The following is a 72,089-nucleotide window of genomic DNA, read 5'->3' as shown; positions in this document are numbered from 1 at the left end:
GGCAGCTGCCATGGAGATTTGTCTTGAAAGGTCAATTTTTTTGTTTGGTTGAATTAGGAACCCAATTGATCGTCAATAATAGCCCTTTACAATATTATTGAGATTGGAATAGGTTCAAAAAAATTAGAGCTTGTTAGAGAGAATTATGAGTGAATTACGAGATCGCTTCGGAGCCCTAGGCCGCTGCCTAAAAGATTTGGCCTGAAAGGTCAATTTTTTTGTTTGGTTGAATTAGGACCCTAATTCATGGTCAATAATCGCCCTATATAATATTATTGAGATGGGAAAAGGTTCAAAAAAATTAGAGCTTGTTAGAGAGAAATATGAGTGAATTACGAGATCGCTTCGGAGCCCTAGGCAGCTGCCTAGGAGATTTGGCCTGAAAGGTCAATTTTTTTGTTTGGTTGAATTAGGACCCCAATTCAAATTCAATAAATAGGCCTATATAAAATTATTGAGATGGGAAAAGGTTCAAAAAAATTAGAGCTTGTTAGAGAGAAATATGAGTGAATTACGAAATCGCTTCGGAGTCCTAGGCAGCTGCCTATGAGATTTGGCCTGAAAGGGCAATTTTTTTGTTTGGTTGAATTAGGACCCTAATTCATGGTCAATAATAGCCCTATATAATATTATTGAGATGGGAAAAGGTTCAAAAAAATTAGAGCTTGTTAGAGAGAAATATGAGTGAATTAAGAGATCGCTTCGGAGCCCTAGGCAGCTGCCTAGGAGATTTGGCCTGAAAGGTCAATTTTTTTGTTTGGTTGAATTCGGACCCCAATTCATGGTCAATAATAGACCTATATAATATTATTGAGATGGGAAAAGGCTAAAAAAAATTAGAGCTTGTTAGAGAGAAATATGAGTGAATTACGAGATCGCTTCGTAGCCCTAGGCAGCTGCCATGGAGATTTGTCTTGAAAGGTCAATTTTTTTGTTTGGTTGAATTAGGACCCCAATTGATCGTCAATAATAGCCCTTTACAATATTATTGAGATTGGAATAGGTTCAAAAAAATTAGAGCTTGTTAGAGAGAAATATGAGTGAATTACGAGATCGCTTCGGAGCCCTAGGCAGCTGCCTAAAAGATTTGGCCTGAAAGGTCAATTTTTTTGTTTGGTTGAATTAGGACCCTAATTCATGGTCAATAATCGCCCTATATAATATTATTGAGATGGGAAAAGGTTCAAAAAAATTAGAGCTTGTTAGAGAGAAATATGAGTGAATTACGAGATCGCTTCGGAGCCCTAGGCAGCTGCCTAGGAGATTTGGCCTGAAATGTCAATTTTTTTGTTTGGTTGAATTCGGAACCCAATTCATGGTCAACAATAGCCCTATATAATATTATTGAGATGGGAAAAGTCTCAAAAAAATTAGAGCTTGTTAGAGAGAAATATGAGTGAATTACGAGATCGCTTCGGAGCCCTAGGCTGCTGCCTAGGAGATTTGGCCTGAAAGGTCAATTTTTTTGTTTTGTTGAATTAGGACCCCAATTCATGGACAATAATAGCCCGATATAATATTATTGATATGGGAAAAGGATCAAAAAAATTAGAACTTGTTAGAGGGAAATATGAGGGAATTACGAGATCGCTTCGGAGCCCTAGGCAACTGCCTAGCAGATTTGGCCTGAAAGGTCAATTTTTTTGTTTGGTTTAATTAGGACCCCTATTCATGGTCAATAATCGCCCTATATAATATTATTGAGATTGGAAATGGTTCAAAAAAATTAGAGCTTGTTAGAGAGAAATACGAGTGAATTACGAGAACGCTTCGGAGCCCTAGGCAGCTGCGTAGGAGATGTAACGCCCTGGCTACCCCAGAACAGTTACGGTGAACGGTGGACCGGAAATTTGACTCGTTACCCGAGTCCTTTGGTCAAAACGTGCTCTAAGTGTAATTAACAGGTTAAGGTATAAAACTAATAAAAAGGAAATGGAGATTTTATTATAAACTGCTCTGCAGAGCTAAACAAAACATTTACAAGTGGTTCTCAGTACAAAATGGTCACTAGTGTTTGAAATTTACAATCCCGCCGACCTTAGCGGAAAAAATAGGGTAAACCCCCTAGTTCCTCTGAGAACGCCTTGGCCGTGGTGGTCAAGCGGCCGCATATGTACACAATACCACATCAGCTCTCCACTCAAGGTTAGGTGAGCTTTTCTTTCCCTTTACCTGCACCACATAGCACCCATGCGCCATGACCCAGCAAGAAAACATAACATTTCTCATAAACATTATCAAATGATTATCATTATAATCATACTGAACATAATGCTTTCAAACAAGCAAATGAACATCACATGATTTTAGCGGGAGAGTGGCTGTTGAGTAAGTCACTAGCCTCCAAGCTCTCTTTTCTAGCGGGAGAGTGGCTGCTAGGTAAGCCACCAGCCTCCAAGCTCTGTTTTGTAGCGAAAGAGTGGCTGATGGGTAAGCCACTAGCCTTCAAACTCTGTTTTCTAGCAAGAGAGTGGCTGATAGGTAAGCCACTAGCCTTCAAGCTCTATTTTGTACCGGGAGAGTGGCTGATGGGTAAGCCACTAGCCTCCAGGCTCTGTTTGTTCATCGACCCTCAGGGTCGGTCAGGCATTAATGCTCCTTGAGTCTTTCAATGCTAAAGGTCGATTAGATCTAATCTCTGTTGGCTTGCGTGATTCACGCTAAGGCCGTTCTGACAAGTAAGTCAGCGCTTCCTGACCTGTGTCCAGTAACACTGCCGAGCCTGACAAGTAAGTCACAGCCTCACAGCTGATACTAACACTTTTTTCGATTCTGTATTCAATCCATGTCCATATTTATACAATCAACATGCCTCACAAATATCCATGCATGTCACATTTTGGGTGCAGTTTTCTTACCTTTGATTCGAGCTAGAATGAGCAAAAGAACAACCTCTGAGAACAGTTTAGCTTTTAGTCCTTTAGCGGTTACCTAATCACAACACATTTGGGATACCATTAATAATCAAGATAATCAAGGGTCTCAAACCATTATTTAACCTCCAAGAGATCAACCCAAGCTAATCCAAGTAGCAAGGACACTCCCGAGGCCTAAAACTAGGTTTCCGGGGTCAAAACGAGCAAACGGGGCGAAAACAGGGCAAGGGCTGCGGCCCTAGCACCTTGGGCCGCGGCCCCCAGGGTTCCCAGAGGCTAGGGCCGCGGCACCCTTCATCAAGGGCCACGGCGCCCAGCAAGCACAAGCTCCCCACCTGCTTCTTCAAAGAAGGGCCGCGGCGCCTCAAGAACAGGGCCGCGCACTCCACCCTGGGCCATTCCCAACCGTGTTTCTAACACTCCAAAGCCTCCAAAATCATCCCTAAACATTCCCCAATCATCAAGACAAAGTTCCCAAGCTTCCCCATGCATCAAAACCCTCAAAACCCAAGGCTCGAACGAACCGAAAACTCGACAATTCACAAAATCAATTCAAAGCTTAGAAACTCGGAAAAACTCAAAACTTAAACTTCGATTACCTTAAATTGGGTTGTTTTCCATCGAATCCTTCGGTTAAGAAGCTTCTAATCTTCCCTAGGATCACTATGCCTCGATCCTCGCTCGATTCCGACTCCTAGAACTCAAGATTTCGTCAAAAAGGCTCAAACGGTAAAACAAACTTTGAAAAGGGAGAACGGAAGGTTTTCTATCATATGTTCTATCTGATAAGCTACTTCAACCTTAAGTAACCTCAAATAAAACCTAATGCTCGGGGTCCCGAAAACACCCCCGGGGACATTATAGTCAAAACCTCCAAAATTTCACCCTGATCTCAAATATTCCCAATTTATCATCAAATGAACATTTCTATTACCCCAAAATTGACCCCATTATGGTAAAACCGCTAATCCACTAAAAATAACCGTCTCATGTTGCTTAGCTCGAATATATGTCCATAATAATAGAATCTCATTCACAAATCAAGTAATGCACCCAAATACACAAATTACCCTCAACGGGCCAAATTATCATCATACCCCTGTAATTGTAAATATGGACTCATATGCATGCATTTCACATCATATCATAATATAATCAACATATTCACGCATTTAATCGATTAATAACATAATTAAACAAGTATGGCCCTCCCGGCCTACTATTCATGCCGCTAAACTCCTCGGAGAATTCGGGGCATTACAGGAGATTTGGCCTGAAAGGTCAATTTTTTTGTTTGGTTGAATTAGGACCCCAATTCATGGACAATAATAGCCCTATATAATATTATTGATATGGGAAAAGTTTCAAAAAAATTAGAGCTTGTTAGAGAGAAATATGAGTGAATTACGAGATCGCTTCGGAGCCCTAGGCAACTGCCTAGGAGATTTGGCCTGAAAGGTCAATTTTTTTGTTTGGTAGAATTAGGACCCCTATTCATGGTCAATAATCGCCCTATATAATATTATTGAGATGGGAAAAGGTTCAAAAAAATTAGATCTTGTTAGAGAGAAATTTGAGTGAATTACGAAATCGCTACGGAGCCCTAGGCAGCTGCCTAGAAGATTTGGCCTGAAAGGTCAATTTTTTTGTTTGGTTGAATTAGGACCCCAATTCATGGATAATAATAGCCCTATATAATATTATTGATATGGGAAAAGGTTCAAAAAAATTAGAGCTTGTTAGAGGGAAATATGAGGGAATTACGAAATCGCTTCGGAGCCCTAGGCAGCTGCCTAGGAGATTTGGCCTGAAAGGTCAATTTTTTTGTTTGGGTGAATTAGGACCCCAATTCATGGTCAATAATAGCCCTATATAATATTATTGAGTTGGGAAAAGGATCAAATAAATTAGAGCTTGTTAGAGAGAAATATGAGTGAATTACGAGATCGCTTCGGAGCCCTAGGCAGCAGCCTAGGAGATTTGGCCTGAAAGGTCAATTTTCTTGTTTGGCTGAATTCGGACCCCAATTCATGGTCAATAATAGCCCTATATAATATTATTGAGATGGGAAAAGTCTCAAAAAAATTAGAGCTTGTTAGAGAGAAATATGAGTGAATTACGAGATCGCTTCGTAGCCCTAGGCAGCTGCCTAGGAGATTTGGCCTGAAAGATCAATTTTTTTGTTTGGTTGAATTAGGACCCCAATTCATGGACAATAATAGCCATATATAATATTATTGATATGGGAAAAGGTTCAAAATAATTAAAGCTTGTTAGAGGGAAATATGAGTGAATTACGAGATCGCTTCGGAGCCCTAGGCATATGCCTAGGAGATTTGGCCTGAAAGGTCAATTTTTTTGTTTGGTTGAATTCGGACCCCAATTCATGGTCAATAATAGCCCTATATAATATTATTGAGATGGGAAAAGGTTCAAAAAAATTAGAGCTTGTTAGAGAGAAATATGAGTGAATTACGAAATCGCTACGGAGACCTAGGCAGCTGCCTAGGAGATTTGGCCTGAAAGGTCAATTTTTTTGTTTGGTTGAATTAGGACCCCAATTCATGGACAATAATAGCCATATATAATATTATTGATATGGGAAAAGGTTCAAAATAATTAAAGCTTGTTAGAGGGAAATATGAGTGAATTACGAGATCGCTTTGGAGCCCTAGGCACCTGCCTAGGAGATTTGGCCTGAAAGGTCAATTTTTTTGTTTGGTTGAATTCGGACCCCAATTCATGGTCAATAATAGCCCTATATAATATTATTGATATGGGAAAAGGTTCAAAAAAATTAGAGCTTGTTAGAGGGAAATATGAGGGAATTACGAAATCGCTTCGGAGCCCTAGGCAGCTGCCTAGGAGATTTGGCCGGAAAGGTCAATTTTTTTGTTTGGTTGAATTAGGACCCTAATTCATTGTCAATAATAGCCCTATATAATATTATTGAGATTGGAAAAGGTTCAAAAAAATTAGAGCTTGTTAGAGAGAAATATGAGTGAATTACGAAATCGATTCGGAGCCCTAGGCAGCTGCCTAGGAGATTTGGCCTGAAAGGTCAATTTTTTTGTTTTGTTGAATTCGGACCCCAATTCATGGAAAATAATTTCCCTATATAATATTTTTGATATGGGAAAAGGTTCAAAAAAATTAGAACTTGTTAGAGGGAAATATGAGTGAATTACGAGATCGCTTCGTAGCCCTAGGCAGCTGCCTAGGAGATTTGGCTTGAAAGGTCAATTTTTTTATTTGGTTGAATTAGGTCCCCAATTCATGGTCAATAATAGCCCTATATAATATTATTGAGATTGGAAATGGTTCAAAAAAAATTAGAGCTAGTTAGAGACAAATACGAGTGAATTACGAGATCGCTTCGGAGACCTAGGCAGCTGCCTAGGAGATTTGGCCTGAAAGGTCAATTTTTTTGTTTGGTTGAATTAGGACCCCAATTCATGGTCAATAATCGCCCTATATAATATTATTGAGATGGGAAAAGGTTCAAAAAAATTAGAGCTTGTTTGAGAGAAATATGAGTGAATTACGAGATCGCTTCGGAGCACTAGGCATCTGCTTAGGAGATTTGGCCTGAAAGGTCAATTTTTTTGATTGGTTGAATTCGGACCCCCATTCATGGTCAATAATAGCCCTATATAATATTATTGAGATGGGAAAAGCTTCAAAAAAATTAGAGCTTGTTAGAGAGAAATATGAGTGAATTACGAGATCGCTACGTAGCCCTAGGCAGCTGCCTAGGAGAATTGGCCTGAAAGGTCAATTATTTTGTTTGGTTGAATTAGTACCCCAATTCATGGTCAACAATAGCCCTATATAATATTATTGATATGGGAAAAGGTTCAAAAAAATTAGAGATTGTTAGAGAGAAATATGAGGGAATTACGAAATCGCTTCGGAGGTGGCCTAGGAGATTTGGCCTGAAAGGTCAATTTTTTTGTTTGGTTGAATTAGGACCCCAATTCATGGACAATAATAGCCCTATATAATATTATTGATATGGGAAAAGGTTCAAAAAAATTAGAGCTTGTTAGAGAGAAATATAAGTGAATTACGAAATCGCTACGGAGACCTAGGCAGCAGCCTAGGAGATTTGGCCTGAAAGGTCAATTTTTTTGTTTGGTTGAATTAGGACCCCAATTCATGGGCAATAATAGCCCTATATTATATTATTGATATGGGAAAAGGTTCAAAAAAATTAGAGCATGTTAGAGGAAAATATGAGGGAATTACGAAATCGCTTCGGAACCCTAGGCAGATGCCTAGGAGATTTGGCCTGAAAGGTCAATTTTTTTGTTTGGTTGAATTAGGACCCTAATTCATGGTCAATAATAGCCCTATATAATATTATTGAGATTGGAAAAGGTTCAAAAAAATTAGAGCTTGTTAGAGAGAAATATGAGTGAATTACGAAATCGATTCAGAGCCCTAGGCCGCTGCCTAAGAGATTTGGCCTGAAAGGTCAATTTTTTTGTTTGGTTGAATTCGGACCCCAATTCATGGACAATAATAGCCCTATATAATATTATTGATATGGGAAAAGGTTCAAAAATATTAGTGCTTGTTAGAGGGAAAGATGAGTGAATTACGAGATCGCTTCGTAGCCCTAGGCAGCTGCCTAGGAGATTTGGCCTGAAAGGACAATTTTTTTGTTTGGTTGAATTTGGACCCCAATTCATGGTCAATAATAGCCCTATATAATATTATAGAGATTGGAAATGGTTCAAAAAAATTACAGCTAGTTAGAGAGAAATACGAGTGAATTACGAGATCGCTTCGGAGCCCTTGGCAGTTGCCTAGGAGATTTGGCCTGACAGGTCAATTTTTTTGTTTGGTTGAATTAGGACCCCAATTCATGGAAAATAATAGCCCTATATAATATTATAGATATGGGAAAAGGTTCAAAAAAATTAGAGCTTGTTAGAGGGAAATATGAGGGAATTACGAAATCGCTTCGGAGAACTAGGCATCTGCCTAGGAGATTTGGCCTGAGAGGTCAATTTTTTTGTTTGGTTGAATTCGGACCCCTATTCATGGTCAATAATGGCCCTATATAATATTATTGAGATGGGAAAAGGTTCAAAAAAATTAGAGCTTGTTAGAGAGAAATATGAGTGAATTACGAGATCGGTACGTAGCCCTAGGCAGCTGCCTAGAAGATTTGGCCTGAAAGGTCAATTTTTTTGTTTGGTTGAATTAGGACCCCAATTCATGGTCAATAATCGCCCTATAAAATATTATTGATATGGGAAAAGGTTCAAAAAAATTAGAGCTAGTTAGAGAGAAATACGAGTGAATTACGAAAACGCTTCGGAGCCCTAGGCAACTGCCTAGGAGATTTGGCCTGAAAGGTCAATTTTTTTGTTTTGTTGAATTCGGACCCCAATTCATGGTCAACAATAGCCCTATATAATATTATTGAGATGGGAAAAGGTTCATAAAAATTAGAGCTTGTTAGAGAGAAATATAAGTGAATTACGAAATCGCTACAGAGACCTAGGCAGCAGCCTAGGAGGTTTGGCCAGAAAGGTCAATTTTTTTGTTTGGTTGAATTAGGACCCCAATTCATGGACAATAATAGCCCTATATAATATTATTGATATGGGAAAAGGTTCAAAAAAATTAGAGCTTGTTAGAGGGAAATATGAGGGAATTACGAAATCGCTTCGGAGCCCTAGGCAGCTGCCTAGGAGATTTGGCCTGAAAGGTCAATTTTTTTGTTTGGTTGAATTAGGACACTAATTCTTGGTCAATAATATCCCTATATAATATTATAGAGATTGGAAAAGGTTCAAAAAAATTAGAGCTTGTTAGAGAGAAATATGAGTGAACTACGAAATCGATTCAGAGCCCTAGGCAGCTGCCTAGGAGATTTGGCCTGAAAGTTCAATTTTTTTGTTTGGTTGAATTCGGAACCCAATTCATGGAAAATAATAGCCCTATATAATATTATTGATATGGGAAAAGTTTCAAAAAAATTAGTGCTTGTTTGAGGGAAAGATGAGTGAATTACGAGATCGCTTCGTAGCCCTAGGCAGCTGCCTAGGAGATTTGGCCTGAAAGGACAATTTTTTTGTTTGGTTGAATTTGGAACCCAATTCATGGTCAATAATAGCCCTATATAATATTATAGAGATTGGAAATGGTTCAAAAAAATTAGAGCTAGTTAGAGAGAAATACGTGTGAATTACGAGATCGCTTCGGAGCCCTTGGCAGTTGCCTAGGAGATTTGGCCTGACAGGTCAATTTTTTTGTTTGGTTGAATTAGGACCCCAATTCATGGAAAATAATAGCCCTATATAATATTATAGATATGGGAAAAGGTTTAAAAAAATTAGAGCTTGTTAGAGGGAAATATGAGGGAATTACGAAATCGCTTCGGAGAACTAGGCATCTGCCTAGGAGATTTGGCCTGAGAGGTCAATTTTTTTGTTTGGTTGAATTCGGACACTAATTCTTGGTCAATAATATCCCTATATAATATTATAGAGATTGGAAAAGGTTCAAAAAAATTAGAGCTTGTTAGAGAGAAATATGAGTGAATTACGAAATCGATTCAGAGCCCTAGGCAGCTGCCTAGGAGATTTGGCCTGAAAGGACAATTTTTTTGTTTGGTTGAATTTGGACCCCAATTCATGGTCAATAATAGCCCTATATAATATTATAGAGATTGGAAATGGTTCAAAAAAATTAGAGCTAGTTAGAGAGAAATACGAGTGAATTACGAGATCGCTTCGGAGCCCTTGGCAGTTGCCTAGGAGATTTGGCCTGACAGGTCTATTTTTTTGTTTGGTTGAATTAGGACCCCAATTCATGGAAAATAATAGCCCTATATAATATTATAGATATGGGAAAAGGTTCAAAAATATTAGAGCTTGTTAGAGGGAAATATGAGGGAATTACGAAATCGCTTCGGAGAACTAGGCATCTGCCTAGGAGATTTGGCCTGAGAGGTCAATTTTTTTGTTTGGTTGAATTCGGACCCCAATTCATGGTCAATAATAGCCCTATATAATATTATTGAGATGGGAAAAGGTTCAAAAAAATTAGAGCTTGTTAGAGAGAAATATGAGTGAATTACGAAATCGCTACGGAGACCTAGGCAGCTGCCTAGGAGATTTGGCCTGAAAGGTCAATTTTTTTGTTTGGTTGAATTAGGACCCCAATTCATGGACAATAATAGCCATATATAATATTATTGATATGGGAAAAGGTTCAAAATAATTAAAGCTTGTTAGAGGGAAATATGAGTGAATTACGAGATCGCTTTGGAGCCCTAGGCACCTGCCTAGGAGATTTGGCCTGAAAGGTCAATTTTTTTGTTTGGTTGAATTCGGACCCCAATTCATGGTCAATAATTGCCCTATATAATATTATTGATATGGGAAAAGGTTCAAAAAAATTAGAGCTTGTTAGAGGGAAATATGTGGGAATTACGAAATCGCTTCGGAGCCCTAGGCAGCTGCCTAGGAGATTTGGCCGGAAAGGTCAATTTTTTTGTTTGGTTGAATTAGGACCCTAATTCATTGTCAATAATAGCCCTATATAATATTATTGAGATTGGAAAAGGTTCAAAAAAATTAGAGCTTGTTAGAGAGAAATATGAGTGAATTACGAAATCGATTCGGAGCCCTAGGCAGCTGCCTAGGAGATTTGGCCTGAAAGGTCAATTTTTTTGTTTTGTTGAATTCGGACCCCAATTCATGGAAAATAATTTCCCTATATAATATTTTTGATATGGGAAAAGGTTCAAAAAAATTAGAACTTGTTAGAGGGAAATATGAGTGAATTACGAGATCGCTTCGTAGCCCTAGGCAGCTGCCTAGGAGATTTGGCTTGAAAGGTCAATTTTTTTATTTGGTTGAATTAGGTCCCCAATTCATGGTCAATAATAGCCCTATATAATATTATTGAGATTGGAAATGGTTCAAAAAAAATTAGAGCTAGTTAGAGACAAATACGAGTGAATTACGAGATCGCTTCGGAGACCTAGGCAGCTGCCTAGGAGATTTGGCCTGAAAGGTCAATTTTTTTTGTTTGGTTGAATTAGGACCCCAATTCATGGTCAATAATCGCCCTATATAATATTATTGAGATGGGAAAAGGTTCAAAAAAATTAGAGCTTGTTAGAGAGAAATATGAGTGAATTACGAGATCGCTTCGGAGCACTAGGCATCTGCTTAGGAGATTTGGCCTGAAAGGTCAATTTTTTTGATTGGTTGAATTCGGACCCCCATTCATGGTCAATAATAGCCCTATATAATATTATTGAGATGGGAAAAGCTTCAAAAAAATTAGAGCTTGTTAGAGAGAAATATGAGTGAATTACGAAATCGCTACGTAGCCCTAGGCAGCTGCCTAGGAGAATTGGCCTGAAAGGTCAATTATTTTGTTTGGTTGAATTAGTACCCCAATTCATGGTCAACAATAGCCCTATATAATATTATTGATATGGGAAAAGGTTCAAAAAAATTAGAGATTGTTAGAGAGAAATATGAGGGAATTACGAAATCGCATCGGAGGTGGCCTAGGAGATTTGGCCTGAAAGGTCAATTTTTTTGTTTGGTTGAATTAGGACCCCAATTCATGGTCAATAATAGCCCTATATAATATTATTGAGATTGGAAAAGGTTCAAAAAAATTAGAGCTTGTTAGAGAGAAATATGAGTGAATTATGAAATCGATTCGGAGCCCTAGGCAGCTGCCTAGGAGATTTGGCCTGAAAGGTCAATTTTTTTGTTTTGTTGAATTCGGACCCCAATTCATGGACAATAATTGCCCTATATAATATTATTGATATGGGAAAAGGTTCAAAAAAATTAGAGCTTGTTAGAGGGAAATATGAGTGAATTACGAGATCGCTTCGTAGCCCTAGGCAGCGGCCTAGGAGATTTGGCCTGAAAGGTCAATTTTTTTGTTTGGTTGAATTAGGTCCCCAATTCATGGTCAATAATAGCCCTATATAATATTATTGAGATTGGAAATGGTTCAAAAAAATTAGAGCTAGTTAGACAGAAATACGAGTGAATTACGAGATCGCTTCGGAGCCCTAGGCAGCTGCCTAGGAGATTTGGCCTGAAAGGTCAATTTTTTTGATTGGTTGAATTCGGACCCCAATTCATGGTCAATAATAGCCCTATATAATATTATTGAGATGGGAAAAGGTTCAAAAAAATTAGAGCTTGTTAGAGAGAAATATGAGTGAATTACGAAATCGCTACGGAGACCTAGGCAGCTGCCTAGGAGATTTGGCCTGAAAGGTCAATTTTTTTGTTTGGTTGAATTAGGACCCCATTTCATGGACAATAATAGCCATATATAATATTATTGATATGGGAAAAGGTTCAAAATAATTAAAGCTTGTTAGAGGGAAATATGAGTGAATTACGAGATCGCTTCGGAGCCCTAGGCACCTGCCTAGGAGATTTGGCCTGAAAGGTCAATTTTTTTGTTTGGTTGAATTCGGACCCCAATTCATGGTCAATAATAGCCCTATATAATATTATTGATATGGGAAAAGGTTCAAAAAAATTAGAGCTTGTTAGAGGGAAATATGAGGGAGTTACGAAATCGCTTCGGAGCCCTAGGCAGCTGCCTAGGAGATTTGGCCGGAAAGGTCAATTTTTTTGTTTGGTTGAATTAGGACCCTAATTCATTGTCAATAATAGCCCTATATAATATTATTGAGATTGGAAAAGGTTCAAAAAAATTAGAGCTTGTTAGAGAGAAATATGAGTGAATTACGAAATCGATTCGGAGCCCTAGGCAGCTGCCTAAGAGATTTGGCCTGAAAGGTCAATTTTTTTGTTTTGTTGAATTCGGACCCCAATTCATGGAAAATAATTGCCCTATATAATATTTTTGATATGGGAAAAGGTTCAAAAAAATTAGAACTTGTTAGAGGGAAATATGAATGAATTACGAGATCGCTTCGTAGCCCTAGGCAGCTGCCTAGGAGATTTGGCTTGAAAGGTCAATTTTTTTGTTTGGTTGAATTAGGTCCCCAATTCATGGTCAATAATAGCCCTATATAATATTATTGAGATTGGAAATGGTTCAAAAAAATTAGAGCTCGTTAGAGACAAATACGGTGAATTACGAGATCGCTTCGGAGACCTAGGCAGCTGCCTAGGAGATTTGGCCTGAAAGGTCAATTTTTTTTGTTTGGTTGAATTAGGACCCCAATTCATGGTCAATAATCGCCCTATATAATATTATTGAGATGGGAAAAGGTTCAAAAAAATTAGAGCTTGTTAGAGGGAAATATGAGTGAATTACGAGATCGCTTCGGAGCACTAGGCATCTGCCTAGGAGATTTGGCCTGAAAGGTCAATTTTTTTGTTTGGTTGAATTCGGACCCCCATTCATGGTCAATAATAGCCCTGTATAATATTATTGAGATGGGAAAAGCTTCAAAAAAATTAGAGCTTGTCAGAGAGAAATATGAGTGAATTACGAGATCGCTACGTAGCCCTAGGCAGCTGCCTAGGAGATTTGGCCTGAAAGGTCAATTTTTTTGTTTGGTTGAATTAGGACCCCAATTCATGGTCAAAAATAGCCCTATATAATATTATTGATATGGGAAAAGGTTCAAAAAAATTAGAGATTGTTAGAGAGAAATATGAGGGAATTACGAAATCGCTTCGGAGGTGGCCTAGGAGATTTGGCCTGAAAGGTCAATTTTTTTGTTTGGTTGAATTAGGACCCCAATTCATGGTCAATAATAGCCCTATATAATATTATTGAGATTGGAAAAGGTTCAAAAAAATTAGAGCTTGTTAGAGAGAAATATGAGTGAATTATGAAATCGATTCGGAGCCCTAGGCAGCTGCCTAGGAGATTTGGCCTGAAAGGTCAATTTTTTTGTTTTGTTGAATTCGGACCCCAATTCATGGACAATAATTGCCCTATATAATATTATAGATATGGGAAAAGGTTCAAAAAAATTAGAGCTTGTTAGAGGGAAATATGAGTGAATTACGAGATCGCTTCGTAGCCCTAGGCAGCTGCCTAGGAGATTTGGCCTGAAAGGTCAATTTTTTTGTTTGGTTGAATTAGGTCCCCAATTCATGGTCAATAATAGCCCTATATAATATTATTGAGATTGGAAATGGTTCAAAAAAATTAGAGCTAGTTAGACAGAAATACGAGTGAATTACGAGATCGCTTCGGAGCCCTAGGCAGCTGCCTAGGAGATTTGGCCTGAAAGGTCAATTTTTTTGATTGGTTGAATTCGGACCCCAATTCATGGTCAATAATAGCCCTATATAATATTATTGAGATGGGAAAAGGTTCAAAAAAATTAGAGCTTGTTAGAGAGAAATATAAGTGAATTACGAAATCGCTACGGAGACCTAGGCAGCAGCCTAGGAGATTTGGCCTGAAAGGTCAATTTTTTTGTTTGGTTGAATTAGGACCCCAATTCATGGGCAATAATAGCCCTATATTATATTATTGATATGGGAAAAGGTTCAAAAAAATTAGAGCATGTTAGAGGAAAATATGAGGGAATTACGAAATCGCTTCGGAACCCTAGGCAGATGCCTAGGAGATTTGGCCTGAAAGGTCAATTTTTTTGTTTGGTTGAATTAGGACCCTAATTCATGGTCAATAATAGCCCTATATAATATTATTGAGATTGGAAAAGGTTCAAAAAAATTAGAGCTTGTTAGAGAGAAATATGAGTGAATTACGAAATCGATTCAGAGCCCTAGGCAGCTGCCTAAGAGATTTGGCCTGAAAGGTCAATTTTTTTGTTTGGTTGAATTCGGACCCCAATTCATGGACAATAATAGCCCTATATAATATTATTGATATGGGAAAAGGTTCAAAAATATTAGTGCTTGTTAGAGGGAAAGATGAGTGAATTACGAGATCGCTTCGTAGCCCTAGGCAGCTGCCTAGGAGATTTGGCCTGAAAGGACAATTTTTTTGTTTGGTTGAATTTGGACCCCAATTCATGGTCAATAATAGCCCTATATAATATTATAGAGATTGGAAATGGTTCAAAAAAATTACAGCTAGTTAGAGAGAAATACGAGTGAATTACGAGATCGCTTCGGAGCCCTTGGCAGTTGCCTAGGAGATTTGGCCTGACAGGTCAATTTTTTTGTTTGGTTGAATTAGGACCCCAATTCATGGAAAATAATAGCCCTATATAATATTATAGATATGGGAAAAGGTTCAAAAAAATTAGAGCTTGTTAGAGGGAAATATGAGGGAATTACGAAATCGCTTCGGAGAACTAGGCATCTGCCTAGGAGATTTGGCCTGAGAGGTCAATTTTTTTGTTTGGTTGAATTCGGACCCCTATTCATGGTCAATAATGGCCCTATATAATATTATTGAGATGGGAAAAGGTTCAAAAAAATTAGAGCTTGTTAGAGAGAAATATGAGTGAATTACGAGATCGGTACGTAGCCCTAGGCAGCTGCCTAGAAGATTTGGCCTGAAAGGTCAATTTTTTTGTTTGGTTGAATTAGGACCCCAATTCATGGTCAATAATCGCCCTATAAAATATTATTGATATGGGAAAAGGTTCAAAAAAATTAGAGCTAGTTAGAGAGAAATACGAGTGAATTACGAAATCGCTTCGGAGCCCTAGGCAGCTGCCTAGGAGATTTGGCCGGAAAGGTCAATTTTTTTGTTTGGTTGAATTAGGACACTAATTCTTGGTCAATAATATCCCTATATAATATTATAGAGATTGGAAAAGGTTCAAAAAAATTAGAGCTTGTTAGAGAGAAATATGAGTGAACTACGAAATCGATTCAGAGCCCTAGGCAGCTGCCTAGGAGATTTGGCCTGAAAGTTCAATTTTTTTGTTTGGTTGAATTCGGAACCCAATTCATGGAAAATAATAGCCCTATATAATATTATTGATATGGGAAAAGTTTCAAAAAAATTAGTGCTTGTTTGAGGGAAAGATGAGTGAATTACGAGATCGCTTCGTAGCCCTAGGCAGCTGCCTAGGAGATTTGGCCTGAAAGGACAATTTTTTTGTTTGGTTGAATTTGGACCCCAATTCATGGTCAATAATAGCCCTATATAATATTATAGAGATTGGAAATGGTTCAAAAAAATTAGAGCTAGTTAGAGAGAAATACGAGTGAATTACGAGATCGCTTCGGAGCCCTTGGCAGTTGCCTAGGAGATTTGGCCTGACAGGTCAATTTTTTTGTTTGGTTGAATTAGGACCCCAATTCATGGAAAATAATAGCCCTATATAATATTATAGATATGGGAAAAGGTTCAAAAAAATTAGAGCTTGTTAGAGGGAAATATGAGGGAATTACGAAATCGCTTCGGAGAACTAGGCATCTGCCTAGGAGATTTGGCCTGAGAGGTCAATTTTTTTGTTTGGTTGAATTCGGACACTAATTCTTGGTCAATAATATCCCTATATAATATTATAGAGATTGGAAAAGGTTCAAAAAAATTAGAGCTTGTTAGAGAGAAATATGAGTGAATTACGAAATCGATTCAGAGCCCTAGGCAGCTGCCTAGGAGATTTGGCCTGAAAGTTCAATTTTTTTGTTTGGTTGAATTCAGAACCCAATTCATGGAAAATAATAGCCCTATATAATATTATTGATATGGGAAAAGTTTCAAAAAAATTAGTGCTTGTTTGAGGGAAAGATGAGTGAATTACGAGATCGCTTCGTAGCCCTAGGCAGCTGCCTAGGAGATTTGGCCTGAAAGGACAATTTTTTTGTTTGGTTGAATTTGGACCCCAATTCATGGTCAATAATAGCCCTATATAATATTATAGAGATTGGAAATGGTTCAAAAAAATTAGAGCTAGTTAGAGAGAAATACGAGTGAATTACGAGATCGCTTCGGAGCCCTTGGCAGTTGCCTAGGAGATTTGGCCTGACAGGTCAATTTTTTTGTTTGGTTGAATTAGGACCCCAATTCATGGAAAATAATAGCCCTATATAATATTATTGAGATGGGAAAAGGTTCATAAAAATTAGAGCTTGTTAGAGAGAAATATAAGTGAATTACGAAATCGCTACAGAGACCTAGGCAGCAGCCTAGGAGATTTGGCCTGAAAGGTCAATTTTTTTGTTTGGTTGAATTAGGACCCCAATTCAGGGACAATAATAGCCCTATATAATATTATTGATATGGGAAAAGGTTCAAAAAAATTAGAGCTTGTTAGAGGGAAATATGAGGGAATTACGAAATCGATTCGGAGCCCTAGGCAGCTGCCTAGGAGATTTGGCCTGAAAGGTCAATTTTTTTGTTTGGTTGAATTAGGACACTAATTCATGGTCAATAATATCCCTATATAATATTATTGAGATTGGAAAAGTTTCAAAAAAATTAGAGCTTGTTAGAGAGAAATATGAGTGAATTACGAAATCGATTCAGAGCCCTAGGCAGCTGCCTAGGAGATTTGGCCTGAAAGTTCAATTTTTTTGTTTGGTTGAATTCGGAACCCAATTCATGGACAATAATAGCCCTATATAATATTATTGATATGGGAAAAGTTTCAAAAAAATTAGTGCTTGTTTGAGGGAAAGATGAGTGAATTACGAGATCGCTTCGTAGCCCTAGGCAGCTGCCTAGGAGATTTGGCCTGAAAGGTCAATTTTTTTGTTTGGTTGAATTTGGACCCCAATTCATGGTCAATAATAGCCCTATATAATATTATGGAGATTGGAAATGGTTCAAAAAAATTAGAGCTAGTTAGAGAGAAATACGAGTGAATTACGAGATCGCTTCGGAGCCCTTGGCAGTTGCCTAGGAGATTTGGCCTGACAGGTCAATTTTTTTGTTTGGTTGAATTAGGACCCCAATTCATGGAAAATAATAGCCCTATATAATATTATAGATATGGGAAAAGGTTAAAAAAAATTAGAGCTTGTTAGAGGGAAATATGAGGGAATTACGAAATCGCTTCGGAGAACTAGGCATTTGCCTAGGAGATTTGGCCTGAGAGGTCAATTTTTTTGTTTGGTTGAATTCGGACCCCTATTCATGGTCAATAATAGCCCTATATAATATTATTGAGATGGGAAAAGGTTCAAAAAAATTAGAGCTTGTTAGAGAGAAATATGAGTGAATTACGAGATTGGTACGTAGCCCTAGGCAGCTGCCTAGAAGATTTGGCCTCAAAGGTCAATTTTTTTGTTTGGTTGAATTAGGACCCCAATTCATGGTCATTAATCGCCCTATAAAATATTATTGATATGGGAAAAGGTTCAAAAAAATTAGAGCTAGTTAGAGAGAAATACGAGTGAATTACGAAAACGCTTCGGAGCCCTAGGCAACTGCCTAGGAGATTTGGCCTGAAAGGTCAATTTTTTTGTTTGGTTGAATTCGGACCCCAATTCATGGTCAACAATAGCCCTATATAATATTATTGAGATGGGAAAAGGTTCATAAAAATTAGAGCTTGTTAGAGAGAAATATAAGTGAATTACGAAATCGCTATAGAGACCTAGGCAGCAGCCTAGGAGATTTGGCCTGAAAGGTCAATTTTTTTGTTTGGTTGAATTAGGACCCCAATTCAGGGACAATAATAGCCCTATATAATATTATTGATATGGGAAAAGGTTCAAAAAAATTAGAGCTTGTTAGAGGGAAATATGAGGGAATTACGAAATCGATTCGGAGCCCTAGGCAGCTGCCTTGGAGATTTGGCCTGAAAGGTCAATTTTTTTGTTTGGTTGAATTAGGACACTAATTCATGGTCAATAATATCCCTATATAATATTATTGAGATTGGAAAAGGTTCAAAAAAATTAGAGCTTGTTAGAGAGAAATATGAGTGAATTACGAAATCGATTCAGAGCCCTAGGCAGCTGCCTAGGAGATTTGGCCTGAAAGTTCAATTTTTTTGTTTGGTTGAATTCGGAACCCAATTCATGGACAATAATAGCCCTATATAATATTATTGATATTGGAAAAGTTTCAAAAAAATTAGTGCTTGTTTGAGGGAAAGATGAGTGAATTACGAGATCGCTTCGTAGCCCTAGGCAGCTGCCTAGGAGATTTGGCCTGAAAGGTCAATTTTTTTGTTTGGTTGAATTTGGACCCCAATTCATTGTCAATAATAGCCCTATATAATATTATGGAGATTGGAAATGGTTCAAAAAAATTAGAGCAAGTTAGAGAGAAATACGAGTGAATTACGAGATCGCTTCGGAGTCCTAGGCAGCTGCCTAGGAGATTTGGCCTGAAAGGTCAATTTTTTTGTTTGGTTGAATTAGGACCCCAATTCATGGACAAAAATAGCCCTATATAATATTATAGATATGGGAAAAGGTTCAAAAAAATTAGAGATTGTTAGAGAAAAATATGAGTGAATTACGAAATCGCTTCGGAGCCCTAGGCAGCTGCCTAGGAGATTTGGCCTGAAAGGTCAATTTTTTTGTTTGGTTGAATTAGGACCCCAATTCATGATCAATAATAGCCCTATATAATATTATTGAGATGGGAAAAGGTTCAAAAAAATTAGAGCAAGTTAGAGAGAAATATAAGTGAATTACGAAATCGCTTCGGAGCCCTAGGCAGCTGCCTAGGAGATTTGGCCTGAAAGGTCAATTATTTTGTTTGGTTGAATTACGACCCCAATTCATGGACAATAATAGCCCAATATAATATTATTGATATGGTAAAAGGTTCAAAAAAATTAGAGCTTGTTAGAGGGAAATATGAGGGAATTACGAAATCGCTTCGGAGCCCTAGGCAGCTGCCTACGAGATTTGGCCTGAAAGGTCAATTTTTTTGTTTGGTGTAATTAGGACCCCAATTCATGGTCAATAATAGCCCTATATAATATTATTGATATGGGAAAAGGTTCAAAAAAATTAGACCTTGTTAGAGAGAAATATGAGGGAATTACGAAATCGTTTCGGAGCCCAAGGCAGCTGCCTAGGAGATTTGGCCTGAAAGGTCAATTTTTTTGTTTGGTTGAATTAGGACCCCTATTCATGGTCAAAAATAGCCCTATATAATATTATTGATATTGGAAATGGTTCAAAAAAATTAGAGCTTGTTAGATGGAAATATGAGGGAATTACGAAATCGCTTCGGAGCCCTAGGCTGCTGCCTAAGAGATTTAGCCTGAAAGGTCAATTTTTTTGTTTGGTTGAATTAGGACCCTAATTCATGGTCAATAATAGCCCTATATAATATTATTGAGATTGGAAAAGGTTCAAAAATATTAGAGCTTGTTAGAGAGAAATATGAATGAATTACGAAATCGATTTAGAGCCCTAGGCAGCTGCCTAGGAGATTTGGCCTTAAAGGTCAATTTTTTTGTTTGGTTGAATTCGGACCCCAATTCATGGACAATAATAGCCCTATATAATATTATGGATATGGGAGAAGGTTCAAAAAAATTAGTGCTTGTTAGAGGGAAAGATGAGTGAATTACGAGATCGCTTCGTTGCCCTAGGAAGCTGCCTAGGAGATTTGGCCTGTAAGGTCAATTTTTTTGTTTGGTTGAATTTGGACCCCAATTCATGGTCAATAATAGCCCTATATAATATTATTGAGATTGGAAATGGTTCAAAAAAATTAGAGGTTTTAGAGAGAAATATGAGTGAATTACGAAATCGATTCAGAGCCCTAGGCAACTGCCTAGGAGATTTGGCCTGAAAGGTCAATTTTTTTGTTTGGTTGAATTCGCACCCCAATTCATGGACAATAATAGCCCTATATAATATTATTGATATGGGAAAAGGTTCAAAAAAATTAGTGCTTGTTAGAGGGAAAGATGAGTGAATTACGAGATCGCTTCGTAGCCCTAGGCAGCTGCCTAGGAGATTTGGCCTGAAAGGTCAATTTTTTTGTTTGGTTGAATTTGAACCCCAATTCATGGTCAATAATAGCCCTATATAATATTATTGAGATTGGAAATGGTTCAAAAAAATTAGAGCTAGTTAGAGAGAAATACGAGTGAATTACGTGATCGCTTCGGAGCCCTAGGCAGCTGCCTAGGAGATTTGGCCTGAAAGGTCAATTTTTTTGTTTTGTTGAATTAGGACCCCAATTCATGGACAATAATAGCCCTATATAATATTATAGATATGGGAATAGGTTCAAAAAAATTTGAGCTTGTTCGAGGGAAATATGAGGGAATTACGAAATCGCTTCGGAGCCCTAGGCAGCTGCCTACGAGATTTGGCCTGAAAGGTCAATTTTTTTGTTTGGTGTAATTAGGACCCCAATTCATGGTCAATAATAGCCCTATATAATATTATTGATATGGGAAAAGGTTCAAAAAAATTAGAGCTTGTTAGAGAGAAATATGACTGAATTACGAAATCGCTTCGGAGCCCTAGGCAGCTGCCTAGGAGATTTGCCCTGAAAGGTCAATTTTTTTGTTTGGTTTAATTAGCACCCCAATTCATGGTCAATAACAGCCCTATATAATATTATTGATATGGGAAAAGGTTCAAAAAAATTAGACCTTGTTAGAGAGAAATATGAGGGAATTACGAAATCGTTTCGGAGCCCAAGGCAGCTGCCTAGGAGATTTGGCCTGAAAGGTCAATTTTTTTGTTTGGTTGAATTAGGACCCCTATTCATGGTCAATAATAGCCCTATATAATATTATTGATATTGGAAATGGTTCAAAAAAATTAGAGCTTGTTAGATGGAAATATGAGGGAATTACGAAATCGCTTCGGAGCCCTAGGCTGCTGCCTAAGAGATTTGGCCTGAAAGGTCAATTTTTTTGTTTGGTTGAATTAGGACCCTAATTCATGGTCAATAATAGCCCTATATAATATTATTGAGATTGGAAAAGGTTCAAAAAAATTAGAGCTTGTTAGAGAGAAATATGAGTGAATTACGAAATCGATTTAGAGCCCTAGGCAGCGGCCTAGGAGATTTGGCCTTAAAGGTCAATTTTTTTGTTTGGTTGAATTCGGACCCCAATTCATGGACAATAATAGCCCTATATAATATTATTGATATGGGAAAAGGTTCAAAAAAATTAGTGCTTGTTAGAGGGAAAGATGAGTGAATTACGAGATCGCTTCGTTGCCCTAGGAAGCTGCCTAGGAGATTTGGCCTGTAAGGTCAATTTTTTTGTTTGGTTGAATTTGGACCCCAATTCATGGTAAATAATAGCCCTATATAATATTATTGAGATTGGAAATGGTTCAAAAAAATTAGAGCTTTTAGAGAGAAATATGAGTGAATTACGAAATCGATTCAGAGCCCTAGGCAGCTGCCTAGGAGATTTGGCCTGAAAGGTCAATTTTTTTGTTTGGTTGAATTCGGACCCCAATTCATGGACAATAATAGCCCTATATAATATTATTGATATGGGAAAAGGTTCAAAAAAATTAGTGCTTGTTAGAGGGAAAGATGAGTGAATTACGAGATCGCTTCGTAGCCCTAGGCAGCTGCCTAGGAGATTTGGCCTGAAAGGTCAATTTTTTTGTTTGGTTGAATTTGAACCCCAATTCATGGTCAATAATTGCCCTATATAATATTATTGAGATTGGAAATGGTTCAAAAAAATTAGAGCTAGTTAGAGAGAAATACGAGTGAATTACGTGATCGCTTCGGAGCCCTAGGCAGCTGCCTAGGAGATTTGGCCTGAAAGGTCAATTTTTTTGTTTTGTTGAATTAGGACCCCAATTCATGGACAATAATAGCCCTATATAATATTATAGATATGGGAATAGGTTCAAAAAAATTTGAGCTTGTTCGAGGGAAATATGAGGGAATTACGAAATCGCTTCGGAACCCTAGGCCGCTGCCTACGAGATTTGGCCTGAAAGGTCAATTTTTTTGTTTGGTGTAATTAGGACCCCAATTCATGGTCAATAATAGCCCTATATAATATTATTGATATGGGAAAAGGTTCAAAAAAATTAGAGCTTGTTAGAGAGAAATATGAGTGAATTACGAAATCGCTTCGGAGCCCTAGGCAGCTGCCTAGGAGATTTGCCCTGAAAGGTCAATTTTTTTGTTTGGTTGAATTAGGACCCCAATTCATGGTCAATAACAGCCCTATATAATATTATTGATATGGGAAAAGGTTCAAAAAAATTAGAGCTTGTTAGAGAGAAATATGAGTGAATTACGAAATCGCTTCGGAGCCCTAGGCAGCTGCCTAGGAGATTTGCCCTGAAAGGTCAATTTTTTTGTTTGGTTTAATTAGGACCCCAATTCATGGTCAATAATAGCCCTATATAATATTATTGATATGGGAAAAGGTTCAAAAAAATTAGACCTTGTTAGAGAGAAATATGAGGGAATTACGAAATCGCTTCGGAGCCCTAGGCAGCTGCCTAGGAGATTTGGCCTGAAAGGTCAATTTTTTTGTTTGGTTGAATTAGGACCCCAATTCATGGTCAATAATAGCCCAATATAATATTATTGATATTGGAAATGGTTCAAAAAAATTAGAGCTTGTTAGAGGGAAATATGAGGGAATTACGAAATCGCTTCGGAGCCCTAGGCAGCTGCCTAGGAGATTTGGCCTGAAAGGTCAATTTTTTTGTTTGGTTGAATTTGAACCCCAATTCATGGTCAATAATAGCCCTATATAATATTATTGAGATTGGAAATGGTTCAAAAAAATTAGAGCTAGTAAGAGAGAAATACGAGTGAATTACGTGATCGCTTCGGAGCCCTAGGCAGCTGCCTAGGAGATTTGGCCTGAAAGGTCAATTTTTTTGTTTTGTTGAATTAGGACCCCAATTCATGGACAATAATAGCCCTATATAATATTATAGATATGGGAATAGGTTCAAAAAAATTTGAGCTTGTTCGAGGGAAATATGAGGGAATTACGAAATCGCTTTGGAGCCCTAGGCAGCTGCCTAGGAGATTTGGCCTGAAAGGTCAATTTTTTTTTTGGTGGAATTAGGACCCCAATTCATGGTCAATAATAGCCCTATATAATATTATTGATATGGGAAAAGGTTCAAAAAAATTAGAGCTTGTTAGAGAGAAATATGAGTGAATTACGAAATCGCTTCGGAGCCCTAGGCAGCTGCCTAAGAGATTTAGCCTGAAAGGTCAATTTTTTTGTTTGGTTGAATTAGGACCCTAATTCATGGTCAATAATAGCCCTATATAATATTATTGAGATTGGAAAAGGTTCAAAAATATTAGAGCTTGTTAGAGAGAAATATGAATGAATTACGAAATCGATTTAGAGCCCTAGGCAGCTGCCTAGGAGATTTGGCCTTAAAGGTCAATTTTTTTGTTTGGTTGAATTCGGACCCCAATTCATGGACAATAATAGCCCTATATAATATTATGGATATGGGAGAAGGTTCAAAAAAATTAGTGCTTGTTAGAGGGAAAGATGAGTGAATTACGAGATCGCTTCGTTGCCCTAGGAAGCTGCCTAGGAGATTTGGCCAGTAAGGTCAATTTTTTTGTTTGGTTGAATTTGGACCCCAATTCATGGTCAATAATAGCCCTATATAATATTATTGAGATTGGAAATGGTTCAAAAAAATTAGAGGTTTTAGAGAGAAATATGAGTGAATTACGAAATCGATTCAGAGCCCTAGGCAGCTGCCTAGGAGATTTGGCCTGAAAGGTCAATTTTTTTGTTTGGTTGAATTCGGACCCCAATTCATGGACAATAATAGCCCTATATAATATTATTGATATGGGAAAAGGTTCAAAAAAATTAGTGCTTGTTAGAGGGAAAGATGAGTGAATTACGAGATCGCTTCGTAGCCCTAGGCAGCTGCCTAGGAGATTTGGCCTGAAAGGTCAATTTTTTTGTTTGGTTGAATTTGAACCCCAATTCATGGTCAATAATAGCCCTATATAATATTATTGAGATTGGAAATGGTTCAAAAAAATTAGAGCTAGTTAGAGAGAAATACGAGTGAATTACGTGATCGCTTCGGAGCCCTAGGCAGCTGCCTAGGAGATTTGGCCTGAAAGGTCAATTTTTTTGTTTTGTTGAATTAGGACCCCAATTCATGGACAATAATAGCCCTATATAATATTATAGATATGGGAATAGGTTCAAAAAAATTTGAGCTTGTTCGAGGGAAATATGAGGGAATTACGAAATCGCTTCGGAGCCCTAGGCAGCTGCCTACGAGATTTGGCCTGAAAGGTCAATTTTTTTGTTTGGTGTAATTAGGACCCCAATTCATGGTCAATAATAGCCCTATATAATATTATTGATATGGGAAAAGGTTCAAAAAAATTAGAGCTTGTTAGAGAGAAATATGACTGAATTACGAAATCGCTTCGGAGCCCTAGGCAGCTGCCTAGGAGATTTGCCCTGAAAGGTCAATTTTTTTGTTTGGTTTAATTAGCACCCCAATTCATGGTCAATAACAGCCCTATATAATATTATTGATATGGGAAAAGGTTCAAAAAAATTAGACCTTGTTAGAGAGAAATATGAGGGAATTACGAAATCGTTTCGGAGCCCAAGGCAGCTGCCTAGGAGATTTGGCCTGAAAGGTCAATTTTTTTGTTTGGTTGAATTAGGACCCCTATTCATGGTCAATAATAGCCCTATATAATATTATTGATATTGGAAATGGTTCAAAAAAATTAGAGCTTGTTAGATGGAAATATGAGGGAATTACGAAATCGCTTCGGAGCCCTAGGCTGCTGCCTAAGAGATTTGGCCTGAAAGGTCAATTTTTTTGTTTGGTTGAATTAGGACCCTAATTCATGGTCAATAATAGCCCTATATAATATTATTGAGATTGGAAAAGGTTCAAAAAAATTAGAGCTTGTTAGAGAGAAATATGAGTGAATTACGAAATCGATTTAGAGCCCTAGGCAGCGGCCTAGGAGATTTGGCCTTAAAGGTCAATTTTTTTGTTTGGTTGAATTCGGACCCCAATTCATGGACAATAATAGCCCTATATAATATTATTGATATGGGAAAAGGTTCAAAAAAATTAGTGCTTGTTAGAGGGAAAGATGAGTGAATTACGAGATCGCTTCGTTGCCCTAGGAAGCTGCCTAGGAGATTTGGCCTGTAAGGTCAATTTTTTTGTTTGGTTGAATTTGGACCCCAATTCATGGTAAATAATAGCCCTATATAATATTATTGAGATTGGAAATGGTTCAAAAAAATTAGAGCTTTTAGAGAGAAATATGAGTGAATTACGAAATCGATTCAGAGCCCTAGGCAGCTGCCTAGGAGATTTGGCCTGAAAGGTCAATTTTTTTGTTTGGTTGAATTCGGACCCCAATTCATGGACAATAATAGCCCTATATAATATTATTGATATGGGAAAAGGTTCAAAAAAATTAGTGCTTGTTAGAGGGAAAGATGAGTGAATTACGAGATCGCTTCGTAGCCCTAGGCAGCTGCCTAGGAGATTTGGCCTGAAAGGTCAATTTTTTTGTTTGGTTGAATTTGAACCCCAATTCATGGTCAATAATTGCCCTATATAATATTATTGAGATTGGAAATGGTTCAAAAAAATTAGAGCTAGTTAGAGAGAAATACGAGTGAATTACGTGATCGCTTCGGAGCCCTAGGCAGCTGCCTAGGAGATTTGGCCTGAAAGGTCAATTTTTTTGTTTTGTTGAATTAGGACCCCAATTCATGGACAATAATCGCCCTATATAATATTATAGATATGGGAATAGGTTCAAAAAAATTTGAGCTTGTTCGAGGGAAATATGAGGGAATTACGAAATCGCTTCGGAGCCCTAGGCAGCTGCCTAGGAGATTTGCCCTGAAAGGTCAATTTTTTTGTTTGGTTGAATTAGGACCCCAATTCATGGTCAATAACAGCCCTATATAATATTATTGATATGGGAAAAGGTTCAAAAAAATTAGAGCTTGTTAGAGAGAAATATGAGTGAATTACGAAATCGCTTCGGAGCCCTAGGCAGCTGCCTAGGAGATTTGCCCTGAAAGGTCAATTTTTTTGTTTGGTTTAATTAGGACCCCAATTCATGGTCAATAATAGCCCTATATAATATTATTGATATGGGAAAAGGTTCAAAAAAATTAGACCTTGTTAGAGAGAAATATGAGGGAATTACGAAATCGCTTCGGAGCCCTAGGCAGCTGCCTAGGAGATTTGGCCTGAAAGGTCAATTTTTTTGTTTGGTTGAATTAGGACCCCAATTCATGGTCAATAATAGCCCAATATAATATTATTGATATTGGAAATGGTTCAAAAAAATTAGAGCTTGTTAGAGGGAAATATGAGGGAATTACGAAATCGCTTCGGAGCCCTAGGCAGCTGCCTAGGAGATTTGGCCTGAAAGGTCAATTTTTTTGTTTGGTTGAATTTGAACCCCAATTCATGGTCAATAATAGCCCTATATAATATTATTGAGATTGGAAATGGTTCAAAAAAATTAGAGCTAGTAAGAGAGAAATACGAGTGAATTACGTGATCGCTTCGGAGCCCTAGGCAGCTGCCTAGGAGATTTGGCCTGAAAGGTCAATTTTTTTGTTTTGTTGAATTAGGACCCCAATTCATGGACAATAATAGCCCTATATAATATTATAGATATGGGAATAGGTTCAAAAAAATTTGAGCTTGTTCGAGGGAAATATGAGGGAATTACGAAATCGCTTTGGAGCCCTAGGCAGCTGCCTAGGAGATTTGGCCTGAAAGGTCAATTTTTTTTTTGGTGGAATTAGGACCCCAATTCATGGTCAATAATAGCCCTATATAATATTATTGATATGGGAAAAGGTTCAAAAAAATTAGAGCTTGTTAGAGAGAAATATGAGTGAATTACGAAATCGCTTCGGAGCCCTAGGCAGCTGCCTAGGAGATTTGCCCTGAAAGGTCAATTTTTTTGTTTGGTTTAATTAGGACCCCAATTCATGGTCAATAACAGCCCTATATAATATTATTGATATGGGAAAAGGTTCAAAAAAATTAGAGCTTGTTAGAGAGAAATATGAGTGAATTACGAAATCGCTTCGGAGCCCTAGGCAGCTGCCTAGGAGATTTGCCCTGAAAGGTCAATTTTTTTGTTTGGTTTAATTAGGACCCCAATTCATGGTCAATAATAGCCCTATATAATATTATTGATATGGGAAAAGGTTCAAAAAAATTAGACCTTGTTAGAGAGAAATATGAGGGAATTACGAAATCGCTTCGGAGCCCTAGGGAGCTGCCTAGGAGATTTGGCCTGAAAGGTCAATTTTTTTGTTTGGTTGAATTAGGACCCCAATTCATGGTCAATAATAGCCCAATATAATATTATTGATATTGGAAATGGTTCAAAAAAATTAGAGCTTGTTAGAGGGAAATATGAGGGAATTACGAAATCGCTTCGGAGCCCTAGGCAGCTGCCTAGGAGATTTGGCCTGAAAGGTCAATTTTTTTGTTTGGTAGAATTAGGACCCTAATTCATGGTCAATAATAGCCCTATATAATATTATTGAGAATGGAAAAGGTTCAAAAAAATTAGAGCTTGTTAGAGAGAAATATGAGTGAATTACGAAATCGATTCAGAGCCCTAGGCAGCTGCCTAGGAGATTTGGCCTGAAAGGTCAATTTTTTTGTTTGGTTGAATTAGGACCCCAATTCATGGTCAGTAATAGCCCTATATAATATTATTGATATTGGAAATGGTTCAAAAAAATTAGAGCTAGTTAGAGAGAAATACGAGGGAATTACTAGAACGCTTCGGAGCCCTTGGCAGCTGCCTAGGAGATTTGGCCTGAAAGGTCAATTTTTTTGTTTGGTTGAATTAGGACCCCAATTCATGGTCAATAATAGCCCTATATAATATTATTGATATGGGAAAAGGTTCAAAAAAATTAGAGCTTGTTTGAGAGAAATATGAGGGAATTACGAAATCGCTTCGGAGACCTAGGCAGCTGCCTAGGAGATTTGGCCTGAAAGGTCAATTTTTTTGTTTGGTTGAATTAGGACCCCAATTCATGGTCAATAATAGCCCTATATAATATTATAGATATGGGAAAAGGTTCAAAAAAATTAGAGCTTGTTAGAGGGAAATATGAGGGAATTACGAAATCGCTTCGGAGCCCTAGGCAGCTGCCTAGGAGATTTGGCCTGAAAGGTCAATTTTTTTGTTTGGTTGAATTAGGACCCCAATTCATGGTCAATAATAGCCCTATATAATATTATTGATATTGGAAATGGTTCAAAAAAATTAGAGCTAGTTAGAGAGAAATACGAGGGAATTACTAGAACGCTTCGGAACCCTTCGCAGCTGCCTAGGAGATTTGGCCTGAAAGGTCAATTTTTTTGTTTGGTTGAATTTGAACCCCAATTCATGGTCAATAATAGCCCTATATAATATTATTGAGATTGGAAATGGTTCAAAAAAATTAGAGCTAGTAAGAGAGAAATACGAGTGAATTACGTGATCGCTTCGGAGCCCTAGGCAGCTGCCTAGGAGATTTGGCCTGAAAGGTCAATTTTTTTGTTTTGTTGAATTAGGACCCCAATTCATGGACAATAATAGCCCTATATAATATTATAGATATGGGAATAGGTTCAAAAAAATTTGAGCTTGTTCGAGGGAAATATGAGGGAATTACGAAATCGCTTTGGAGCCCTAGGCAGCTGCCTAGGAGATTTGGCCTGAAAGGTCAATTTTTTTTTTGGTGGAATTAGGACCCCAATTCATGGTCAATAATAGCCCTATATAATATTATTGATATGGGAAAAGGTTCAAAAAAATTAGAGCTTGTTAGAGAGAAATATGAGTGAATTACGAAATCGCTTCGGAGCCCTAGGCAGCTGCCTAGGAGATTTGCCCTGAAAGGTCAATTTTTTTGTTTGGTTTAATTAGGACCCCAATTCATGGTCAATAACAGCCCTATATAATATTATTGATATGGGAAAAGGTTCAAAAAAATTAGAGCTTGTTAGAGAGAAATATGAGTGAATTACGAAATCGCTTCGGAGCCCTAGGCAGCTGCCTAGGAGATTTGCCCTGAAAGGTCAATTTTTTTGTTTGGTTTAATTAGGACCCCAATTCATGGTCAATAATAGCCCTATATAATATTATTGATATGGGAAAAGGTTCAAAAAAATTAGACCTTGTTAGAGAGAAATATGAGGGAATTACGAAATCGCTTCGGAGCCCTAGGGAGCTGCCTAGGAGATTTGGCCTGAAAGGTCAATTTTTTTGTTTGGTTGAATTAGGACCCCAATTCATGGTCAATAATAGCCCAATATAATATTATTGATATTGGAAATGGTTCAAAAAAATTAGAGCTTGTTAGAGGGAAATATGAGGGAATTACGAAATCGCTTCGGAGCCCTAGGCAGCTGCCTAGGAGATTTGGCCTGAAAGGTCAATTTTTTTGTTTGGTAGAATTAGGACCCTAATTCATGGTCAATAATAGCCCTATATAATATTATTGAGAATGGAAAAGGTTCAAAAAAATTAGAGCTTGTTAGAGAGAAATATGAGTGAATTACGAAATCGATTCAGAGCCCTAGGCAGCTGCCTAGGAGATTTGGCCTGAAAGGTCAATTTTTTTGTTTGGTTGAATTAGGACCCCAATTCATGGTCAGTAATAGCCCTATATAATATTATTGATATTGGAAATGGTTCAAAAAAATTAGAGCTAGTTAGAGAGAAATACGAGGGAATTACTAGAACGCTTCGGAGCCCTTGGCAGCTGCCTAGGAGATTTGGCCTGAAAGGTCAATTTTTTTGTTTGGTTGAATTAGGACCCCAATTCATGGTCAATAATAGCCCTATATAATATTATTGATATGGGAAAAGGTTCAAAAAAATTAGAGCTTGTTTGAGAGAAATATGAGGGAATTACGAAATCGCTTCGGAGACCTAGGCAGCTGCCTAGGAGATTTGGCCTGAAAGGTCAATTTTTTTGTTTGGTTGAATTAGGACCCCAATTCATGGTCAATAATAGCCCTATATAATATTATAGATATGGGAAAAGGTTCAAAAAAATTAGAGCTTGTTAGAGGGAAATATGAGGGAATTACGAAATCGCTTCGGAGCCCTAGGCAGCTGCCTAGGAGATTTGGCCTGAAAGGTCAATTTTTTTGTTTGGTTGAATTAGGACCCCAATTCATGGTCAATAATAGCCCTATATAATATTATTGATATTGGAAATGGTTCAAAAAAATTAGAGCTAGTTAGAGAGAAATACGAGGGAATTACTAGAACGCTTCGGAACCCTTCGCAGCTGCCTAGGAGATTTGGCCTGAAAGGTCAATTTTTTTGTTTGGTTGAATTAGGACCCCAATTCATGGTCAATAATAGCCCTATATAATATTATAGATATGGGAAAAGGTTCAAAAAAATTAGAGCTTGTTAGAGGGAAATATGAGGGAATTACGAAATCGCTTCGGAGCCCTAGGCAGCTGCCTAGGAGATTTGGCCTGAAAGGTCAATTTTTTTGTTTGGTTGAATTAGGACCCCAATTCATGGTCAATAATAGCCCTATATAATATTATTGATATTGGAAATGGTTCAAAAAAATTAGAGCTAGTTAGAGAGAAATACGAGGGAATTACTAGAACGCTTCGGAGCCCTTGGCAGCTGCCTAGGAGATTTGGCCTGAAAGGTCAATTTTTTTGTTTGGTTGAATTAGGACCCCAATTCATGGTCAATAATAGCCCTATATAATATTATTGATATGGGAAAAGGTTCAAAAAAATTAGAGCTTGTTTGAGAGAAATATGAGGGAATTACGAAATCGCTTCGGAGACCTAGGCAGCTGCCTAGGAGATTTGGCCTGAAAGGTCAATTTTTTTGTTTGGTTGAATTAGGACCCCAATTCATGGTCAATAATAGCCCTATATAATATTATAGATATGGGAAAAGGTTCAAAAAAATTAGAGCTTGTTAGAGGGAAATATGAGGGAATTACGAAATCGCTTCGGAGCCCTAGGCAGCTGCCTAGGAGATTTGGCCTGAAAGGTCAATTTTTTTGTTTGGTTGAATTAGGACCCCAATTCATGGTCAATAATAGCCCTATATAATATTATTGATATTGGAAATGGTTCAAAAAAATTAGAGCTAGTTAGAGAGAAATACGAGGGAATTACTAGAACGCTTCGGAACCCTTCGCAGCTGCCTAGGAGATTTGGCCTGAAAGGTCAATTTTTTTGTTTGGTTGAATTAGGACCCCAATTCATGGTCAATAATAGCCCTATATAATATTATAGATATGGGAAAAGGTTCAAAAAAATTAGAGCTTGTTAGAGGGAAATATGAGGGAATTACGAAATCGCTTCGGAGCCCTAGGCAGCTGCCTAGGAGATTTGGCCTGAAAGGTCAATTTTTTTGTTTGGTTGAATTAGGACCCCAATTCATGGTCAATAATAGCCCTATATAATATTATTGATATTGGAAATGGTTCAAAAAAATTAGAGCTAGTTAGAGAGAAATACGAGGGAATTACTAGAACGCTTCGGAACCCTTCGCAGCTGCCTAGGAGATTTGGCCTGAAAGGTCAATTTTTTTATTTGGTTGAAATAGGATCCCAATTCATGGTCAATAATACCCCTATATAATATTATTGATATGGGAAAAGGTTCAAAAAAATTAGAGCTTGTTTGAGAGAAATATGAGGGAATTACGAAATCGCTTCGGAGCCCTAGGCAGCTGCCTAGGAGATTTGGCCTGAAAGGTCAATTTTTTTGTTTGGTTGAATTAGGACCCCAATTCATGGTCAATAATAGCCCTATATAATATTATTGAGATTGTAAATGGTTCAAAAAAATTAGAGCTTGTTAGAGAGAAATATGAGTGAATTACGAAATCGATTCAGAGCCCTAGGCAGCTGCCTAGGAGATTTGGCCTGAAAGGTCAATTTTTTTGTTTGGTTGAATTAGGACCCCAATTCATGGTCAATAATAGCCCTATATAATATTATTGAGATTGGAAATGGTTCAAAAAAATTAGAGCTAGTAAGAGAGAAATACGAGTGAATTACGTGATCGCTTCGGAGTCCTAGGCAGCTGCATAGGAGATTTGGCCTGAAAGGTCAATTTTTTTGTTTTGTTGAATTAGGACCCCAATTCATGGACAATAATAGCCCTATATAATATTATAGATATGGGAATAGGTTCAAAAAAATTTGAGCTTGTTCGAGGGAAATATGAGGGAATTACGAAATCGCTTTGGAGCCCTAGGCAGCTGCCTAGGAGATTTGGCCTGAAAGGTCAATTTTTTTTTTGGTGGAATTAGGACCCCAATTCATGGTCAATAATAGCCCTATATAATATTATTGATATGGGAAAAGGTTCAAAAAAATTAGAGCTTGTTAGAGAGAAATATGAGTGAATTACGAAATCGCTTCGGAGCCCTAGGCAGCTGCCTAGGAGATTTGCCCTGAAAGGTCAATTTTTTTGTTTGGTTTAATTAGGACCCCAATTCATGGTCAATAACAGCCCTATATAATATTATTGATATGGGAAAAGGTTCAAAAAAATTAGAGCTTGTTAGAGAGAAATATGAGTGAATTACGAAATCGCTTCGGAGCCCTAGGCAGCTGCCTAGGAGATTTGCCCTGAAAGGTCAATTTTTTTGTTTGGTTTAATTAGGACCCCAATTCATGGTCAATAATAGCCCTATATAATATTATTGATATGGGAAAAGGTTCAAAAAAATTAGACCTTGTTAGAGAGAAATATGAGGGAATTACGAAATCGCTTCGGAGCCCTAGGGAGCTGCCTAGGAGATTTGGCCTGAAAGGTCAATTTTTTTGTTTGGTTGAATTAGGACCCCAATTCATGGTCAATAATAGCCCAATATAATATTATTGATATTGGAAATGGTTCAAAAAAATTAGAGCTTGTTAGAGAGAAATATGAGGGAATTACGAAATCGCTTCGGAGCCCTAGGCAGCTGCCTAGGAGATTTGGCCTGAAAGGTCAATTTTTTTGTTTGGTTGAATTAGGACCCTAATTCATGGTCAATAATAGCCCTATATAATATTATTGAGAATGGAAAAGGTTCAAAAAAATTAGAGCTTGTTAGAGAGAAATATGAGTGAATTACGAAATCGATTCAGAGCCCTAGGCAGCTGCCTAGGAGATTTGGCCTGAAAGGTCAATTTTTTTGTTTGGTTGAATTAGGACCCCAATTCATGGTCAATAATAGCCCTATATAATATTATTGATATTGGAAATGGTTCAAAAAAATTAGAGCTAGTTAGAGAGAAATACGAGGGAATTACTAGAACGCTTCGGAGCCCTTGGCAGCTGCCTAGGAGATTTGGCCTGAAAGGTCAATTTTTTTGTTTGGTTGAATTAGGACCCCAATTCATGGTCAATAATAGCCCTATATAATATTATTGATATGGGAAAAGGTTCAAAAAAATTAGAGCTTGTTTGAGAGAAATATGAGGGAATTACGAAATCGCTTCGGAGACCTAGGCAGCTGCCTAGGAGATTTGGCCTGAAAGGTCAATTTTTTTGTTTGGTTGAATTAGGACCCCAATTCATGGTCAATAATAGCCCTATATAATATTATAGATATGGGAAAAGGTTCAAAAAAATTAGAGCTTGTTAGAGGGAAATATGAGGGAATTACGAAATCGCTTCGGAGCCCTAGGCAGCTGCCTAGGAGATTTGGCCTGAAAGGTCAATTTTTTTGTTTGGTTGAATTAGGACCCCAATTCATGGTCAATAATAGCCCTATATAATATTATTGATATTGGAAATGGTTCAAAAAAATTAGAGCTAGTTAGAGAGAAATACGAGGGAATTACTAGAACGCTTCGGAACCCTTCGCAGCTGCCTAGGAGATTTGGCCTGAAAGGTCAATTTTTTTGTTTGGTTGAATTAGGACCCCAATTCATGGTCAATAATAGCCCTATATAATATTATAGATATGGGAAAAGGTTCAAAAAAATTAGAGCTTGTTAGAGGGAAATATGAGGGAATTACGAAATCGCTTCGGAGCCCTAGGCAGCTGCCTAGGAGATTTGGCCTGAAAGGTCAATTTTTTTGTTTGGTTGAATTAGGACCCCAATTCATGGTCAATAATAGCCCTATATAATATTATTGATATTGGAAATGGTTCAAAAAAATTAGAGCTAGTTAGAGAGAAATACGAGGGAATTACTAGAACGCTTCGGAGCCCTTGGCAGCTGCCTAGGAGATTTGGCCTGAAAGGTCAATTTTTTTGTTTGGTTGAATTAGGACCCCAATTCATGGTCAATAATAGCCCTATATAATATTATTGATATGGGAAAAGGTTCAAAAAAATTAGAGCTTGTTTGAGAGAAATATGAGGGAATTACGAAATCGCTTCGGAGACCTAGGCAGCTGCCTAGGAGATTTGGCCTGAAAGGTCAATTTTTTTGTTTGGTTGAATTAGGTCCCCAATTCATGGTCAATAATAGCCCTATATAATATTATAGATATGGGAAAAGGTTCAAAAAAATTAGAGCTTGTTAGAGGGAAATATGAGGGAATTACGAAATCGCTTCGGAGCCCTAGGCAGTTGCCTAGGAGATTTGGCCTGAAAGGTCAATTTTTTTGTTTGGTTGAATTAGGACCCCAATTCATGGTCAATAATAGCCCTATATAATATTATTGATATTGGAAATGGTTCAAAAAAATTAGAGCTAGTTAGAGAGAAATACGAGGGAATTACTAGAACGCTTCGGAACCCTTCGCAGCTGCCTAGGAGATTTGGCCTGAAAGGTCAATTTTTTTGTTTGGTTGAATTAGGACCCCAATTCATGGTCAATAATAGCCCTATATAATATTATAGATATGGGAAAAGGTTCAAAAAAATTAGAGCTTGTTAGAGGGAAATATGAGGGAATTACGAAATCGCTTCGGAGCCCTAGGCAGCTGCCTAGGAGATTTGGCCTGAAAGGTCAATTTTTTTGTTTGGTTGAATTAGGACCCCAATTCATGGTCAATAATAGCCCTATATAATATTATTGATATTGGAAATGGTTCAAAAAAATTAGAGCTAGTTAGAGAGAAATACGAGGGAATTACTAGAACGCTTCGGAACCCTTCGCAGCTGCCTAGGAGATTTGGCCTGAAAGGTCAATTTTTTTATTTGGTTGAAATAGGATCCCAATTCATGGTCAATAATACCCCTATATAATATTATTGATATGGGAAAAGGTTCAAAAAAATTAGAGCTTGTTTGAGAGAAATATGAGGGAATTACGAAATCGCTTCGGAGCCCTAGGCAGCTGCCTAGGAGATTTGGCCTGAAAGGTCAATTTTTTTGTTTGGTTGAATTAGGACCCCAATTCATGGTCAATAATAGCCCTATATAATATTATTGAGATTGTAAATGGTTCAAAAAAATTAGAGCTTGTTAGAGAGAAATATGAGTGAATTACGAAATCGATTCAGAGCCCTAGGCAGCTGCCTAGGAGATTTGGCCTGAAAGGTCAATTTTTTTGTTTGGTTGAATTAGGACCCCAATTCATGGTCAATAATAGCCCTATATAATATTATTGAGATTGGAAATGGTTCAAAAAAATTAGAGCTAGTAAGAGAGAAATACGAGTGAATTACGTGATCGCTTCGGAGTCCTAGGCAGCTGCATAGGAGATTTGGCCTGAAAGGTCAATTTTTTTGTTTTGTTGAATTAGGACCCCAATTCATGGACAATAATAGCCCTATATAATATTATAGATATGGGAATAGGTTCAAAAAAATTTGAGCTTGTTCGAGGGAAATATGAGGGAATTACGAAATCGCTTTGGAGCCCTAGGCAGCTGCCTAGGAGATTTGGCCTGAAAGGTCAATTTTTTTTTTGGTGGAATTAGGACCCCAATTCATGGTCAATAATAGCCCTATATAATATTATTGATATGGGAAAAGGTTCAAAAAAATTAGAGCTTGTTAGAGAGAAATATGAGTGAATTACGAAATCGCTTCGGAGCCCTAGGCAGCTGCCTAGGAGATTTGCCCTGAAAGGTCAATTTTTTTGTTTGGTTTAATTAGGACCCCAATTCATGGTCAATAACAGCCCTATATAATATTATTGATATGGGAAAAGGTTCAAAAAAATTAGAGCTTGTTAGAGAGAAATATGAGTGAATTACGAAATCGCTTCGGAGCCCTAGGCAGCTGCCTAGGAGATTTGCCCTGAAAGGTCAATTTTTTTGTTTGGTTTAATTAGGACCCCAATTCATGGTCAATAATAGCCCTATATAATATTATTGATATGGGAAAAGGTTCAAAAAAATTAGACCTTGTTAGAGAGAAATATGAGGGAATTACGAAATCGCTTCGGAGCCCTAGGGAGCTGCCTAGGAGATTTGGCCTGAAAGGTCAATTTTTTTGTTTGGTTGAATTAGGACCCCAATTCATGGTCAATAATAGCCCAATATAATATTATTGATATTGGAAATGGTTCAAAAAAATTAGAGCTTGTTAGAGAGAAATATGAGGGAATTACGAAATCGCTTCGGAGCCCTAGGCAGCTGCCTAGGAGATTTGGCCTGAAAGGTCAATTTTTTTGTTTGGTTGAATTAGGACCCCAATTCATGGTCAATAATAGCCCTATATAATATTATTGAGATGGGAAAGGGTTCAAAAAAATTAGAGCTTGTTAGAGAGAAATATGAGTGAATTACGAGATCGCTACGGTGCCCTAGGAAACTGCCTTGGAGATTTGGCCTGAAAGGTCAATTTTTTTGTTTGGTTGAATTAGGACCCCTATTAATGGTCAATAATCGCCCTATATAATATTATTGAGATGGGAAAAGGTTCAAAAAAATTAGAGCTTGTTAAAGAGAAATTTGAGTGAATTACGAAATCGCTACGGAGCCCTAGGCAGCTGCCTAGGAGATTTGGCCTGAAAGGTCAATTTTTTTGTTTGGTTGAATTAGGACCCCAATTCATGGACAATAATCGCCCTATATAATATTGTAGATATGGGAAAAGGTTCAAAAAAATTAGAGCTTGTTAGAGGGAAATATGAGGGAATTACGAAATCGATTCAGAGCCCTAGGCAGCAGCCTAGGAGATTTGGCCTCAAAGGTCAATTTTTTTGTTTGGTTGAATTCGGTCCCCAATTCATGGAAAATAATAGCCCTATATAATATTATTGATATGGGTAAAGGTTCAAAAAAATTAGTGCTTGTTAGAGGGAAAGATGAGTGAATTACGAGATCGCTTCGTAGCCCTAGGCAGCTGCCTAAGAGATTTGGCCTGAAAGGTCAATTTTTTTGTTTGGTTGAATTAGGACCCCAATTCATGGACAATAATAGCCCTATATAATATTATAGATATGGGAAAAGGTTCAAAAAAATTAGAGCTTGTTAGAGGGAAATATGAGGGAATTACGAAATCGCTTCGGAGCCCTAGGCAGCTGCCTAGGAGATTTGGCCTGAAAGGTCAATTTTTTTGTTTGGATGAATTAGGACACCAATTCATGGTCAATAATAGCCCTATATAATATTATTGATATTGGAAATGGTTCAAAAAAATTAGAGCTAGTTAGAGAGAAATACGAGGGAATTACTAGAACGCTTCGGAGCCCTTGGCAGCTGCCTAGGAGATTTGGCCTGAAAGGTCAATTTTTTTTTTGGTTGAATTAGGACCCAAATTCATGGTCAATAATACCCCTATATAATATTATTGATATGGGAAAAGGTTCAAAAAAATTAGAGCTTGTTTGAGAGAAATATGAGGGAATTACGAAATCGCTTCGGAGCCCTAGGCAGCTGCCTAGGAGATTTGGCCTGAAAGATCAATTTTTTTGTTTGGTTGAATTAGGACCCCAATTCATGGTCAATAATAGCCCTATATAATATTATTGATATGGGAAAAGGTTCAAAAATATTAGAGCTTGTTAGAGAGAAATATGAGTGAATTACGAAATCGCTTCGGAGCCCTAGGCAGCTGCCTAGGAGATTTGCCCTGAAAGGTCAATTTTTTTTTTTGGTTTAATTAGGACCCCAATTAATGGTCAATAATAGCCCTATATAATATTATTGATATGGGAAAAGGTTCAAAAAAATTAGACCTTGTTAGAGAGAAATATGAGGGAATTACGAAATCGCTTCGGAGCCCTAGGCAGCTGCCTAGGAGATTTGGCCTGAAAGGTCAATTTTTTTGTTTGGTTGAATTAGGACCCTAATTCATGGTCAATAATAGCCCTATATAATATTATTGAGATTGGAAAAGGTTCAAAAAAATTAGAGCTTGTTAGAGAGAAATATGAGTGAATTACGAAATCGATTCAGAGCCCTAGGCAGCTGCCTAGGAGATTTGGCCTGAAAGGTCAATTTTTTTGTTTGGTTGAATTAGGACCCCAATTCATGGTCAATAATAGCCCTATATAATATTATTGATATTGGAAATGGTTCAAAAAAATTAGAGCTAGTTAGAGAGAAATACGAGGGAATTACTAGAACGCTTCGGAGCCCTTGGCAGCTGCCTAGGAGATTTGGCCTGAAAGGTCAATTTTTTTGTTTGGTTGAATTAGGACCCCAATTCATGGTCGATAATAGCCCTATATAATATTATTGATATGGGAAAAGGTTCAAAAAAATTAGAGCTTGTTTGAGAGAAATATGAGGGAATTACGAAATCGCTTCGGAGACCTAGGCAGCTGCCTAGGAGATTTGGCCTGAAAGGTCAATTTTTTTGTTTGGTTGAATTAGGACCCCAATTCATGGTCAACAATAGCCCTATATAATATTATAGATATGGGAAAAGGTTCAAAAAAATTAGAGCTTGTTAGAGGGAAATATGAGGGAATTACGAAATCGCTTCGGAGCCCTAGGCAGCTGCCTAGGAGATTTGGCCTGAAAGGTCAATTTTTTTGTTTGGTTGAATTAGGACCCCAATTCATGGTCAATAATAGCCCTATATAATATTATTGATATTGGAAATGGTTCAAAAAAATTAGAGCTAGTTAGAAAGAAATACGAGGGAATTACTAGAACGCTTCGGAACCCTTCGCAGCTGCCTAGGAGATTTGGCCTGAAAGGTCAATTTTTTTGTTTGGTTGAATTAGGACCCCAATTCATGGTCAATAATAGCCCTATATAATATTATAGATATGGGAAAAGGTTCAAAAAAATTAGAGCTTGTTAGAGGGAAATATGAGGGAATTACGAAATCGCTTCGGAGCCCTAGGCAGCTGCCTAGGAGATTTGGCCTGAAAGGTCAATTTTTTTGTTTGGTTGAATTAGGACCCCAATTCATGGTCAATAATAGCCCTATATAATATTATTGATATTGGAAATGGTTCAAAAAAATTAGAGCTAGTTAGAGAGAAATACGAGGGAATTACTAGAACGCTTCGGAACCCTTCGCAACTGCCTAGGAGATTTGGCCTGAAAGGTCAATTTTTTTGTTTGGTTGAATTAGGATCCCAATTCATGGTCAATAATACCCCTATATAATATTATTGATCTGGGAAAAGGATCAAAAAAATTAGAGCTTGTTTGAGAGAAATATGAGGGAATTACGAAATCGCTTCGGAGCCCTAGGCAGCTGCCTGGGAGATTTGGCCTGAAAGGTCAATTTTTTTGTTTGGTTGAATTAGGACCCCAATTCATGGTCAATAATAGCCCTATATAATATTATTGAGATTGTAAATGGTTCAAAAAAATTAGAGCTTGTTAGAGAGAAATATGAGTGAATTACGAAATCGATTCAGAGCCCTAGGCAGCTGCCTAGGAGATTTGGCCTTAAAGGTCAATTTCTTTGTTTGGTTGAATTCGGACCCCAATTCATGGACAAAAATAGCCCTATATTATATTATTTATATGGGAAAAGGTTCTAAAAAATTAGTGCTTGTTAGAGGGAAAGATGAGTGAATTACGAGATCGCTTCGTTGCCCTAGGCTGCTGCCTATGAGATTTGGCCTGAAAGGTCAATTTTTTGGTTTGGTTGAATTTGGACCCCAATTCATGGTCAATAATAGCCCTATATAATATTATTGAGATTGGAAATGGTTCAAAAATATTAGAGCTAGTTAGAGTGAAATACGAGTGAATTACGTGATCGCTTCGGAGCCCAAGGCAGCTGCCTAGGAGATTTGGCCTGAAAGGTCAATTTTTTTTTTGGTTGAATTAGGACCCCAATTCATGGACAATAATAGCCCTATATAATATTATAGATATGGGAAAAGGTTCAAAAAAATTAGAGCTTGTTAGAGGGAAATATGAGGGAATTACGAAATCGCTTCGGAGCCCTAGGCAGCTGCCTAGGAGATTTGGCCTGAAAGGTCAATCTTTTTGTTTGGTTGAATTAGGACCCTAATTCATGGTCAATAATAGCCCTATATAATATTATTGAGATTGGAAAAGGTTGAAAAAAATTAGAGATTGTTAGAGAGAAATATGAGTGAATTACGAAATCGATTCAGAGCCCTAGGCAGCTGCCTAGGAGATTTGGCCTGAAAGGTCAATTTTTTTGTTTGGTTGAATTAGGACCCCAATTCATGGTCAATAATAACCCTATATAATATTATTGATATTGGAAATGGTTCAAAAAAATTAGAGCTAGTTAGAGAGAAATACGAGGGAATTACTAGAACGCTTCGGAGCCCTTGGCAGCTGCCTAGGAGATTTGGCCTGAAAGGTCAATTTTTTTGTTTGGTTGAATTAGGACCCCAATTCATGGTCAATAATAGCCCTATATAATATTATTGATATGGGAAAAGGTTCAAAAAAATTAGAGCTTGTTTGAGAGAAATATGAGGGAATTACGAAATCGCTTCGGAGACCTAGGCAGCTGCCTAGGAGATTTGGCCTGAAAGGTCAATTTTTTTGTTTGGTTGAATTAGGACCCCAATTCATGGTCAATAATAGCCCTATATAATATTATAGATATGGGAAAAGGTTCAAAATAATTAGAGCTTGTTAGAGGGAAATATGAGGGAATTACGAAATCGCTTCGGAGCCCTAGGCAGCTGCCTAGGAGATTTGGCCTGAAAGGTCAATTTTTTTGTTTGGTTGAATTAGGACCCCAATTCATGGTAAATAATAGCCCTATATAATATTATTGATATTGGAAATGGTTCAAAAAAATTAGAGCTAGTTAGAAAGAAATACGAGGGAATTACTAGAACGCTTCGGAACCCTTCGCAGCTGCCTAGGAGATTTGGCCTGAAAGGTCAATTTTTTTGTTTGGTTGAATTAGGACCCCAATTCATGGTCAATAATAGCCCTATATAATATTATAGATATGGGAAAAGGTTCAAAAAAATTAGAGCTTGTTAGAGGGAAATATGAGGGAATTACGAAATCGCTTCGGAGCCCTAGGCAGCTGCCTAGGAGATTTGGCCTGAAAGGTCAATTTTTTTGTTTGGTTGAATTAGGACCCCAATTCATGGTCAATAATAGCCCTATATAATATTATTGATATTGGAAATGGTTCAAAAAAATTAGAGCTAGTTAGAGAGAAATACGAGGGAATTACTAGAACGCTACGGAACCCTTCGCAGTTGCCTAGGAGATTTGGCCTGAAAGGTCAATTTTTTTGTTTGGTTGAATTAGGATCCCAATTCATGGTCAATAATACCCCTATATAATATTATTGATATGGGAAAAGGTTCAAAAAAATTAGAGCTTGTTTGAGAGAAATATGAGGGAATTACGAAATCGCTTCGGAGCCCTAGGCAGCTGCCTAGGAGATTTGGCCTGAAAGCTCAATTTTTTGGTTTGGTTGAATTAGGACGCCAATTCATGGTCAATAATAGCCCTATATAATATTATTGAGATTTTAAATGGTTCAAAAAAATTAGAGCATGTTAGAGAGAAATATGAGTGAATTACGAAATCGATTCAGAGCCCTAGGCAGCTGCCTAGGAGATTTGGCCTTAAAGGTCAATTTCTTTGTTTGGTTGAATTCGGACCCCAATTCATGGACAAAAATAGCCCTATATTATATTATTTATATGGGAAAAGGTTCTAAAAAATTAGTGCTTGTTAGAGGGAAAGATGAGTGAATTACGAGATCGCTTCGTTGCCCTAGGCTGCTGCCTATGAGATTTGGCCTGAAAGGTCAATTTTTTGGTTTGGTTGAATTTGGACCCCAGTTCATGGTCAATAATAGCCCTATATAATATTATTGAGATTGGAAATGGTTCAAAAATATTAGAGCTAGTTAGAGAGAAATACGAGTGAATTACGTGATCGCTTCGGAGCCCAAGGCTGCTGCCTAGGAGATTTGGCCTGAAAGGTCAATTTTTTTGTTTGGTTGAATTAGGACCCCAATTCATGGACAATAATAGCCCTATATAATATTATAGATATGGGAAAAGGTTCAAAAAAATTAGAGCTTGTTAGAGGGAAATATGAGGGAATTACGAAATCGCTTCGGAGCCCTAGGCAGCTGCCTAGGAGATTTGGCCTGAAAGGTCAATTTTTTTGTTTGGTGGAATTAGGACCCCAATTCATGGTCAATAATAGCCCTATATAATATTATTGATATTGGAAATGGTTCAAAAATATTAGACCTTGTTAGAGGGAAATATGAGGGAATTACGAAATCGCTTCGGAGCCCTAGGCAGCTGCCTAGGAGATTTGGCCTGAAAGGTCAATTTTTTTGTTTGGTTGAATTAGGACCCCAATTCATGGTCAATAATAGCCATATATAATATTATTGAGATTGGAAATGGTTCAAAAAAATTAGAGCAAGTTAGAGAGAAATACGAGTGAATTACAAGAACGCTTCGGAGCCCTAGGAAACTGCCTAGGAGATTTGGCCTGAAAGATCAATTTTTTTGTTTGGTTGAATTAGGACCCCAATTCATGGTCAATAATAGACCTATATAATATTATTGAGATGGGAAAAGGTTCAAAAAAATTAGAGCTTGTTAGAGAGAAATATGAGTGAATTACGAGATCGCTACGGAGACCTAGGAAACTGCCTAGGAGATTTGGCCTGAAAGGTCAATTTTTTTGTTTGGTTGAATTAGGACCCCTATTCATATACAATAATAGCCCTATATAATATTATTTATATGGGAAAAGGTTCAAAAAAATTAGTGCTTGTTAGAGGGAAAGATGAGTGAATTACGAGATCGCTTCGTTGCCCTAGGCAGCTGCCTAGGAGATTTGGCCTGAAAGGTCAATTTTTTTGTTTGGTTGAATTCGGACCCCAATTCATGGACAAAAATAGCCCTATATTATATTATTTATATGGGAAAAGGTTCTAAAAAATTAGTGCTTGTTAGAGGGAAAGATGAGTGAATTACGAGATCGCTTCGTTGCCCTAGGCTGCTGCCTATGAGATTTGGCCTGAAAGGTCAATTTTTTGGTTTGGTTGAATTTGGACCCCAATTCATGGTCAATAATAGCCCTATATAATATTATTGAGATTGGAAATGGTTCAAAAATATTAGAGCTAGTTAGAGAGAAATACGAGTGAATTACGTGATCGCTTCGGAGCCCAAGGCTGCTGCCTAGGAGATTTGGCCTGAAAGGTCAATTTTTTTGTTTGGTTGAATTAGGACCCCAATTCATGGACAATAATAGCCCTATATAATATTATAGATATGGGAAAAGGTTCAAAAAAATTAGAGCTTGTTAGAGGGAAATATGAGGGAATTACGAAATCGCTTCGGAGCCCTAGGCAGCTGCCTAGGAGATTTGGCCTGAAAGGTCAATTTTTTTGTTTGGTTGAATTTGGACCCCAATTCATGGTCAATAATAGCCCTATATAATATTATTGATATTGGAAATGGGTCAAAAAAATTAGACCTTGTTAGAGGGAATTATGAGGGAATTACGAAATCGCTTCGGAGCCCTAGGCAGCTGCCTAGGAGATTTGGCCTGAAAGGTCAATTTTTTTGTTTGGTTGAATTAGGACCCCAATTCATGGTCAATAATAGCCATATATAATATTATTGAGATTGGAAATGGTTCAAAAAAATTAGAGCTAGTTAGAGAGAAATACGAGTGAATTACAAGAACGCTTCGGAGCCCTAGGCAGCTGCCTAGGAGATTTGGCCTGAAAGGTCAATTTTTTTGTTTGGTTGAATTAGGACCCCAATTCATGGTCAATAATAGCCATATATAATATTATTGAGATTGGAAATGGTTCAAAAAAATTAGAGCTAGTTAGAGAGAAATACGAGTGAATTACAAGAACGCTTCGGAGCCCTAGGAAACTGCCTAGGAGATTTGGCCTGAAAGGTCAATTTTTTTGTTTGGTTGAATTAGGACCCCAATTCATGGTCAATAATAGCCCTATATAATATTATTGAGATGGGAAAAGGTTCAAAAAAATTAGAGCTTGTTAGAGAGAAATATGAGTGAATTACGAGATCGCTACGGAGCCCTAGGAAACTGCCTAGGAGATTTGGCCTGAAAGGTCAATTTTTTTGTTTGGTTGAATTAGGACCCCTATTCATGGTCAATAATCGCCCTATATAATATTATTGAGATGGGAAAAGGTTCAAAAAAATTAGAGCTTGTTAAAGAGAAATTTGAGTGAATTACGAAATCGCTACGGAGCCCTAGGCAGCTGCCTAGGAGATTTGGCCTGAAAGGTCAATTTTTTTGTTTGGTTGAATTAGGACCCCAATTCATGGACAATAATCGCCCTATATAATATTGTAGATATGGGAAAAGGTTCAAAAAAATTAGAGCTTGTTAGAGGGAAATATGAGGGAATTACGAAATCGATTCAGAGCCCTAGGCAGCTGCCTAGGAGATTTGGCCTCAAAGGTCAATTTTTTTGTTTGGTTGAATTCGGTCCCCAATTCATGGACAATAATAGCCCTATATAATATTATTGATATGGGAAAAGGTTCAAAAAAATTAGTGCTTGTTAGAGGGAAAGATGAGTGAATTACGAGATCGCTTCGTAGCCCTAGGCAGCTGCCTAAGAGATTTGGCCTGAAAGGTCAATTTTTTTGTTTGGTTGAATTAGGACCCCAATTCATGGACAATAATAGCCCTATATAATATTATAGATATGGGAAAAGGTTCAAAAAAAATTAGAGCTTGTTAGAGGGAAATATGAGGGAATTACAAAATCGCTTCGGAGCCCTAGGCAGCTGCCTAGGAGATTTGGCCTTAAAGGTCAATTTTTTTGTTTGGTTGAATTAGGACCCCAATTCATGGTCAATAATAGCCCTATATAATATTATTGATATTGGAAATGGTTCAAAAAAATTAGAGCTAGTTAGAGAGAAATACGAGGGAATTACTAGAACGCTTCGGAGCCCTTGGCAGCTGCCTAGGAGATTTGGCCTGAAAGGTCAATTTTTTTTTTGGTGGAATTAGGACCCCAATTCATGGTCAATAATACCCCTATATAATATTATTGATATGGAAAAAGGTTCAAAAAAATTAGAGCTTGTTTGAGAGAAATATGAGGGAATTACGAAATCGCTTCGGAGCCCTAGGCAGCTGCCTAGGAGATTTGGCCAGAAAGGTCAATTTTTTTGTTTGGTTGAATTAGGACCCCAATTCATGGTCAATAATAGACCTATATAATATTATTGAGATTGGAAATGGTTCAAAAAAATTAGAGCTTGTTAGAGAGAAATATGAGTGAATTACGAAATCGATTCAGAGCCCTAGGCAGCTGCCTAGGAGATTTGGCCTTAAAGGTCAATTTCTTTGTTTGGTTGAATTCGGTCCCCAATTCATGGACAATAATAGCCCTATATAATATTATTGATATGGGAAAAGGTTCAAAAAAATTAGTGCTTGTTAGAGGGAAAGATGAGTGAATTACGAGATCGCTTCGTAGCCCTAGGCAGCTGCCTAAGAGATTTGGCCTGAAAGGTCAATTTTTTTGTTTGGTTGAATTAGGACCCCAATTCATGGACAATAATAGCCCTATATAATATTATAGACATGGGAAAAGGTTCAAAAAAATTAGAGCTTTTTAGAGGGAAATATGAGGGAATTACGAAATCGCTTCGGAGCCCTAGGCAGATGCCTAGGAGATTTGGCCTGAAAGGTCAATTTTTTTGTTTGGTTGAATTAGGACCCCAATTCATGGTCAATAATAGCCCTATATAATATTATTGATATTGGAAATGGTTCAAAAAAATTAGAGCTAGTTAGAGAGAAATACGAGGGAATTACTAGAACGCTTCGGAGCCCTTGGCAGCTGCCTAGGAGATTTGGCCTGAAAGGTCAATTTTTTTTTTGGTGGAATTAGGACCCCAATTCATGGTCAATAATACCCCTATATAATATTATTGATATGGGAAAAGGTTCAAAAAAATTAGAGCTTGTTTGAGAGAAATATGAGGGAATTACGAAATCGCTTCGGAGCACTAGGCAGCTGCCTAGGAGATTTGGCCTGAAAGGTCAATTTTTTTGTTTGGTTGAATTAGGACCTCAATTCATGGTCAATAATAGCCCTATATAATATTTTTGAGATTGGAAATGGTTCAAAAAAATTAGAGCTTGTTAGAGAGAAATATGAGTGAATTACGAAATCGATTCAGAGCCCTAGGCAGCTGCCTAGGAGATTTGGCCTCAAAGGTCAATTTTTTTGTTTGGTTGAATTCGGTCCCCAATTCATGGACAATAATAGCCCTATATAATATTATTGATATGGGAAAAGGTTCAAAAAAATTAGTGCTTGTTAGAGGGAAAGATGAGTGAATTACGAGATCGCTTCGTAGCCCTAGGCAGCTGCCTAAGAGATTTGGCCTGAAAGGTCAATTTTTTTGTTTGGTTGAATTAGGACCCCAATTCATGGACAATAATAGCCCTATATAATATTATAGATATGGGAAAAGGTTCAAAAAAATTAGAGCTTGTTAGAGGGAAATATGAGGGAATTACGAAATCGCTTCGGAGCCCTAGGCAGCTGCCTAGGAGATTTGGCCTTAAAGGTCAATTTTTTTGTTTGGTTGAATTAGGACCCCAATTCATGGTCAATAATAGCCCTATATAATATTATTGATATTGGAAATGGTTCAAAAAAATTAGAGCTAGTTAGAGAGAAATACGAGGGAATTACTAGAACGCTTCGGAGACCTTGGCAGCTGCCTAGGAGATTTGGCCTGAAAGGTCAATTTTTTTTTTGGTGGAATTAGGACCCCAATTCATGGTCAATAATACCCCTATATAATATTATTGATATGGGAAAAGGTTCAAAAAAATTAGAGCTTGTTTGAGAGAAATATGAGGGAATTACGAAATCGCTTCGGAGCCCTAGGCAGCTGCCTAGGAGATTTGGCCTGAAAGGTCAATTTTTTTGTTTGGTTGAATTAGGACCTCAATTCATGGTCAATAATAGCCCTATATAATATTATTGAGATTGGAAATGGTTCAAAAAAATTAGAGCTTGTTAGAGAGAAATATGAGTGAATTACGAAATCGATTCAGAGCCCTAGGCAGCTGCCTAGGAGATTTGGCCTTAAAGGTCAATTTCTTTGTTTGGTTGAATTCGGTCCCCAATTCATGGGAAATAATAGCCCTATATAATATTATTGATATGGGAAAAGGTTCAAAAAAGTTAGTGCTTGTTAGAGGGAAAGATGAGTGAATTACGAGATCGCTTCGTAGCCCTAGGCAGCTGCCTAAGAGATTTGGCCTGAAAGGTCAATTTTTTTGTTTGGTTGAATTAGGACCCCAATTCATGGACAATAATAGCCCTATATAATATTATAGATATGGGAAAAGGTTAAAAAAAATTAGAGCTTTTTAGAGGGAAATATGAGGGAATTACGAAATCGCTTCGGAGCCCTAGGCAGCTGCCTAGGAGATTTGGCCTGAAAGGTCAATTTTTTTGTTTGGTTGAATTAGGACCCCAATTCATGGTCAATAATACCCCTATATAATATTATTGATATGGGAAAAGGTTCAAAAAAATTAGAGCTTGTTTGAGAGAAATATGAGGGAATTACGAAATCGCTTCGGAGCCCTAGGCAGCTGCCTAGGAGATTTGGCCTGAAAGGTCAATTTTTTTGTTTGGTTGAATTAGGACCTCAATTCATGGTCAATAATAGCCCTATATAATATTATTGAGATTGGAAATGGTTCAAAAAAATTAGAGCTTGTTAGAGAGAAATATGAGTGAATTACGAAATCGATTCAGAGCCCTAGGCAGCTGCCTAGGAGATTTGGCCTTAAAGGTCAATTTCTTTGTTTGGTTGAATTCGGTCCCCAATTCATGGGAAATAATAGCCCTATATAATATTATTGATATGGGAAAAGGTTCAAAAAAGTTAGTGCTTGTTAGAGGGAAAGATGAGTGAATTACGAGATCGCTTCGTAGCCCTAGGCAGCTGCCTAAGAGATTTGGCCTGAAAGGTCAATTTTTTTGTTTGGTTGAATTAGGACCCCAATTCATGGACAATAATAGCCCTATATAATATTATAGATATGGGAAAAGGTTAAAAAAAATTAGAGCTTTTTAGAGGGAAATATGAGGGAATTACGAAATCGCTTCGGAGCCCTAGGCAGCTGCCTAGGAGATTTGGCCTGAAAGGTCAATTTTTTTGTTTGGTTGAATTAGGACCCCAATTCATGGTCAATAATAGCCCTATATAATATTATTGATATTGGAAATGGTTCAAAAAAATTAGAGCTAGTTAGAGAGAAATACGAGGGAATTACTAGAACGCTTCGGAGCCCTTGGCAGCTGCCTAGGAGATTTGGCCTGAAAGGTCAATTTTTTTTTTGGTGGAATTAGGACCCCAATTCATGGTCAATAATACCCCTATATAATATTATTGATATGGGAAAAGGTTCAAAAAAATTAGAGCTTGTTTGAGAGAAATATGAGGGAATTACGAAATCGCTTCGGAGCCCTAGGCAGCTGCCTAGGAGATTTGGCCTGAAAGGTCAATTTTTTTGTTTGGTTGAATTAGGACCCCAATTCATGGTCAATAATAGCCCTATATAATATTATTGAGATTGGAAATGGTTCAAAAAAATTAGAGCTTGTTAGAGAGAAATATGAGTGAATTACGAAATCGATTCAGAGCCCTAGGCAGCTGCCTAGGAGATTTGGCCTTAAAGGTCAATTTTTTTGTTTGGTTGAATTCGGGCCCCAATTCATATACAATAATAGCCCTATATAATATTATTTATATGGGAAAAGGTTCAAAAAAATTTGTGCTTGTTAGAGGGAAAGATGAGTGAATTACGAGATCGCTTCGTTGCCCTAGGCAGCTGCCTAGGAGATTTGGCCTGAAAGGTCAATTTTTTTGTTTGGTTGAATTTGTACCCCAATTCATGGTCAATAATAGCCCTATATAATATTATTGAGATTGGAAATGGTTCAAAAAAATTAGAGCTAGTTAGAGAGAAATACGAGTGAATTACGTGATCGCTTCGGAGCCCTAGGCACCTGCCTAGGAGATTTGGCCTGATAGGTCAATTTTTTTTGTTTGGTTGAATTAGGACCCCAATTCATGGACAATAATAGCCCTATATAATATTATAGATATGGGAAAAGGTTCAAAAAAATTAGAGCTTGTTAGAGGGAAATATGAGGGAATTACGAAATCGCTTCGGAGCCCTAGGCAGCTGCCTAGGAGATTTGGCCTGAAAGGTCAATTTTTTTGTTTGGTTGAATTAGGACCCCAATTCATGGTCAATAATAGCCCTATATAATATTATTGATATTGGAAATGGTTCAAAAAAATTAGAGCTAGTTAGAGAGAAATACGAGGGAATTACTAGAACGCTTCGGAGCCCTTGGCAGCTGCCTAGGAGATTTGGCCTGAAAGGTCAATTTTTTTGTTTGGTTGAATTAGGACCCCAATTCATGGTCAATAATAGCCCTATATAATATTATTGATATGGGAAAAGGTTCAAAAAAATTAGAGCTTGTTTGAGAGAAATATGAGGGAATTACGAAATCGCTTCGGAGCCCTAGGCAGTTGCCTAGGAGATTTGGCCTGAAAGGTCAATTTTTTTGTTTGGTTGAATTAGGACCTCAATTCATGGTCAATAATAGCCCTATATAATATTATTGAGATTGGAAATGGTTCAAAAAAATTAGAGCTTGTTAGAGAGAAATATGAGTGAAATACGAAATCGATTCAGAGCCCTAGGCAGCTGCCTAGGAGATTTGGCCTTAAAGGTCAATTTCTTTGTTTGGTTGAATTCGGAACCCAATTCATGGACAAAAATAGCCCTATATAATATTATTTATATGGGAAAAGGTTCAAAAAAATTAGTGCTTGTTAGAGGGAAAGATGAGTGAATTACGAGATCGCTTCGTTGCCGTAGGCAGCTGCCTAGGAGATTTGGCCTGAAAGGTCAATTTTTTTGTTTGGTTGAATTTGGACCCCAATTCATGGTCAATAATAGCCCTATATAATATTATTGAGATTGGAAATGGTTCAAAAAAATTAGAGCTAGTTACAGAGAAATACGAGTGAATTACGTGATCGCTTCGGAGCCCTAGGCAGCTGCCTAGGAGATTTGGCCTGAAAGGTCAATTTTTTTGTTTGGTTGAATTAGGACCCCAATTCATGGTCAATAATTGCCCTATATAATATTATTGACATGGGAAAAGGTTCAAAAAAATTAGAGCATGTTAGAGAGAAATATAAGTGAATTACGAAATCGCTTCGGAGCCCTAGGCAGCTGCCTAGGAGATTTGGCCTGAATGGTCAATTATTTTGTTTGGTTGAATTACGACCCCAATTCATGGACAATAATAGCCCAATATAATATTATTGATATGGTAAAAGGTTCAAAAAAATTAGAGCTTGTTAGAGGGAAATATGAGGGAATTACGAAATCGCTTCGGAGCCCTAGACAGCTGCCTAGGAGATTTGGCCTGAAAGTTCAATTTTTTTGTTTGGTTGAATTAGGACCCTAATTCATGGTCAATTATAGCCCTATATAATATTATCGAGATTGGAAAAGGTTCAAAAAAATTAGAGCTTGTTAGAGAGAAATATGAGTGAATTACGAAATCGATTCAGAGCCCTAGGCAGCTGCCTAGGAGATTTGGCCTGAAAGGTCAATTTTTTTGTTTGGTTGAATTCGGACCCCAATTCATGGACAATAATAGCCCTATATAATATAATTGATATGGGAAAAGGTTCAAAAAAATTAGTGCTTGTTAGAGGGAAAGATGAGGGAATTACGAGATCGCTTCGTAGCCCTAAACAGCTGCCTTGGAGATTTGGCCTGAAAGGTCAATTTTTTTGTTTGGTTGAATTTGGACCCCAATTCATGGTCAATAATAGCCCTATATAATATTATTGATATGGGAAAAGGTTCAAAAAAATTAGAGCTTGTTAGAGGGAAATATGAGGGAATTACGAAATCGCTTCGGAGCCATAGGCAGCTGCCTAGGAGATTTGGCCTGAAAGGTCAATTTTTTTGTTTGGTTGAATTAGGACCCTAATTCATGGTCAATAATAGCCCTATATAATATTATTGAGATTGGTAAAGGTTCAAAAAAATTAGAGCTTGGTAGAGAGAAATATGAGTGAATTACGAAATCGATTCAGAAGCCTAGGCAGCTGCCTAGGAGATTTGGCCTGAAAGGTCAATTTTTTTGTTTGGTGGAATTCGGACCCCAATTCATGGACAATAATTGCCCTATATAATATTATTGATATGGGAAAAGGTTCAAAAAAATTAGTGCTAGTTAGAGAGAAATACGAGTGAATTACGAGATCGCTTCGGAGATCTAGCCAGCTGCCTAGGAGATTTCGCCTGAAAGGTCAATTTTTTTGTTTTGTTGAATTAGAACCCCAATTCATGGACAATAATAGCCCTATATAATATTATAGATATGGGAATAGGATCAAAAAAATTAGAGCATGTTCGAGGGAAATATGAGGGAATTACGAAATCGCTTCGGAGCCCTAGGCAGCTGCCTACGAGATTTGGCCTGAAAGGTCAATTTTTTTGTTTGGTGTAATTAGGACCCCAATTCATGGTCAATAATAGCCCTATATAATATTATTGATATGGGAAAAGGTTCAAAAAAATTAGAGCTTGTTTGAGAGAAATATGAGTGAATTACGAAATCGCTTCGGAGCCCTAGGCAGCTGCCTAGGAGATTTGCCCTGAAAGGTCAATTTTTTTGTTTGGATTAATTAGGACCCCAATTCATGGTCAATAATAGCCCTATATAATATTATTGATATGGGAAAAGGTTCAAAAAAATTAGAGCTTGTTAGAGAGAAATATGAGGGAATTACGAAATCGCTTCGGAGCCCTAGGCTGCTGCCTAAGAGATTTGGCCTGAAAGGTCAATTTTTTAGTTTGGTTGAATTAGGACCCTAATTCATGGTCAATAATAGCCCTATATAATATTATTGAGATTGGAAAAGGTACAAAAAAATTAGAGCTTGTTAGAGAGAAATATGAGTGAATTACGAAATCGATTCAGAGCCCTAGGCAGCTGCTTAGGAGATTTGGCCTTAAAGGTCAATTTTTTTGTTTGGTTGAATTCGGACCCCAATTCATGGACAATAATAGCCCTATATAATATTATTGATATGGGAAAAGGTTCAAAAAAATTAGTGCTTGTTAGAGGGAAAGATGAGTGAATTACGAGATCGCTTCGTTGCCCTAGGCAGCTGCCTAGGAGATTTGGCCTGAAAGGTCAATTTTTTTGTTTGGTTGAATTTGGACCCCAATTCATGGTCAATAATAGCCCTATATAATATTATTGAGATTGGAAATGGTTCAAAAAAATTAGAGCTAGTTATAGAGAAATACGAGTGAATTACGAGATCGCTTCGGAGCCCTAGGCAGCAGCCTAGGAGATTTGGCCTGAAAGGTCAATTTTTTTGTTTGGTTGAATTAGGACCCCAATTCATGGACAATAATAGCCCTATATAATATTATAGATATGGGAAAAGGTTCAAAAAAATTGGAGCTTGTTAGAGGGAAATATGAGGGAATTACGAAATCGCTTCGGAGCCCTAGGCAGCTGCCTAGGAGATTTGGCCTGAAAGGTCAATTTTTTTGTTTGGTTGAATTAGGACCCCAATTCATGGTCAATAATAGCCCTATATAATATTATTGATATTGGAAATGGTTCAAAAAAATTAGAGCTAGTTAGAGAGAAATACGAGGGAATTACTAGAACGCTTCGGAACCCTTGGCAGCTGCCTAGGAGATTTGGCCTGAAAGGTCAATTTTTTTGTTTGGTTGAATTAGGACCCCAATTCATGGTCAATAATAGCCCTATATAATATTATTGATATTGGAAATGGTTCAAAAAAATTAGAGCTAGTTAGAGAGAAATACGAGGGAATTACTAGAACGCTTCGGAACCCTTGGCAGCTGCCTAGGAGATTTGGCCTGAAAGGTCAATTTTTTTGTTTGGTTGAATTAGGACCCCAATTCATGGTCAATAATAGCCCTATATAATATTATTGAGATTGGAAATGGTTCAAAAAAATTAGAGCTTGTTAGAGAGAAATATGAGTGAATTACGAAATCGATTCAGAGCCCTAGGCAGCTGCCTAGGAGATTTGGCCTTAAAGGTCAATTTCTTTGTTTGGTTGAATTCGGACCCCAATTCATGGACAAAAATAGCCCTATATAATATTATTTATATGGGAAAAGTTCAAAAAAATTAGTGCTTGATAGAGGGAAAGATGAGTGAATTACGAGATCGCTTCGTTGCCCTAGGCAACTGCCTAGGAGATTTGGCCTGAAAGGTCAATTTTTTTGTTTGGTTGAATTTGGACCCCAATTCATGGTCAATAATAGCCCTATATAATTTTATTGAGAGTGGAAATGGTTCAAAAAAATTAGAGCTTGTTAGAGGGAAATATGAGGGAATTACGAAATCGCTTCGGAGCCCTAGGCAGCTGCCTAGGAGATTTGGCCTGAAAGGTCAATTTTTTTGTTTGGTTGAATTAGGACCCCAATTCATGGTCAATAATAGCCCTATATAATATTATTGATATTGGAAATGGTTCAAAAAAATTAGACCTTGTTAGAGAGAAATATGAGGGAATTACGAAATCGCTTCGGAGCCCTAGGCAGCTGCCTAGGAGATTTGGCCTGAAAGGTCAATTTTTTTGTTTTGTTGAATTAGGACCCCAATTCATGGACAATAATAGCCCTATATAATATTATAGATTTGGGAATATGTTCAAAAAAATTTGAGCGTGTTCGAGGGAAATATGAGGGAATTACGAAATCGCTTCGGAGCCCTAGGCAGCAGCCTACGAGATTAGGCCTGAAAGGTCAATTTTTTTGTTTGGTGTAATTAGGACCCCAATTCATGGTCAATAATAGCCCTATATAATATTATTGATATGGGAAAAGGGTCAAAAAAATTAGAGCTTGTTAGAGAGAAATATGAGTGAATTACGAAATCGCTTCGGAGCCCTAGGCAGCAGCCTAGGAGATTTGCCCTGAAAGGTCAATTTTATTGTTTGGTTTAATTAGGACCCCAATTCATGGACAATAATAGCCCTATATAATATTATCGATATGGGAAAAGGTTCAAAAAAATTAGAGCTTGTTAGAGGGAAATATGAGGGAATTACGAAATCGCTTCGGAGCCCTAGGCAGCTGCCTAGGAGATTTGGCCTGAAAGGTCAATTTTTTTGTTTGGTTGAATTAGGACCCTAATTCATGGTCAATAATAGCCCTATATAATATTATTGAGATTGGAAAAGGTTCAAAAAAATTAGAGCTTGTTAGAGAGAAATATGAGTGAATTACGAAATCGATTCAGAGCCCTAGGCAGCTGCTTAGGAGATTTGGCCTTAAAGGTCAATTTTTTTGTTTGGTTGAATTCGGACCCCAATTCATGGACAATAATAGCCCTATATAATATTATTGAGGTGGGAAAAGGTTCAAAAAAATTAGAGCTTGTTAGAGAGAAATATGAGTGAATTACGAGATCGCTACGGAGCCCTAGGAAACTGCCTAGGAGATTTGGCCTGAAAGGTCAATTTTTTTGTTTGGTTGAATTAGGACCCCTATTCATGGTCAATAATCGCCCTATATAATATTATTGAGATGGGAAAAGGTTTAAAAAAATTAGAGCTTGTTAAAGAGAAATTTTAGTGAATTACGAAATCGCTACGGAGCCCTAGGCAGCTGCCTAGGAGATTTGGCCTGAAAGGTCAATTTTTTTGTTTGGTTGAATTAGGACCCCAATTCATGGACAATAATCGCCCTATATAATATTGTAGATATGGGAAAAGGTTCAAAAAAATTAGAGCTTGTTAGAGGGAAATATGAGGGAATTACGAAATCGATTCAGAGCCCTAGGCAGCTGCCTAGGAGATTTGGCCTCAAAGGTCAATTTTTTTGTTTGGTTGAATTCGGTCCCCAATTCATGGACAATAATAGCCCTATATTTTATTATTGATATGGGAAAAGGTTCAAAAAAATTAGTGCTTGTTAGAGGGAAAGATGAGTGAATTACGAGATCGCTTCGTAGCCCTAGGCAGCTGCCTAAGAGATTTGGCCTGAAAGGTCAATTTTTTTGTTTGGTTGAATTACGACCCCAATTCATGGACAATAATAGCCCTATATAATATTATAGATATGGGAAAAGGTTCAAAAAAATTAGAGCTTGTTAGAGGGAAATATGAGGGAATTACGAAATCGCTTCAGAGCCCTAGGCAGCTGCCTAGGAGATTTGGCCTGAAAGGTCAATTTTTTGGTTTGGTTGAATTAGGACCCCAATTCATGGTCAATAATAGCCCTATATAATATTATTGATATTGGAAATGGTTCAAAAAAATTAGAGCTAGTTAGAGAGAAATACGAGGGAATTACTAGAACGCTTCGGAGCCCTTGGCAGCTGCATAGGAGATTTGGCCTGAAAGGTCAATTTTTTTTTTGGTTGAATTTGGACCCCAATTCATGGTCAATAATACCCCTATATAATATTATTGACATGGGAAAAGGTTCAAAAAAATTAGAGCTTGTTTGAGAGAAATATGAGGGAATTACGAAATCGCTTCGGAGCCCTAGGCTGCTGCCTAGGAGATTTGGCCTGAAAGGTCAATTTTTTTGTTTGGTTGAATTAGGACCCCAATTCATGGTCAATAATAGCCCTATATAATATTATTGAGATTGGAAATGGTTCAAAAAAATTAGTGCTTGTTAGAGAGAAATATGAGTGAATTACGAAATCGATTCAGAGCCCTAGGCAGCTGCCTAGGAGATTTGGCCTTAAAGGTCAATTTTTTTGTTTGGTTGAATTCGGGCCCCAATTCATATACAATAATAGCCCTATATAATATTATTTATATGGGAAAAGGTTCAAAAAAATTAGTGCTTGTTAGAGGGAAAGATGAGTGAATTACGAGATCGCTTCGTTGCCCTAGGCAGCTGCCTAGGAGATTTGGCCTGAAAGGTCAATTTTTTTGTTTGGTTGAATTTGGACCCCAATTCATGGTCTATAATAGCCCTATATAATATTATTGAGATTGGAAATGGTTCAAAAAAATTAGAGCTAGTTAGAGAGAAATACGAGTGAATTACGTGATCGCTTCGGAGCCCTAGGCACCTGCCTAGGAGATTTGGCCTGAAAGGTCAATTTTTTTGTTTGGTTGAATTACGACCCCAATTCATGGACAATAATAGCCCTATATAATATTATAGATATGGGAAAAGGTTCAAAAAAATTAGAGCTTGTTAGAGGGAAATATGAGGGAATTACGAAATCGCTTCGGAGCCCTAGGCAGCTGCCTACGAGATTTGGCCTGAAAGGTCAATTTTTTTGTTTGGTTGAATTAGGACCCCAATTCATGGTCAATAATAGCCCTATATTATATTATTGATATTGGAAATGGTTAAAAAAAATTAGAGCTAGTTAGAGAGAAATACGAGGGAATTACTAGAACGCTTCGGAGCCCTTGGCAGCTGCCTAGGACATTTGGCCTGAAAGGTCAATTTTTTTGTTTGGTTGAATTAGGACCCCAATTCATGGTCAATAATAGCCCTATATAATATTATTGATATGGGAAAAGGTTCAAAAAAATTAGAGCTTGTTTGAGTGAAATATGAGGGAATTACGAAATCGCTTCGGTGCCCTAGGCAGCTGCCTAGGAGATTTGGCCTGAAAGGTCAATTTTTTTGTTTGGTTGAATTAGGACCCCAATTCATGGTCAACAATAGCCCTATATAATATTATTGAGATTGGAAATGGTTCAAAAAAATTAGAGCTTGTTAGAGAGAAATATGAGTGAATTACGAAATCGATTCAGAGCCCTAGGCAGCTGCCTAGGAGATTTGGCATTAAAGGTCAATTTCTTTGTTTGGTTGAATTCGGACCCCAATTCATGGACAAAAATAGCCCTATATAATATTATTTATATGGGAAAAGGTTCAAAAAAATTAGTGCTTGTTAGAGGGAAAGATGTGTGAATTACGAGATCGCTTCGTTGCCCTAGGCAGCTGCCTAGGAGATTTGGCCTGAAAGGTCAATTTTTTTGTTTGGTTGAATTTGGAACCCAATTCATGGTCAATAATAGCCCTATATAATATTATTGAGATTGGAAATGGTTCAAAAAAATTAGAGCTAGTTAGAGAGAAATACGAGTGAATTACGTGATCAATTCGGAGCCCTAGGCAGCTGCCTAGGAGATTTGGCCTGAAAGGTCAATTTTTTTTTTTTGGTTGAATTAGGACCCCAATTCATGGACAATAATAGCCTTATATAATATTATAGATATGGGAAAAGGTTCAAAAAAATTAGAGCTTGTTAGAGGGAAATATGAGGGAATTACGAAATCGCTTCGGAGCCCTAGGCAGCTGCGTAGGAGATTTGGCCTGAAAGGTCAATTTTTTTGTTTGGTTGAATTAGGACCGCAATTCATGGTCAATAATAGCCCTATATAATATTATTGATATTGGAAATGGTTCAAAAAAATTAGACCTTGTTAGAGAGAAATATGAGGGAGTTACGAAATCGCTTCGGAGCCCTAGGCAGCTGCCTAGGAGATTTGGCCTGAAAGGTCAATTTTTTTGTTTGGTTGAATTAGGACCCCAATTCATGGTCAATAATAGCCATATATAATATTATTGAGATTGGAAATGGTTCAAAAAAATTAGAGCTAGTTAGAGAGAAATACGAGTCAATTACAATAACGCTTCGGAGCCCTAGGAAACTGCCTAGGAGATTTGGCCTGAAAGGTCAATTTTTTTGTTTGGTTGAATTAGGACCCCAATTCATGGTCAATAATAGCCCAATATAATATTATTGAGATGGGAAAAGGTTCAAAAAAATTAGAGCTTGTTAGAGAGAAATATGAGTGAATTACGAGATCGCTACGGAGCCCTAGGAAACTGCCTAGGAGATTTGGCCTGAAAGGTCAATTTTTTTGTTTGGTTGAATTAGGACCCCTATTCATGGTCAATAATCGCCCTATATAATATTATTGAGATGGGAAAAGGTTCAAAAAAATTAGAGCTTGTTAAAGAGAAATTTGAGTGAATTACGAAATCGCTACGGAGCCCTAGGCAGCTGCCTAGGAGATTTGGCCTGAAAGGTCAATTTTTTTGTTTGGTTGAATTAGGACCCCAATTCATGGTCAATAATAGCCCTATATAATATTATTGATAATGGAAATGGTTCAAAAAAATTAGAGCTAGTTAGAGAGAAATACGAGTGAATTACGTGATCGCTTCGGAGCCCTAGGCAGCTGCCTAGGAGATTTGGCCTGAAAGGTCAATTTTTTTGTTTGGTTGAATTAGGACCCCAATTCATGGACAATAATAGCCCTATATAATATTATAGATATGGGAAAAGGTTCAAAAAAATTAGAGCTTGTTAGAGGGAAATATGAGGGAATTACGAAATCGCTTCGGAGCCCTAGGCAGCTGCGTAGGAGATTTGGCCTGAAAGGTCAATTTTTTTGTTTGGTTGAATTAGGACCCCAATTCATGGTCAATAATAGCCCTATATAATATTATTGATATTGGAAATGGTTCAAAAAAATTAGACCTTGTTAGAGAGAAATATGAGGGAATTACGAAATCGCTTCGGAGCCCTAGGCAGCTGCCTAGGAGATTTGGCCTGAAAGGTCAATTTTTTTGTTTGGTTGAATTAGGACCCCAATTCATGGTCAATAATAGCCATATATAATATTATTGAGATTGGAAATGGTTCAAAAAAATTAGAGCTAGTTAGAGAGAAATACGAGTGAATTACAAGAACGCTTCGGAGCCCTAGGCAGCTGCCTAGGAGATTTGGCCTGAAAGGTCAATTTTTTTGTTTGGTTGAATTTGGACCCCAATTCATGGTCAATAATAGCCATATATAATATTATTGAGATTGGAAATGGTTCAAAAAAATTAGATCTAGTTAGAGAGAAATACGAGTCAATTACAATAACGCTTCGGAGCCCTAGGAAACTGCCTAGGAGATTTGGCCTGAAAGGTCAATTTTTTTGTTTGGTTGAATTAGGACCCCAATTCATGGTCAATAATAGCCCTATATAATATTATTGAGATGGGAAAAGGTTCAAAAAAATTAGAGCTTGTTAGAGAGAAATATGAGTGAATTACGAGATCGCTACGGAGCCCTAGGAAACTGCCTAGGAGATTTGGCCTGAAAGGTCAATTTTTTTGTTTGGTTGAATTAGGACCCCTATTCATGGTAAATAATCGCCCTATATAATATTATTGAGATGGGAAAAGGTTCAAAAAAATTAGAGCTTGTTAAAGAGAAATTTGAGTGAATTACGAAATCGCTACGGAGCCCTAGGCAGCTGCCTAGGTGATTTGGCCTGAAAGGTCAATTTTTTTGTTTGGTTGAATTAGGACCCCAATTCATGGTCAATAATAGCCCTATATAATATTATTGATATTGGAAATGGTTCAAAAAAATTAGAGCTAGTTAGAGAGAAATACGAGTGAATTACGTGATCGCTTCGGAACCCTAGGCAGCTGCCTAGGAGATTTGGCCTGAAAGGTCAATTTTTTTGTTTGGTTGAATTAGGACCCCAATTCATGGACAATAATAGCCCTATATAATATTATAGATATGGGAAAAGGTTCAAAAAAATTTGAGCTTGTTAGAGGGAAATATGAGGGAATTACGAAATCGCTTCGGAGCCCTAGGCAGCTGCGTAGGAGATTTGGCCTGAAAGGTCAATTTTTTTGTTTGGTTGAATTAGGACCCCAATTCATGGTCAATAATAGCCCTATATAATATTATTGATATTGGAAATGGTTCAAAAAAATTAGACCTTGTTAGAGAGAAATATGAGGGAATTACGAAATCGCTTCGGAGCCCTAGGCAGCTGCCTAGGAGATTTGGCCTGAAAGGTCAATTTTTTTGTTTGGTTGAATTAGGACCCAATTCATGGTCAATAATAGCCATATATAATATTATTGAGATTGGAAATGGTTCAAAAAAATTAGAGCTAGTTAGAGAGAAATACGAGTGAATTACAAGAACGCTTCGGAGCCCTAGGCAGCTGCCTAGGAGATTTGGCCTGAAAGGTCAATTTTTTTGTTTGGTTGAATTTGGACCCCAATTCATGGTCAATAATAGCCCTATATAATATTATTGAGATTGGAAATGGTTCAAAAAAATTAGAGCTAGTTAGAGAGAAATACGAGTGAATTACGTGATCGCTTCGGAGCCCAAGGCAGCTGCCTAGGAGATTTGGCCTGAAAGGTCAATTTTTTTGTTTGGTTGAATTAGGACCCCAATTCATGGAAAATAATAGCCCTATATAATATTATAGATATGGGAAAAGGTTCAAAAAAATTAGAGCTTGTTAGAGGGAAATATGAGGGAATTACGAAATCGCTTCGGAGCCCTAGGCAGCTGCGTAGGAGATTTGGCCTGAAAGGTCAATTTTTTTGTTTGGTTGAATTAGGTCCCCAATTCATGGTGAATAATAGCCCTATATAATATTATTGATATTGGAAATGGTTCAAAAAAATTAGACCTTGTTAGAGAGAAATATGAGGGAATTACGAAATCGCTTCGGAGCCCTAGGCAGCTGCCTAGGAGATTTGGCCTGAAAGGTCAATTTTTTTGTTTGGTTGAATTAGGACCCAATTCATGGTCAATAATAGCCATATATAATATTATTGAGATTGGAAATGGTTCAAAAAAATTAGAGCTAGTTAGAGAGAAATACGAGTGAATTACGTGATCGCTTCGGAGCCCAAGGCAGTTGCCTAGGAGATTTGGCCTGAAAGGTCAATTTTTTTGTTTGGTTGAATTAGGACCCCAATTCATGGACAATAATAGCCCTATATAATATTATAGAATGGGAAAAGGTTCAAAAAAATTAGAGCTTGTTAGATGGAAATATGAGGGAATTACGAAATCGCTTCGGAGCCCTAGGCAGCTGCGTAGGAGATTTGGCCTGAAAGGTCAATTTTTTTGTTTGGTTGAATTAGGTCCCAAATTCATGGACAATAATAGCCCTATATAATATTATTGATATTGGAAATGGTTCAAAAAAATTAGACCTTGTTAGAGAGAAATATGAGGGAATTACGAAATCGCTTCGGAGCCCTAGGCAGCTGCCTAGGAGATTTGGCCTGAAAGGTCAATTTTTTTGTTTGGTTGAATTAGGACCCCAATTCATGGTCAATAATAGCCATATATAATATTATTGAGATTGGAAAAGGTTCAAAAAAATTAGAGCTAGTTAGAGAGAAATACGAGTCAATTACAATAACGCTTCGGAGCCCTAGGAAACTGCCTAGGAGATTTGGCCTGAAAGGTCAATTTTTTTGTTTGGTTGAATTAGGACCCCAATTCATGGTCAATAATAGCCCTATATAATATTATTGAGATGGGAAAAGGTTCAAAAAAATTAGTGCTTGTTAGAGAGAAATATGAGTGAATTACGAGATCGCTACGGAGCCCTAGGAAACAGCCTAGGAGATTTGGCCTGAAAGGTCAATTTTTTTGTTTGGTTGAATTAGGACCCCTATTCATGGTCAATAATCGCCCTATATAATATTATTGAGATGGGAAAAGGTTCAAAAAAATTAGAGCTTGTTAAAGAGAAATTTGAGTGAATTACGAAATCGCTACGGAGCCCTAGGCAGCTGCCTAGGAGATTTGGCCTGAAAGGTCAATTTTTTTATTTGGTTGAATTAGGACCCCAATTCATGGTCAATAATAGCCCTATATAATATTATTGATATTGGAAATAGTTCAAAAAAATTAGAGCTAGTTAGAGAGAAATACGAGGGAATTACTTGAACGCTTCGGAGCCCTTGGCAGCTGCCTAGGAGATTTGGCCTGAAAGATCAATTTTTTTGTTTCGTTGAATTAGGACCCCAATTCATGGTCAATAATAGCCCTATATAATATTATTGATATGGGAAAAGGTTCAAAAAAATTAGAGCTTGTTTGAGAGAAATATGAGGGAATTACGAAATCGCTTCGGTGCCCTAGGCAGCTGCCTAGGAGATTTGGCCTGAAAGGTCAATTTCTTTGTTTGGTTGAATTAGGACCCCAATTCATGGTCAATAATAGCCCTATATAATATTATTGAGATTGGAAATGGTTCAAAAAAATTAGAGCTTGTTAGAGAGAAATATGAGTGAATTACGAAATCGATTCAGAGCCCTAGGCAGCTGCCTAGGAGATTTGGCATTAAAGGTCAATTTCTTTGTTTGGTTGAATTCGGACCCCAATTCATGGACAAAAATAGCCCTATATAATATTATTTATATGGGAAAAGGTTCAGAAAAATTAGTGCTTGTTAGAGGGAAAGATGAGTGAATTACGAGATCGCTTCGTTGCCCTAGGCAGCTGCCTAGGAGATTTGGCCTGAAAGGTCAATTTTTTTGTTTGGTTGAATTTGGACCCCAATTCATGGTCAATAATAGCCCTATATAATATTATTGAGATTGGAAATGGTTCAAAAAAATTAGAGCTAGTTAGAGAGAAATACGAGTGAATTACGTGATCGCTTCGGAGCCCTAGGCAGCTGCCTAGGAGATTTGGCCTGAAAGGTCAATTTTTTTGTTTGGTTGAATTAGGACCCCAATTCATGGACAATAATAGCCCTATATAATATTATAGATATGGGAAAAGGTTCAAAAAAATTAGAGCTTGTTAGAGGGAAATATGAGGGAATTACGAAATCGCTTCGGAGCCCTAGGCAGCTGCCTAGGAGATTTGGCCTGAAAGGTCAATTTTTTTGTTTGGTTGAATTAGGACCCCAATTCATGGTCAATAATAGCCCTATATAATATTATTGAGATTGGAAATGGTTCAAAAAAATTAGAGCTAGTTAGAGAGAAATACGAGTGAATTACAAGAACGCTTCGGAGCCCTAGGCAGCTGCCTAGGAGATTTGGCCTGAAAGGTCAATTTTTTTGTTTGGTTGAATTAGGACCCCAATTCATGGTCAATAATAGCCATATATAATATTATTGAGATTGGAAATGGTTCAAAAAAATTAGAGCTAGTTAGAGAGAAATACGAGTCAATTACAATAACGCTTCGGAGCCCTAGGAAACTGCCTAGGAGATTTGGCCTGAAAGGTCAATTTTTTTGTTTGGTTGAATTAGGACCCCAATTCATGGTCAATAATAGCCCTATATAATATTATTGAGATGGGAAAATGTTCAAAAAAATTAGAGCTTGTTAGAGAGAAATATGAGTGAATTACGAGATCGCTACGGAGCCCTAGGAAACTGCCTAGGAGATTTGGCCTGAAAGGTCAATTTTTCTGTTTGGTTGAATTAGGACCCCTATTCATGGTCAATAATCGCCCTATATAATATTATTGAGATGGGAACAGGTTCAAAAAAATTAGAGCTTGTTAAAGAGAAATTTGAGTGAATTACGAAATCGCTACGGAGCCTTAGGCAGCTGCCTAGGAGATTTGGCCTGAAAGGTCAATTTTTTTGTTTGGTTGAATTAGGACCCCAATTCATGGACAATAATCGCCCTATATAATATTGTAGATATGGGAAAAGGTTCAAAAAAATTAGAGCTTGTTAGAGGGAAATATAAGGGAATTACGAAATCGATTCAGAGCCCTAGGCAGCTGCCTAGGAGATTTGACCTCAAAGGTAAATTTTTTTGTTTGGTTGAATTCGGTCCCCAATTCATGGACAATAATAGCCCTATATAATATTATTGATATGGGAAAAGGTTCAAAAAAATTAGAGCTTGTTAGAGGGAAATATGAGGGAATTACGAAATCGCTTCGGAGCCCTAGGCAGCTGCCTAGGAGATTTGGCCTGAAAGGTCAATTTTTTTGTTTGGTTGAATTAGGACCCCAATTCATGGTCAATAATAGCCCTATATAATATTATTGAGATTGGAAATGGTTCAAAAAAATTAGAGCTAGTTAGAGAGAAATACGAGTGAATTACAAGAACGCTTCGGAGCCCTAGGCAGCTGCCTAGGAGATTTGGCCTGAAAGGTCAATTTTTTTGTTTGGTTGAATTAGGACCCCAATTCATGGTCAATAATAGCCATATATAATATTATTGAGATTGGAAATGGTTCAAAAAAATTAGAGCTAGTTAGAGAGAAATACGAGTCAATTACAATAACGCTTCGGAGCCCTAGGAAACTGCCTAGGAGATTTGGCCTGAAAGGTCAATTTTTTTGTTTGGTTGAATTAGGACCCCAATTCATGGTCAATAATAGCCCTATATAATATTATTGAGATGGGAAAATGTTCAAAAAAATTAGAGCTTGTTAGAGAGAAATATGAGTGAATTACGAGATCGCTACGGAGCCCTAGGAAACTGCCTAGGAGATTTGGCCTGAAAGGTCAATTTTTTTGTTTGGTTGAATTAGGACCCCTATTCATGGTCAATAATCGCCCTATATAATATTATTGAGATGGGAAAAGGTTCAAAAAAATTAGAGCTTGTTAAAGAGAAATTTGAGTGAATTACGAAATCGCTACGGAGCCTTAGGCAGCTGCCTAGGAGATTTGGCCTGAAAGGTCAATTTTTTTGTTTGGTTGAATTAGGACCCCAATTCATGGACAATAATCGCCCTATATAATATTGTAGATATGGGAAAAGGTTCAAAAAAATTAGAGCTTGTTAGTGGGAAATATAAGGGAATTACGAAATCGATTCAGAGCCCTAGGCAGCTGCCTAGGAGATTTGACCTCAAAGGTAAATTTTTTTGTTTGGTTGAATTCGGTCCCCAATTCATGGACAATAATAGCCCTATATAATATTATAGATATGGGAAAAGGTTCAAAAAAATTAGAGCTTGTTAGAGGGAAATATGAGGGAATTACGAAATCGCTTCGGAGCCCTAGGCAGCTGCGTAGGAGATTTGGCCTGAAAGGTCAATTTTTTTGTTTGGTTGAATTAGGACCCCAATTCATGGTCAATAATAGCCCTATATAATATTATTGATATTGGAAATGGTTCAAAAAAATTAGACCTTGTTAGAGAGAAATATGAGGGAATTACGAAATCGCTTCGGAGCCCTATGCAGCTGCCTAGGAGATTTGGCCTGAAAGGTCAATTTTTTTGTTTGGTTGAATTAGGACCCCAATTCATGGTCAATAATAGCCATATATAATATTATTGAGATTGGAAATGGTTCAAAAAAATTAGAGCTAGTTAGAGAGAAATACGAGTGAATTACAAGAACGCTTCGGAGCCCTAGGCAGCTGCCTAGGAGATTTGGCCTGAAAGGTCAATTTTTTTGTTTGGTTGAATTTGGACCCCAATTCATGGTCAATAATAGCCCTATATAATATTATTGAGATTGGAAATGGTTCAAAAAAATTAGAGCTAGTTAGAGAGAAATACGAGTGAATTACGTGATCGCTTCGGAGCCCAAGGCAGCTGCCTAGGAGATTTGGCCTGAAAGGTCAATTTTTTTGTTTGGTTGAATTAGGACCCCAATTCATGGACAATAATAGCCCTATATAATATTATAGATATGGGAAAAGGTTCAAAAAAATTAGAGCTTGTTAGAGGGAAATATGAGGGAATTACGAAATCGCTTCGGAGCCCTAGGCAGCTGCGTAGGAGATTTGGCCTGAAAGGTCAATTTTTTTGTTTGGTTGAATTAGGTCCCCAATTCATGGTCAATAATAGCCATATATAATATTATTGAGATTGGAAATGGTTCAAAAAAATTAGAGCTAGTTAGAGAGAAATACGAGTGAATTACAAGAACGCTTCGGAGCCCTAGGCAGCTGCCTAGGAGATTTGGCCTGAAAGGTCAATTTTTTTGTTTGGTTGAATTAGGACCCCAATTCATGGTCAATAATAGCCATATATAATATTATTGAGATTGGAAATGGTTCAAAAAAATTAGAGCTAGTTAGAGAGAAATACGAGTGAATTACAAGAACGCTTCGGAGCCCTAGGTAGCTGCCTAGGAGATTTGGCCTGAAAGGTCAATATTTTTGTTTGGTTGAATTAGGACCCCAATTCATGGTCAATAATAGCCATATATAATATTATTGAGATTGGAAATGGTTCAAAAAAATTAGAGCTAGTTAGAGAGAAATACGAGTCAATTACAATAACGCTTCGGAGCCCTAGGAAACTGCCTAGGAGATTTGGCCTGAAAGGTCAATTTTTTTGTTTGGTTGAATTAGGACCCCAATTCATGGTCAATAATAGCCCTATATAATATTATTGAGATGGGAAAAGGTTCCAAAAAATTAGAGCTTGTTAGAGAGAAATATGAGTGAATTACGAGATCGCTACGGAGCCCTAGGAAACTGCCTAGGAGATTTGGCCTGAAAGGTCAATTTTTTTGTTTGGTTGAATTAGGACCCCTATTCATGGTCAATAATCGCCCTATATAATATTATTGAGATGGGAAAAGGTTCAAAAAAATTAGAGCTTGTTAAAGAGAAATTTGAGTGAATTACGAAATCGCTACGGAGCCCTAGGCAGCTGCCTAGGAGATTTGGCCTGAAAGGTCAATTTTTTTGTTTGGTTGAATTAGGACCCCAATTCATGGTCAATAATAGCCCTATATAATATTATTGATATTGGAAATGGTTCAAAAAAATTAGTGCTAGTTAGAGAGAAATACGAGGGAATTACTTGAACGCTTCGGAGCCCTTGGCAGCTGCCTAGGAGATTTGGCCTGAAAGGTCAATTTTTTTGTTTGGTTGAATTAGGACCCCAATTCATGGTCAATAATAGCCCTATATAATATTATTGATATGGGAAAAGGTTCAAAAAAATTAGAGCTTGTTTGAGAGAAATATGAGGGAATTACGAAATCGCTTCGGTGCCCTAGGCAGCTGCCTAGGAGATTTGGCCTGAAAGGTCAATTTCTTTGTTTGGTTGAATTAGGACCCCAATTCATGGTCAATAATAGCCCTATATAATATTATTGAGATTGGAAATGGTTCAAAAAAATTAGAGCTTGTTAGAGAGAAATATGAGTGAATTACGAAATCGATTCAGAGCCCTAGGCAGCTGCCTAGGAGATTTGGCATTAAAGGTCAATTTCTTTGTTTGGTTGAATTCGGACCCCAATTCATGGACAAAAATAGCCCTATATAATATTATTTATATGGGAAAAGGTTCAAAAAAATTAGTGCTTGTTAGAGGGAAAGATGAGTGAATTACGAGATCGCTTCGTTGCCCTAGGCAGCTGCCTAGGAGATTTGGCCTGAAAGGTCAATTTTTTTGTTTGGTTGAATTTGGACCCCAATTCATGGTCAATAATAGCCCTATATAATATTATTGAGATTGGAAATGGTTCAAAAAAATTAGAGCTAGTTAGAGAGAAATACGAGTGAATTACGTGATCGCTTCGGAGCCCTAGGCAGCTGCCTAGGAGATTTGGCCTGAAAGGTCAATTTTTTTGTTTGGTTGAATTAGGACCCCAATTCATGGACAATAATAGCCCTATATAATATTATAGATATGGGAAAAGGTTCAAAAAAATTAGAGCTTGTTAGAGGGAAATATGAGGGAATTACGAAATCGGTTCGGAGCCCTAGGCAGCTGCCTAGGAGATTTGGCCTGAAAGGTCAATTTTTTTGTTTGGTTGAATTAGGACCCCAATTCATGGTCAATAATAGCCCTATATAATATTATTGATATTGGAAATGGTTCAAAAAAATTAGAGCTAGTTAGAGAAATACGAGGGAATTACTAGAACGCTTCGGAGCCCTTGGCAGCTGCCTAGGAGATTTGGCCTGAAAGGTCAATTTTTTTTTTGGTTGAATTAGGACCCCAATTCATGGTCAATAATACCCCTATATAATATTATTGATATGGGAAAAGGTTCAAAAAAATTAGAGATTGTTTGAGAGAAATATGAGGGAATTACGAGATCGTTTCGTTGCCCTAGGCAGCTGCCTAGGAGATTTGGCCTGAAAGGTCAATTTTTTTGTTTGGTTGAATTTGGACCCCAATTCATGGTCAATAATAGCCCTATATAATATTATTGAGATTGGAAATGGTTCAAAAAATTTAGAGCTAGTTAGAGAGAAATACGAGTGAATTACGTGATCGCTTCGGAGCCCTAGACAGCTGCCTAGGAGATTTGGCCTGAAAGGTCAATTTTTTTTGTTTGTTTGAATTAGGACCCCAATTCATGGACAATAATAGCCCTATATAATATTATAGATATGGGAAAAGGTTCAAAAAAATTAGAGCTAGTTAGAGAGAAATACGAGGGAATTACTAGAACGCTTCGGAGCCCTTGGCAGCTGCCTAGGAGATTTGGCCTGAAAGGTCAATTTTTTTGTTTGGTTGAATTAGGACCCCAATTCATGGTCAATAATAGCCCTATATAATAATATTGATATTGGAAATGGTTCAAAAAAATTAGACCTTGTTAGAGAGAAATATGAGGGAATTACGAAATCGCTTCGGAGCCCTAGGCAGCTGCCTAGGAGATTTGGCATGAAAGGTCAATTTTTTTGTTTGGTTGAATTAGGACCCCAATTCATGGTCAATAATAGCCCTATATAATATTATTGAGATTGGAAATGGTTCAAAAAAATTAGAGCTTGTTAGAGAGAAATATGAGTGAATTACGAAATCGATTCAGAGCCCTAGGCAGCTGCCTAGGAGATTTGGCCTAAAAGTTCAATTTTTTTGTTTGGTTGAATTCGGGCCCCTATTCATGGAAAATAATAGCCCTATATAATATTATTTATATGGGAAAAGGTTCAAAAAAATTAGTGCTTGTTAGAGGGAAAGATGAGTGAATTACGAGATCGTTTCGTTGCCCTAGGCAGCTGCCTAGGAGATTTGGCCTGAAAGGTCAATTTTTTTGTTTGGTTGAATTTGGACCCCAATTCATGGTCAATAATAGCCCTATATAATATTATTGAGATTGGAAATGGTTCAAAAAATTTAGAGCTAGTTAGAGAGAAATACGAGTGAATTACGTGATCGCTTCGGAGCCCTAGACAGCTGCCTAGGAGATTTGGCCTGAAAGGTCAATTTTTTTTGTTTGTTTGAATTAGGACCCCAATTCATGGACAATAATAGCCCTATATAATATTATAGATATGGGAAAAGGTTCAAAAAAATTAGAGCTAGTTAGAGAGAAATACGAGGGAATTACTAGAACGCTTCGGAGCCCTTGGCAGCTGCCTAGGAGATTTGGCCTGAAAGGTCAATTTTTTTGTTTGGTTGAATTAGGACCCCAATTCATGGTCAATAATAGCCCTATATAATAATATTGATATTGGAAATGGTTCAAAAAAATTAGACCTTGTTAGAGAGAAATATGAGGGAATTACGAAATCGCTTCGGAGCCCTAGGCAGCTGCCTAGGAGATTTGGCCTGAAAGGTCAATTTTTTTGTTTGGTTGAATTAGGACCCCAATTCATGGTCAATAATAGCCCTATATAATATTATTGATATTGGAAATGGTTCAAAAAAATTAGACCTTGTTAGAGTGAAATATGAGGGAATTACGAAATCGCTTCGGAGCCCTAGGCAGCTGCCTAGGAGATTTGGCATGAAAGGTCAATTTTTTTGTTTGGTTGAATTAGGACCCCAATTCATGGTCTATAATAGCCATATATAATATTATTGAGATTGGAAATGGTTCAAAAAAATTAGAGCTTGTTAGAGGGAAATATGAGGGAATTACGAAATCGCTTCGGAGCCCTAGGCAGCTGCCTAGGAGATTGGGCATGAAAGGTCAATTTTTTTGTTTGGTTGAATTAGGACCCCAATTCATGGTCAATAATAGCCCTATATAATATTATTGAGATTGGAAATGGTTCAAAAAAATTAGAGCTTGTTAGAGAGAAATATGAGTGAATTACGAAATCGATTCAGAGCCCTAGGCAGCTGCCTAGGAGATTTGGCCTTAAAGTTCAATTTTTTTGTTTGGTTGAATTCGGGCCCCTATTCATGGAAAATAATAGCCCTATATAATATTATTTATATGGGAAAAGGTTCAAAAAAATTAGTGCTTGTTAGAGGGAAAGATGAGTGAATTACGAGATCGTTTCGTTGCCCTAGGCAGCTGCCTAGGAGATTTGGCCTGAAAGGTCAATTTTTTTGTTTGGTTGAATTTGGACCCCAATTCATGGTCAATAATAGCCCTATATAATATTATTGAGATTGGAAATGGTTCAAAAAATTTAGAGCTAGTTAGAGAGAAATACGAGTGAATTACGTGATCGCTTCGGAGCCCTAGACAGCTGCCTAGGAGATTTGGCCTGAAAGGTCAATTTTTTTTGTTTGTTTGAATTAGGACCCCAATTCATGGACAATAATAGCCCTATATAATATTATAGATATGGGAAAAGGTTCAAAAAAATTAGAGCTTGTTAGAGGGAAATATGAGGGAATTACGAAATCGCTTCGGAGCCCTAGGCTGCTGCCTAGGAGATTTGGCCTGAAAGGTCAATTTTTTTGTTTGGTTGAATTAGGACCCCAATTCATGGTCAATAATAGCCCTATATAATATTATTGATATTGGAAATGGTTCAAAAAAATTAGAGCTAGTTAGAGAGAAATACGAGGGAATTACTAGAACGCTTCGGAGCCCTTGGCAGCTGCCTAGGAGATTTGGCCTGAAAGGTCAATTTTTTTGTTTGGTTGAATTAGGACCCCAATTCATGGTCAATAATAGCCCTATATAATATTATTGATATTGGAAATGGTTCAAAAAAATTAGACCTTGTTAGAGTGAAATATGAGGGAATTACGAAATCGCTTCGGAGCCCTAGGCAGCTGCCTAGGAGATTTGGCATGAAAGTTCAATTTTTTTGTTTGGTTGAATTAGGACCCCAATTCATGGTCTATAATAGCCATATATAATATTATTGAGATTGGAAATGGTTCAAAAAAATTAGAGCTAGTTAGAGAGAAATACGAGTGAATTACAAGAACGTTTCGGAGCCCTAGGCAGCTGCCTAGGAGATTTGGCCTGAAAGGTCAATTTTTTTGTTTGGTTGAATTTGGACCCCAATTCATGGTCTATAATAGCCATATATAATATTATTGAGATTGGAAATGGTTCAAAAAAATTAGAGCTAGTTAGAGAGAAATACGAGTGAATTACAAGAACGCTTCGGAGCCCTAGGAAACTG

Source organism: Humulus lupulus, chromosome 6 (genome assembly GCF_963169125.1).
Source record: "Humulus lupulus chromosome 6, drHumLupu1.1, whole genome shotgun sequence".
Classification (NCBI taxonomy): Eukaryota; Viridiplantae; Streptophyta; class Magnoliopsida; order Rosales; family Cannabaceae; genus Humulus; species Humulus lupulus.
This window is presented reverse-complemented; position numbering follows the sequence as displayed.